Source organism: Harpegnathos saltator, unplaced genomic scaffold, assembly GCF_003227715.2.
Source record: "Harpegnathos saltator strain DR-91 unplaced genomic scaffold, Hsal_v8.6 scaffold402, whole genome shotgun sequence".
In the NCBI taxonomy this organism is placed as follows: Eukaryota; Metazoa; Arthropoda; class Insecta; order Hymenoptera; family Formicidae; genus Harpegnathos; species Harpegnathos saltator.
The window spans coordinates 150,432-222,035 of NW_020230209.1; the positions used below are offsets into that span (position 1 = coordinate 150,432).

Sequence of the window (71,604 nt, forward strand, 5' to 3'; positions counted from 1 at the left end):
TCATCAACCCACTTCAATTCGGCGTATGGTAACGGTTGACACATTGCCCAACCATACATATTATTTATATCAAAGTACATGAGGTATGAGGATGGCTTCGTTGTAAGATTGCATATATTGGTTATTGGCTTTTGCATATCTACCGGAACACTGTTTCAGCCCACCACGTATACCGCGTTCGATAAACATTACCATATCAATATCTGTGAGCAATTCAAAATTAATTTTTGTATGTTTTAACATCGCGTTCCACGTGAAACCTGGCAATGTGTAATAATGCGCGGGATCTAGATCGAACTTTTGATACAACTATCGCGGAAATTTTCGAAAATATCAGCCAATAACAAAACATCAGTCTTCAGGTACAAATCGCTATGTTCGGTTTGAATAGAAAACTGTTCCCATACATTCACGACGTGCGTGTAATCGCGCTCAGATATTATATCATCTGTCAACGGACTGTAGAATAAGACTCGGGCCATGGTAAACATTGATCCTGCAGCTTGTCATTGCGGTCTACATATTCGTACGAAAAGACACCTTTTCGCGTTAATAAATCAAAATCTTTGTCGGATAAGTTTTCAAATTCGGATTGAACAATTTTTAATTTGTCTCTAGTGAGAAACGATGCTAATTTATTGAGACTGGTACTGAGAAATGCTGCTACGAATCGATAAACCGCAATTTAATATAATTTCGCCAGTCTGATGTTTTACTTGTTGTATCTTTAATATGTTTGGTAAATGAAATATATTTTACTTTCGTTATTGGTAGTACATCGATAGAGCCCTCGAACGCGGTAGCTACTTCCTTAATAATAAAATGAGCGTCATAACCTGAAGTTATGAAAAACTATATAACGGAATATAATAGAAATCTGTATAATTTAAATTACAATTGGAATGTGCAGGACCCCTGTATTGTCCGGTTAAATGGCAATGATCACGTACGCGTATATCCTCCACCGCAAATGATCTTTCGCATATATGACAGTGCGTTGCGCTATAAAATGCTGCACACTGTTCTTGTGATAAAATTTTCATAGAGGTATTATTATACAAAATAACTTTTATACGATGCGCCAATTGTTTAAGTTCTTCGACGAACCACGAAATGCAATTCGCGACGACACTGGTACGCGGATAATGATTCATCGTAAGAACATCGTATGTAATAAGCTATACTACCAGGTCTGTAAATATGAAACCGGAATTTGCTCATAGATGGCCCTAGCTGTCAATGTAGTTACCGTCAAACCACGTCATTGGCGCCATTTCCATTGGTTGACATCTGACAAAGATTTTCAACTCACAATAATACAAATTTCATACAACATAATTTGTAATAGCGTTGAACATGTCGAATTTTGTGCTTGAAAGCTACGATTTGCAGACAGCATTGATTTTCTGTTACCATTTGAAAACTGCTGCAGAATCGCATCAAATGCTTGTCGACGCTTACGGTGAGTATGCTCTTGGTAAATTACAATACTTTGAGTGGTTTAAAAAATTCAAACGTGGCGATTTTGACGTGAGAAACGAAGAACGTGGAAGACCACCGAAAAAGTTTGAAGACAGCGAATTGCAAGCATTGTTGGATGAGGATGACGCTTAAACGCAACAACTTGCGGATCAATTAAATGTGACACGAGAAGCCGTCTCCATACGTTTGAAAGCCATGGGGAAAGATCCAGAAGATGGGATAATGGGTTCCACATGAACTGAATGAAAGACAGCAGGAAAACCGAAAAACCACTTGCGAAATGCTGCTCGCCAGGTACAAAAGAAAGTCATTTCTCCATCGAATTGTGACTGGCGATGAAAAGTGGATATATTTTGAGAATCCTAAGCGTAAAAGATCATGGGTAACTCCAGGCAAACCATCGACATCGACTGCAAGGCTAAATCACTATGGACGAAAGACAATGCTCTGTATTTGGCGGGATCAGAAGGGTGTGATCTATTATGAGCTGCTAAAACCTGGCGAAACTTAATACTGAACGCTACCGACAACAAATGACCGATTTGAATCAAGCTTTGCGTGGAAAACGACCAGAATATCAAAAAAGACAACACAAAGTGATTTTGCTTCATGATAATGCACCATCGCACACAGCAAGCTGGTCAAGGAAACGATTGAGGCGTTTAGTTGGGAAATACTTTCGCATGCGGTTTACTCACCAGACTTGGCTCCGTCCGATTACTACTTATTTGCATCGATGGGACACGCACTTGCTGAGCAGCGCTTCACTTCTTACGAAAATGTACGAAAATGGCTCGATGACTGGTTTGTCTCAAAAGAGCAACAGTTTTTTTGGCGTGGCATCCACAAATTGTCAGACAGTAAGAAAAATGTATAGCTAACGATGGGCAATACTTCGAATAAAATATTTTTTATCATTTTCATACAATAAACGTATATTTTCTATATAAAAATTCCGGTTTCATATTTACATACCTGGTATGTATTTTATGATGCTGATACACATACGATTTTTTTTCTTCGTTTGACGTCTTCTCTAGAATGCATTCCAGGTCAGCGTACACCACAAATGGAATTCGTTCCCTTCTGCTGTAGTTGGTAAAACTAAGCCACTTGTCCTCTGTTGGCAGGATGACTGCACAATCATTCAACTTGTTGCAATCTATGATATAATTCTTCAGTTTTTCGTTGGAATAGAAATAAAGCAATTGAAACGAAAAAGAAATGGATATTACGAGTTTTTCTTTTATATCTTATTTCTTATATTGTATTCATGGAGAATGTCACCTTACTGATCACATATACGATGGTAATTTCAAAAGTACCTGACCTGACGTATAGACAGTCGTTGTTGTTTGAAAAGAATGACTATGGTAGAAAGTACCAACCTTATAAAGCTTAAGTTTATAGTTTGACGACGCTACGTTGTTTAATATTTGTTTGGCAGCCATCAATAGTGAACGCTCTCAGTGAATTTGTAAACATGGAAAAATTGGTCATCGTTATGTGATACAATATTTTCATTTGAAAGGCCTCAGTCCAACCAATATCAAAGCGGAGCTAGATTCTACTCTGGGGGAGTCTGCTCCTTCGTTCACAACAGTAAAATATTGGGTGGCAGAGTTTAAACGAGGTCGTACGAGCTGCCAAGACGAACATCGCAGTGGTCGACCAAATGAGGTGACCACGCCAGAAATGGTGAAGAAAATCCACAAAATGGTATTGGATGACCGTCGACTGAAAGTGCGCGAGTGAGCAGACATGGTAGGCATTTCAAAAAGTGCTGTACATCACATAGTGACTGAAAATTTGGACATGAGAAAGCTGTGCGCAAGATGGATGCCGCGATTATTCACAATGGAACAAAAACAGCGTCGTGAGGATGTTTCAATCGAGTGTTTGGCGAAGTTTCGCAGCAATAAAGCCGAGTTTTTGCGTCAATTCATAACCATGGATGAAACATGGGTCCATCACTTCACACCTGAGACGAAGAAACAGTCAAAACAATGGACCAAGGTGGCTTGATGGCTATTTTGAAGAGTTCGACGATTCCCACTATAAATAGGGTATCGAAGCTATTGAACATTGCTGGGAAAAGTGTACTGAGTTAAAAGAAGACTATGTAGAGAAATAAAGATATTTTTTCCCAAATTTTGTGTTTTCTTTGTTAGGTCAGGTACTTCTGGGACTATCCTCGTATGTTTTTTGCATTTTTTCTTAATTAGTTGCATGTCCACAAGATATGACAAACTCTTGATCCACACGAAATGTCCCACTTTGTACTTTAGTGAATCTTGTACATATAACAAATCACATGCTTTTCCTTCTTACTAGCGAGACGTATCGGAACGATCGTTCATGCTTCTTTCTGCTTCTTTTTATCTTGAATGGTATATACGTTGATGGATATGCTGTTTAGCTGTTCAAATTTGGTAACTTGTTTAATCGTCATTGGAAATTCAATATCCTGAAGATTGAATATTTTGGTATAACGTGGGTACGAAGATTCCCGGTCTCCATGTCTTTCAGCTGGATATAATGCCGCGGCCACAGACCATGCAAAACATGCAATGTCATTAGTTCGCACGTTTATCACTTCTTTCTTTAATTTTATCTTGCGCGACAATTCAATATTACACCCTGCATGCAGTGGATTGTATTTGTTCATATTAGGTAAATATGCAGTATAACGCTCCCACCTTAGATTTTTTTGAAAATTTGAAAATTTGTATATTTTAATGCGTAGAATTGATTTCTAAAAACGAAAATTGTCGCTCATGCACAGTTTTTTTCTTTTTTTAATTAAAAGTTTTATGATGTCCGTAAGTAAGATAGTGATAAAATTGGCAAACTTTATCGGTAAAGCTAACTCGAATACGTCTAACTTCAGTTATATTATATCGTCAAACTTCAATTATATTGAGTTGTTAACACAGTTGTGTGTTATAACCTAAATAATCTGACAAAAAATGAAATTACACGAATTTTTATCAAAAGTAAATGATAAACCAAATTTAATAAAATTTTTAGTTGAATTTGACGTTATACGTGATAATATAAAATGTGAACTATGTGATAATATTGTACAATTGGATATTGAAAATTTAGAATTTAAGTGTACCAAATCATATTATGTAATCGATAACCATAAAAAGAGAAGAAGAATTCGGTGTACTTTTCGACAAAGCGCGAAAAAAATACATGGTTTGACAAAAACAACTTATCTATTGAAAAAATTTTTATATTTGTGGCCTATTTTATAATTTCAAAGCAATTCAAAATTAATTTTTGTATGTTTTAACATCGCGTTCCACGTGAAACCTGGCAATGTGTAATAATGCCCGGGATCTAGATCGAACTTTTGATACAACTATCGCGGAAATTTTCGAAAATATCAGCCAATAACAAAACATCAGTCTTCAGGTACAAATCGCTATGTTCGGTTTGAATAGAAAACTGTTCCCATACATTCACGACATGCGTGTAATCGCGCTCAGATATTATATCATCTGTCAACGGACTGTAGAATAAGACTCGGGCCATGGTAAACATTGATCCTGCAGCTTGTCATTGCGGTCTATATATTCGTACGAAAAGACACCTTTTCGCGTTAATAAATCAAAATCTTTGTCGGATAAGTTTTCAAATTCGGATTGAACAATTTTTAATTTGTCTCTAGTGAGAAACGATGCTAATTTATTGAGACTGGTACTGAGAAATGCTGCTACGAATCGATAAACCGCATATAATGTTGAGACCGCCGCGTCATGATTTTAACATGATTTAAAACATGAGTTGGAAATATCTGATCATACCATCGTTGATTGGCATAGCTTTTGCTGTGAGGTAACAACATAAAAATTATGCTAGTTCAATGTTTTTGGCATATGTAATTATACTAAACACAATGTATCATTAAGTATGCGTTTATTAGATAGAAAAATATTCAGAAAAAATTGGAGGTGAACGAAAAATTGTAGAAATTGATGAAGCAAAAATTGGCAAAAGAAAATATAACAGAGGAAGGCTCATCGACGAAAAATTTTCGGTGGTTACGAGCGGGATACTGGACGCATATTTATTGTTCTTGTACCTGCAAGAACAAAAGACACATTAGTTAATGTTGTAAAAGAATGGATATTACCAGGAACAACAATAATGTCTGATTGTTAGAAAGCATACAACTGTTTAAAAGACGAAGAATTTAAACATTTTAAAGTAAACCATTCGATCAATTTTGTTGATCCAGAAACCGGTACGAAATTTCACACAAATATTAATAAAATAATAGTAATATTAATGAATTAAATTATATTTTTAATCTTAGGTGCACATATTCAAAATATCGAACGACTTTGGCGTGAAGTTCGTGCAAATATACCACGATTTGGAACAAGAGAAACACATCTAATAGGTTATTTAGCCGAATTTATGTTTAAAAGAAAATTTAATATGAGTGAGCGAATTCCGCAATTTTTTAAAATAATTAGCGAATTATATCCTCCTACTGTTTCTTAATTGTTTTGAAAAGTATGATCAGATATTTCCAATTCATTTTTTAATAAATCATGACGTGGTGATCTCAATATTATAAAATAGGCCACAAACATACAAATTTTTTCTACAGATTAAGTTACTTTTGTCAAACTATGTATTTTTTCTTGCGCTTTATCAACAAATACATCGAATTCTTCATCTCTTTTTATGGCCATCGGTTATATGATATGATTTGGTACACTTAAATTCTAAATTTTCAATATTCAATTGTATAATTTTATCACATAATTCACATTTCAAATTATCATGTATAACGTCAAATTCATGTTTGTTTAACGATTATAAATAAATATTTATTGCAAATATTCTCTGTTTTATTTAAAAAATTGCTTATGCTTTTAAGTAAAGCAAAGAAAATTAACTTTATAGCATAATACACAAATAGTTTAACATTATAGCACAAATAGTTCATATTTTTATCTGCTTTAATCAAAAGCATAAACAATTTTATAAATCTTAAATTCTACTTGACAGTTTACGTTTTCAATTAAAATAGAAAAATAATAAAAAGATGAGTACAATATACTAAAAATGGATACAGAAAAAGTAATTATTTAGAATAGGGGAACCAGTTCCAATTACTTCAATTTTAACGTTATTGAGGACATCTTACTGATTAATCTATTGTAGGTTTTTATCATTGTTCATTAAAAAGTTATGGATAAATGACATTTTTTAATGCGAAGCAAGATTCCGGTTGGGTTTGCAACTTTCCACGTGTAACGAGGACGGGGTGGGTGCGGGAGGGGGGCCGAAGGCCCCCCCTCGCACGCCCCCGTGTGTGTGTGTGTGTGTACATATGTTGAAACATTTTCATTTATTAAACATATAAATTTGTAGCTCATGTATTAGTAGTTATTTTTTTTTAATAACCACTGATACATGAGCTACAAATTCATGTTTAATAAATAAAAATGTCTCAAACATGGCGTCGACCCCGGGGCTTATTTCTATTATTTGCACCGGATAAGGAGGGGCAACGGTGGAGGCCGGCATACATGGACAGCAGGTCTTAAAAGGATAGCAACCTTTGACTTTGAGAGACTGTCAGCTTGTACTACCAGGTACAAGTAACAATGCCTCTCTCTGTAGTCGCCGTGCGCTCGGGATAGCACTAGAGATGTCGCTTCCGAACGACATCTCTCAACGTTATCTGGGGAGGGGAGAGTGTCGTGAGCGTGGAGCGTCAGATAGCTCAGTGGTCTAGAGCAGTCGCTCGGCAAGCGAAAGACCCGGGTTCGATTCCCGGTCTAGCGACTACCGCGCTCTCGATATTTTTCTCTCCTCGGAACGAAAAATGAGATGCAGGTCCCGAACGCACGGCGTCCCGTCGCCACCTAGTACGCCCTCCTTCTTTCATAGTGTGTGTACATATGTACACACACACACACACATACACACGGGAGGGGGGTGCGAGGAGCCTTCGGCCCCCCTCTCGCACCCACCCCGTTCTCCTTACGCACGCGTGGAAAGTTGCAAACCCATCCGGAATCTTACTTATCTGTCGCCTTCGTGACAGATTTCCTAATCTAAATTGTCATCAACTTTAACAGTTTATATCTCGCTCCACAATGCAGAGCGACGATTTTTTCAAACAGAAAGTTGTTTCTCTTGCAAAAACATGGATTAAATATTTTTTCGTCGATATCAGAGGTGAGGGGGATATTCTGTATAATTACCGCATTTATATATGCGAAGTTTACTAAAATCATCCGATGATCAGTTAAATTTTTATCCCAGAACATTTTCTGATAAATTTAAGCCATAATTTTGCATCACCGACTACATTTTGAACTCCAAGCCAAGGATTATTTAGGAATATAACTGAAGTTAGACTATAACTGAAGTTAGTATTCGAGCTAGCTTTATCGATAAAGTTTACCAATTTTATCACTTTCTTACTTACAGACATCATAAAATTTTTAATTAAAAAAAAAACGCTACATGAGCAACAATTTTCGTTTTCAGAAATCAATTCTACGCACTAAAATACACAAATTTTCAAATTTTCAAAAAATCTAAGGTGAGGGCGTTATACTGCATATTTACCTTCATATTGACTGTGAGATCAAGTATGCGTAGCAGTGCCCACCCACTATCACATTCTTGAAATTGCCAAAGATGCCAAGGTAGGCTGGATGACACGTTGCTCGTACCATTTTTCCAAATCCAAAGCAGAAAAGAGTTCACTGTTTCTCGTGTTAATGCTTCTGAACGCGTGATTGTCACCTGCGATAAACTCACCATTGAACACAGTGTTCACCTTAAGATTGCTGTGTCTTTCCATAGCACTTCGCACATGCTCGAGCACCGTACTCTTCACATCTTGGAGAAATCGAAGAGGTTCGATATGATTCACGTTAATAACTACGCCGGTTGATATGCGGCTTTCGAACGACGTATCAATTTCTCTCCATATCAATTCCGCATCTCTTGATGCATGTCCAGCACCCACATGTATGACGCATTCTTGCACAGAAATTTTCAATCCCTCGAGTCGTACAATACGAACCACCACTGATTGTGCGGCGCCAATCAACAATCACGGTCGTTTTGCTCAACTTTGTTCTTCCAAACATCTAATACACTTGTCACTTTTGCACCCACGTCGTAAACCTCTTGCGAATTCAAACAAATAAATTGGGCCAACAGTTCTCGTTCGGTTTGAGCGAAGTCTTCCATGTCTTCATTAACTGCAGAGAATAGCTTTGCTCTCTGGAATGCTTTACTTTATATTCTTTCCGTTAGAAAATAGGTTTGGACATGCTTGAGTCAAATGGGGAGTCTAAAACAAAGATAACCACATCTCATTTACTTTCTCAGCTTGAAGAATGTATCTGCGCATGCGCTACAACTCTGAAGTGTAAAAGGAGGGGATGCCTTATAATAGCTATAATATTAGCTATAATAGCTATAATAATGGAGCATATTTGGTTTAAATAAATTCATTTTCACACTATAAGAAAACGAGTTGAATTTTATTAAAAAAACGTCACGAACTTTTTCCCAGACCCAATATAAATTAATTCTTTATGTCTCCCATTTTACTTCCCTTTCCCCTCCTCAGAACGATGAGGATAGTGCCCGGCACAAGTCGGCATGGTAAAACACTTTTTCGACGAACGTTCTGTATTCCCTCCCAACAGAAGTCTATGGTAGTCTAAGTGGTAGGACCGTCGCACAGTAAACGACGAGTCCGGCCTAGTTTCGACTTATTTTTGTCTTTTGACGTATGCGTGACGTCATCATACACACTATAAAAACCTTCACTAGATGTCTACTAGCAATAGGCGACGATGGTTCTGGAGGTTGGAGCGTTTGATAGTAACCGCGGGGCCCAGGTTCGAGTCTGGCCTAGTTTCGACTTATTTTTTTTCTTTTGATGTATGCGTGACGTCATCATACACACTGTAAGAACCTTCACTAGACGTCTACTCGCAATAGGCGACGGTGGTCTAGGAGATTCGAGCGTTCGATAGCAACCGTGGGGCCCATGTTCGATTCTAGCAACACCCGGCACATTTTTCTCTGGACATATGCGTGACGTCACTTTATCCATAGAATCAAAAAATTCTGGGGAGGAGAAAGGGTATCAATAAAGACGAGGAGTATCAATAAAGAGGGGGTATCAATAAGGGGGGTATCAATAAAGAGGGGGTATCAATAAAGAAGAGGGGTATCAATAAAGAGTGAGGGGAGTATTAATTAAAATATTTAATTAATAAAGTCAGGATTGAAAATATTTCATTAATAAAATCAGGATTTTGAAAATTTATTTTGAAAATTGGGTTAGAATCCCCCTTATTTCACTACTAAGCACCATAAATGATTTTTAAATTTATTTAAAGCAACACGAGATATTTCTGGATCTATTACTTTATAATCACTTAACTTTTTTAGAAATTGAAAATCATTTGCTATTTCAGCAGCAGAAGGTGCAGTAAACCAAGCTCTTGCATAAATTTTAACGATAAACATATAAATATCTATGATTCCGCTGTTCTCTTCCTTACTTAAGTGAAACTCGTTACGAAACAGAAATATTTTTAAACAATAAATGGCTTTCGCCATCCATTTTGCGTGATGTATTGCGCTTAGAACGCGAAAAAAAGTTCTACGAGGCGGAGCGTCTGCAAGAAATACCATCATCAACTCTAAAAATTCTCTATAATCTTCTCGAGACTGTTTATTTTATAAATTATTTCTTGTAAAAGCAAGAATTTCTTGTTTATCATCCTGCAACAAATATGTGATATTTTTAATAGTAGTTGTTCCCGTCGGGTTCCGCCGACGGCGATTGCGCGGTATCGCATAGCGCTGTGCGCGAAGGGCGCAAATACGCCATCTTTAATCGCTATAAGTGCAGGAGAACAAAGAAGCCGATCGCACGAGATTACGCTTAAACTGAGTTTATTCTTATTTACAACAAACAGCCGTACCCGGCGGCGAACAATTTTGCGAGCGGAAATCTTGCGGAACCTTTTTCAGCTTGTAAGACGCGGACGGAGATCTTGGGAAGCGTCTGACTGGACGCCCGATCGACGGAAATCTTCGCTGTAGACTGGCGGACGTAAGGTGTTGCGTGACAAGCGGTGCTCGCGGACGCGACGTTCGCCGACGACGCACAGAAAATGGATATAATTTCACCTGATATAATACAGACACAAAGTAATACAAGTTAACGCGTTGAGTGCTCGATGCACCGATGCTCGGGTACGCGATCGAGCGTCGGAGAGTGACGCGCAAACCAGGCGCGTAGAACAGAGAGCAACTTCACGAAATTGTAACCGAGTGCAACGATGCAGCCACGACGAAATAAAGCACTGATCGCGCGAACAGAAACCGAATGAAGCTCTCGCCCGCCCGTTGGGAACGGAAGGAAAAACTGCTCGGAAAAAAAGACAAATAAGCAGAGAGCGAAGAGAATGTTCAGTCTCACTTATATCTTTTTGCAGCTCTAGCTGGCAGAGCCAGCAGAGAATCAGAAAGAGAGATAAGTTGTCCCCGCTTCACTCTCATTCTCTCTCTCTCTCTCTCTCTCTCTCTCTCTCTCTCTCTCTCTCTCTCTCTCTCTCTCTCTCTCTCTCTCTCAATCACGATGACGTCATCATTAGCGGGAAGAAAACGTTTGCACGGTGGCCATAATGATTGGCTGTAATTCGTTCACGCCGTGATCGCATGTTTGGGGTCTGCCCGGTATACACGGCTAACGCGGGAATAAACATTGTTTTGAGGAGCGTTCCTCGCTTAGGATCTCGTGGTCCAACGTTCGGCGACGAGATCTCCGCTAGCGCTGAGCACACATCGATCACGCGTGAGCTTCGTAATATCGAAGCTAGAAGAATCTTTGGATTCTTCCAGAAAACTATCGTGTACGCTATGAACCCCGAACAGTAGTCACTGTTTCAAATTTATCTATATCAATTTGAGACCATACAGTTTGAAAACGCTTAAAAATTGGTACATTTGGTTGATGATGGCAATTTTATTTCAAATACGTTTCTAAGGATTATTTCAAATATATGGTTCCTGCAAGGTAAATAGAAAAGATCTTTTTCCAGCATTTGTTCTAATAAAATGCAGGCACCATTTTTGCATCCTAAGTTTGATGCTGTTGTATCGCAACATAAAGTCTTTACTGCATCAGTAAGGTTAATCAGTAAGGTTAAGTTAATCCCTAATCAACTAATGCATCATAAACCGCGATTGCTTGATTCTCTCCTGTTGCGGATGATAACGTCGGTATTTTAAGTATTTGCTCAGTATCACCGTTTGTAATTATTATAGGGAGTCTCTCTACCATACTTTTACTTTTAATATCAGGTAACACTTTACCATCCCAGTGGACAACAACAGCCTGCAATTCGACTTTTTTAAACCGATCTCTAAAGCCTTTTGCTCTTTTTTCGCGTAAAATTTTTCGAAACCGACGAATCGACGATCTATTAATAGTTAACGATTTTACATCGTGACCTAAAGCTTCAGCTGTTCTAAATAAAATATGAACAGCATCTCGATCACTAACTTGACATTTGTCTAAAATTGCAACAAGTTTCTCGGTTATTACATTATTATGCGCAAGTAATGTTCTTCTTTTTTCAGTACAGATGGTCCAGGCTCCTGAATTTTCGGGTCTTAAAAGATACGAATGTTCGTTCCTTCTCCTCCAGATTGACATTACCATCCTGAGAAACAGACTCGATTTTGCTGGACTGCTATTATCACTTATATTCTCCAATTCAACAGTTTCCTCTTAAAATAAATAGTACCATATTATAAGAAGCTGTCCAGTAAACATGTCTGTTTTAAAGATTTCTTAAAGATATCTTTTCTAAAAAATGACAATTTTTAGACATGCATGTTTATTGAATATCTATAAGAATCCACAAAAATCTATGAAAATCAGTTTATTTATTAATTAAAAACTAGATATTTCCTTTTTTAAGATTGCACGATGTTTTTCTGTCTATTCATTAAGAAAAGTGCAGCTGAAGCCCATCGAATGCTTATTGAAGTTTATGGTGACGTTCCAACTGATAAATCATGTAGGAAATGGTTTCGACGTTTCAAGGATGGAGATTTCAGCGTCGAAGACAAGCCCCGCTCTGGACAGACAAAAAATTCGAGGACAAAGAATTAGAGTCATTACTCGAAGAAGATCAGAGTCAAACGCAAGAGGAGCCTGCAGAATCGCTGGGAGTGACTCAACAAGCCGTTTCCGTACGATTGAGAGACATGGGAATTATTCAAAAACAAGGAAATTGGGTACTTCATGAATTGAAACCGAGAGACGTTGAAAGGCGTTCTTCATGACAACGTTCAACCTCATGTTGCAAAAATCGTAAAACAATATTTGGAAACGCTCAAATGGGATGTTTTATCGCACCCGCCGTATTCTCCGGACATTGCTCCTTCTGATTATTGGTTGTTCCGAAGATGCAGCACGATTTGGCAGGTCACCGGTTCACTTCTTCCGCAGATATCGAAAATTGGTTCCAAACTTGGATTACCTCAAAAGACAAGTCATTTTTTCGAGATGGAATTCGAAAATTGCCTGAGAAATGGGAGAAAGTAGTAGCCAGCGATGGAAAATACTTTAATTGATCTGTTCGTTCATTTTGTTTTGAAATAAATACATCTTTTAACACAAGAAAACGGACCGAACTAATTTGTACTCCCAATATATCACCGCCAAATTATTATAGCATGTTCCTTATATTATTCCTGAGATCCCCACAAAGCCAGATTTTGCAATCCGGCCGTCCGAAATTTATGAAAAATAAATGAAGCGTCCGCTGTACCAAGCATCGCAGCGAATCATTCCAAAAATTATTTTACAAGATGCAAAATTTCGCCTCGTTGAAGATACGTATAATTGCTAAACTATTACAGCATCTTCCTTGAACTATCCCTGAAGACCTTACACAGCCAGATTTTACAATCCGGCCGTCCAAAATTTATAATATGTAAATAAAGTATTAGCCGTACCAGGAATTGCAGCGAGTCAGGTGGAACACCATTTTACAAGAGGCAATATTTTGCCTTATTGACGTAATATATGACCATGAACTTGTTATAGTATTTTCCTACAACTATTTCCGAGATCTCTATAGAGTTAGATTTTACAGATAGGCTGTTAACGATTTATTATACATAAATAAAGCGTTAGCTGTACCAAATCACAGCGAGTCAGGCGGAATACAATTTTACAAGAACAAATATATTGCCTCGTTGACAATATATATAACCGCCAAATTATTATGGTATCTTCCTTGAACTATTCCCGAGAACTCTACAGAGCCAGATTTTACAATCCGGTTGTCAAAAATTTATCATACATTAATAAAGCGTTCGCTGTACCAAGCGTCGCTGCGAGTCACTCGAAATATCATTTCACGAGATGCAATATTTCGTCTCTTTGACGATACGTATTATTACCAAATTGTTGCAGCATCTTCTTCGTACTATTCCCGTGATCGGTACAAAGCCAGATTTTGCAAATCCGGTCGTCAAAAATTGATAATATATAAATAAAGCGCCCGTCGTACCAGGCGTTGGAGCGAATCAGTCGAAAAATCATTGTAGGAGATGTAAAATTTCACCTCGTTGACGATATGTTTCACCGCCAAATTGTTATAGCAATTCTTCTTTGAACTATCCCCGAGAAACCTACAGAACCAGATTTTGCAGTCAGGCCATGAAAAATGTATCATAAATAAATAAAGATGTATGAAGCGTCGGAGCGGATCACGTATAATAGCATTGTACAAAATGAGATATATTCCTTCACTGATGTAATATGTCATCAACATATTGTTATAGCATATCTCTAAAACTATTCCCAAAATCCTCACAAAGCCAGATTTTGCAATCAGACCGTCTAACTTTTATTATAAATAAATACAGATGCATCAAGCGTTAAGGCGGATTACGCGAATACAATTACACAAGAAGAGATATTCCGCCTTGTTGGCGTAATATACAGGGTCATCGAAAAGTATCGGACCTCCTAATATCTTCAGTTAGAATGCATTTTGGAGAAAATGTCTAATAGCAAAGTTGTATGGTTCCAAGCGGGGAGTAAGATGATGACCTTGACTTTGACCTTGATTATGCCCTTCAAGGTCATTTCAAGGTCAACCTTATTTTTTTAAATGGAACCCCCAACATTTTATTGCATATGCTTATAGCTTTTCTCGAGAGCTTTCCAAAACACTATAATGAAACATTTTTTCATTAAGTACTTCTTGAGTTATAAAGGTTTGAGGTTAACAATTTGTTAAGTGGTGTGTAATTCCGGCCAGTTAAGGCAAGAGTGGTGTGTGATTCCGACCTGTTAAGGCAAGAGTGGTGTGTGATTCCGACCAGTTAAGGCAAGAGTGATGTGTGATTCCGACCAGTTAAGGCAAGAGTGATGTATGATTCTGGCCAGTTAAGGCAAGAGTGGTGTGTGATTCTGGCCAGTTAAGGCAAGAGTGGTGTGTGATTCCGACCAGTTAAGGCGAATTTCATTCCAATTGGTCAGCTTGGGCAAAATATTCAATTGTACCAAACAATTCACAACAAATGTTCAAATTGTTGCCCTTCAACAGCCTGGCAATGTGCCAATCTGTTATAAACAGCTGAAACCGCATTCCGGAACGTTTCCGGCGGTATTAGTTCTATCTCTCGAGTTTTTTCCCTCTTAAATCATCTAAATCTTGAGGCTTGGTGGCATAAACTTTACTTTTCAAGTAACCCCACAAAAAAAGTCAAGTGGGGTCAAGTCCGGAGACCGAGATGGCCACTCAATATGACCCCTTCGCCCTATCCACCTGTCCTGAAAGACCTCATTCAAATATTGACGGACAATAACACCATAATGAGGTGGAGCTCCATCCTGTTGGAAATAAATTTCATCCTTATTTCCACCAGCTATGTCTGGAATAGCTGGAACAATTTGTTCGCGAAGCATGACTGTGTATACTTGTGCTGTCAAATTGTCTTCAATGAAAAAAGGGCCAACTGGTCTACCATTAAGAATACCGGCCCATAACTTTTGTGGTTAATTGTGTGGATATTGGGTATGATTGTCTCTTTTCCAGTGAGGATTAACGTCACTCCAGTATCTACAATTGTGTCTATTTACATTTCCAGTCAGTTCAAATGTTGCCTCATCAGAGAAAACAATATTATTAAGTAATAGAGGATCGTCGACAATCATCTTCATCATAAGATCACAAAATTCGATGCGTCTATCAAAATCGTCTTCGGACAACTCTTGGACCAAATGGAGTTTGTATGGATGCCATTTATTCAATTTCAGAATTTTACTGACAGATGCATGACCGATTTCGTGTCCTTGTGCAACGCCATTGATGGAAATGTGGGGACTTTCAACGAAATACTGTAAAACATCTAATGCCTTATCATTATTTGTTGCTGTCTTACGTCTACCAGATCTTAGGCGGCTTTTAACACTACGAATTAATCAGGTAAGTGATAGGAAATTGATCTAAATAATTAAGTAGAGAAAAATACTAATTATTAAGTGTTGGTCCAACTATCGATTTGTTTATTTCAACCAGCACTAGCAAAAAGCTCGTTGAGCAACTGAAAATCTAATAGATCAATTAATAATATTTACGAAAAAATTCTGGGCTATTGGAAACAAAATGAAGATGTTTGGGACAATCAATTGAAGCGCAATGGTTTCTTTTGTTACAGAAATAATTTTTGGGGCTGTTCGTTTACGTCCACGAGGTGACTGTTGCTCGCATCAAAGATTCAAATCAGTGATCCGCATTGTTTGCTCAAAAGCTTGTATTACTATTGGTGCCTGCGAGAGTGAGACAATAAAGATCGGCCCCGCTAACGCTTTCGGGCAGATTCCCGCTAACGCCTTCGGACATCACGCATTCGAGCAGCTTCTCGCGATCAGCTTCGGGCAGTTTTCCGCCATAGCCTACTAGCATAACTGCTTGAGACCGTACAACTTTGCTATTGGACATTTTTCCAAAATGCATTCTTACTGAAAATACTAGGGGTAGCCGATACTTTTCGATTAATGTATTTTCTTTAAACCAATTAATTGGTCTCGTTATTTCGTGCACAAAAGTATTAAGGTTATGATTACTGAAAACTAAATAATATTTTACAAGATATTTTACATTTTGTGTCAAAAAATTGTTAACTTCAAACCTTTATAACTCAAAAAGTACTTAATGAAAAAATGTTTTATTATAGTGTTTTGGAAAGCACTCGAGATAAGCTATAATAATATGCAATAAAATGTTGAAGGTTTTATTAAAAAAAATAAGGTTGACCTTGAAATGACCTTGAAGGACATGGTCAAAGTCAAAATCAAGGTCATCTTCTTACTCCCCGTTTCAAACTATACAACTTTGCTATTGGACATTTTCTTCAAAATGCATTCTAACTGAAGATATTAAGGGAGTCCGATACTTTTCGATGACCCTGTATATGTAACCGCCGAATTGATATGGAATATTCCTTGAACTATTATCGAGGTCCCTATGGAGCCAGATTTTGCATTCCGGCCGTCAAAAATTTATCACATATTAATAAAGCGTGTGTCATACGAAACATCGCAGCGAGTCCCGTGAAATACCATATTACAAGAAAAAATATTTTACCTCTTTGCTGTCATATAACAGCACCAAATTGTTATAACATATTCCTCGATCTATCCCCGAGGTCTTTACAAAGCCAGATTTCGCAAACAGGCCGTCTAACATTTATCGTATATAAAAGACTGTACCGGGCATTGCAGCATGTCACGTACAATATAATTTTGGAACATGGGAAATATTGCCTCGTTAACGTAATATATCACCATCAAATTGTTCAGTCGTATTCCTTATATTATATCTAACGTCGCTATAAAGCAGGATTTTGATTATTAACACGTATATATATATATACCAGGTGTGTCGGTAATTCCTTTCCGGTTTTTTCGCTAAAGAAAACACGTTATTTACAATAGATAGTTAAAATATATTTATTCAAAGTATTGGCCATTTGATTCTATACATTTTGCCCATCTCTCAGGCAATTTATGGATGCCATTCCAAAAGAACTGTTTCTCCTTTGAGCTAAACCATTCATCGAGCCATTTTTTAATTTCTTCGAAATCGGCGAAGTACTGCTCTGCAAACGCGTGCCCCATCGATGCGAAAAGGTGGTAGTCGGATGGAGCCAGGTCTGGAGAGTACGACGGGTGCGATAAAACTTCCCATCCAAGTGATTTCAACACTTCTTTGACTGGTTTTGCTGCATGAGACGGCGCGTTGTCATGCTGCAAAATCACCTTATCATGTCTTTGAGCATATTGTGGACGTTTTTCGATCAATGCACAGTTCAAATTGATCATTTGTTGTTGGTAGCGATCAGTATTAACTGTTTCTCCAGGTTTCAACAGTTCATAATATACGACACCAACCTGGTCCCACCAGACACAGAGCATGGTCTTGCGACCAAAGCGATTTGGCCTTGCAGTCGATGGGCCGCCTTCGCCAGGTGATAACCATGATTTTTTTCGCTTGGGATTTTCGAAATAAATCCATTTTTCATCACCCGTTACTATTCGATGCAGAAATGACTTCCTTTCATACCTTTGAAGCAGCATTTCACTGACGATTTTTCGATTTTCCAATTGCCTGTCATTCAATTCATGTGGCACCCATCTTCCCATCTTTTGGATCTTTCCCATCGCTTGTAATCGTTCACAAATTGCTACTCGGCTCACATTCAACTTTTCTGCCAATTGTTTTTGAGTTTGTGTTGGGTCTTCATCCAATAACTCCTGCAATTCCGCATCTTCAAACGTTTTCGGCCTACCAGGACGTTTTTTGTCTTGAACGTTGAAATCACCACATTTGAATTGTCGAAACCACGTTTCACATGTTCTTATGGTTGGAGCATGCTCACCGTAAGTCTCTACCAGCAAACGATGACTTTCAGCGGCTTTTTTCTTTTAATTAAACAAGAAAAGTAATGCGTGCCGCAAATGCACGTTTTCAGGCACAAAACTCGACATTTTCAAAAAATTATAAATTTATAACGCTGTTATTTTGGCGGAACGTAACTTGTATAGTTTTGAGGTTAATGTCAGTAGAATAAAATGACATATGTATCAAATCATAACATTGCATACTTATGGCTAGTGACATCTGTTACAAAAACCGGAAAGTAATTACCGACATACCTGGTATATATATATATATTGTTACGTCCTCGGGCAGCTTTTGCGAGATCTCACTATCACTCACTCACTTACTCACACCCGAAATGAATCAGTCGACTTAGAAAGTAAAGGAAATTTATTAATACAATGAAACAAGGCGGTCAAACAAAATAGAATTGCCCGAGAAACATTAATTCAAGAACAGTCTCGAATGCATTCGCTCGTTGCGGAAGCCAAACCAAATCTGACATGGTGTCAGGAAAACAACAGAAATACAGGTTGTTTATAAACAACTCTCCTAGCGATGATATTCAGGGGTTGAGAATCCAGGGATGTAACAATATATATGTTTATATAGAGTAGTTTAGAAGGACCCTTTTTAGATTGTAATGTATTTTAGCGGGACCATTGGCTCTTAGTGGGTCGGTCCTTATAATACTTTTTATATTCCGTAGTTTATCGAGACCGTCCCGGTAAAACCAATGTGAATAAAACGTATTTTATCAAGACCATATAAAATTTTATGTCCCGCTAATATACAAACCGTATGTACTATTCATTCTTTTGGTGCACCGTATTTTATTAGGACCATAATGCAAACAACAGCAAATCATTTTCATATAAAGAATATAGTTCGCACTGGACGAAACACAAAATGGTAGCATAGCAACTTAATGTGATTTAATTTAATTTATTATTTTTATTTATACACATAGCGGAGTGAATTGAAAAAAATATTAGTGAACACATAAAAATTAAAAGTAGTTTCTTTTTACATTTATGGTTTCGAATACTCAATCAGCGTACAGATCGAAATTTTTGCGACATCATTATCGCTTTACGTCGCTGCGTAGCTATTTTTTTATATATAGTATCTGAGCAAAGACATCCAACGCTTGTGTTATAGTCATAAAGCATGCGTCAAAGATTACAAAATAAACTTGCAGAAAAAATTAGTTTTCTTTATAAATGGAAGGTGATTATAAACTTATAAAACTTATGAAGAAGATAAAAATCATCTAGATAAATACAATAACTGGGTTAATATTGCAATCTAGTACGTAAAGCTTCGACAAAAATTGGCAAATATGTGAGAGAATAAATGCACGGTATAATAACTATGTTTATTTTTATAATAATTATATAGTCATGAAAAACTACATGTAATCCACAAATATAGATTAGTACCTAATATTTAATAACTTTTTGTTAAGTTATTGCTAATTATACAGACTTGTGCTTGTCTATAAATAACATCGTCGTGATGAAGCACTGATTTAATATTTTAATTTATCTCTCAATTGCTTCTTAATATATGCTGTTATCTATATCTTGTCCTTAACTTTGATCGCTATCGAAATCTTAACATCTATAAGAATTTATATTTCTGAACTGAGACCGCCCAACGACATGAGCTATTCTAGGCATGATATCATTATGTTTTAGTTCTAATATATTATTTTAATTGGCTTCTCAATAGCTTTTCAACATGTGTTGTCCCCTATACCTTGTCATAAATTTCATTATAGCAAAATTCTCAATTTTAAACATTATTTTCCCAAGTTCATGTTAACTGTATAGACTCACACTTTTCCATGTATAATATTGTCGTGATGGAGCTCTAATTTATTATTTCAGTTTACCCTTTAATCGTTTTCGAATGTATGATGTCTCTTGTACTTTGTCGTTAATTTCATCGCAATCAAAATGTATATGAATTTTTATCTCAAGGCTGAGATTATACAGCGACTCGTGCTTTCCTAAGCATAATGTCATTGCGAAATAGTTCCAATTTATTATTTTAGTTTGCCTCTCAATCGCTTTTCAATATGTCTCGTGTCTCATATGTAAGATGTAGAAGATTGAGACATTTCTACTGCAATGAAATTTATGACAAGGTGTAGGCGACAACACATGTTGAGAAGCAATTGAGAAGCCAAGTAAAATAATAAGTTAGAAATATAACATAATGATAGTATGTCTAGAAAAGCGCGAGTCTCCGGATAGTCTCAGTCCTGAGATGAAAATTCTTAGAGATTTTAAGATTTTGATTGTGATGAAATTTAATGACAATGTATAGATGACAGCATATATTAAGAAGCAATTGATAGATAGGCTAAGATGATAAATCAGTGATACAACACGACGATATTATGTATAGAAGAGCTCAAGTCGTTGTATCAGTTCAGTATCAGTATCAGTTCAGGAATAAAAATTCTTAAAGATTTTAAGATCTCCACCGCCATGAAAGTCAACGACAAGGTATAGATGGTAGCATATATTAAGAAACAATTGAGAGATAGAGTAAAATAATAAATCAGTGCTGTATCACGACGATATTATGTGTAGAAGAGCCCAAGTCGTTGGACAGTCTCAGTTCGGGAATAAAAATTCTTAAAAATTTTAAGATCTCCACTGCGATGAAAGTCAACGACAAGGTATAGATGACAGCATATATTAAGAAACAATTGAGAGATAGACTAAAATAATAAATCAATGCTCTTTCACGACGATATTATGTGTAGAAGAGCCCAAGTCGTTGGACAGTCTCAGTTCGGGAATAAAAATTCTTAAAGATTTTAAGGTTACAATTACCATGAAAGTCAAAGACAAGGTATAGATGACTGCATATATTAAGAAGCATTTGAGAGATAGACTAAAATAATAAATCAGAGCTACATCACGACGATATTATGTAGAAAAGAGCTCAAGTCGCTGTAGAGTATCAGTTCAGGAATAAAAATTCTTAAAGATTTTAAGATTTGGATTGCTGTGAAAGTCAACGACTAGCCGTAGATGACAACATATATTAAGAAGCAATTGAAAAATAAACTAAGATAATAAATCAGAGCTACATCACGACGATATTATATATAGAAAAGCTTAAGTCGGTATAATTAACAAAAACTTAAGGGAAAATTATTAAATATCAGACATTAATCTGTATTAGAGGTAACCAATGACCAGCGATAAAAGACCGTAAAAAGCGGCGATAAAACTCTTGTTTAATACAAATCACCATCCTTTTACATGAGAAATACATAATTATGCGAGATGGAACGGGCGGTGTGAAAGACACACGGACGGTCACGCATGCTGCTCCTTCTGGCGCCAAAATTTCTCAGTCACATTTACGCCTATTTTCTGTAAATGCCTAACATATCAACAATATTCGTAAAAGTGCGTCATCTGCTCTGCAGGAATGAAAATTATATAATGTGATTAATGAAGGGTATGCGGTAAGCGAAATGTCAAGGTGCGTACACACTGCGACATGTCGACCGAACTTGTTCACGGCATGTGCATTTTTTACTTATACCTCGGCAACGGGTAGAGATATCGACGTTATTAGCGAAGTATTACATTGCTCATATTCTGTTCTACTGGGATTAATAGTTTATAATGGTACGAATAATAAGAGTTCGTTAATTGAAGCGGGTAAGTGCGCGTGTAAGAGCTTGTCCCGTGCCGTGCTTACGCGGTCTCTCTCAATAATTATCGAATGCTCATTATTCGTATCATTAGAAACCACTAATCCTCATAGAACAGGACGCAGGGAAGATAATGCTGTTGGTGGGACATCGATATCTCGAGTGGTTGCCGAAATATAAGCGAAAAATGTAAATGCCGCTAACGAGTTCGGCTGACAAGACGCAAGATGAGAGCGCTTTCACATTGCGTTCATCACAGGGTCATTAATCGTATCGTTATGAATAATCAACTCGAGTAGAACAGAATACCGCGAAAGCATTTATTGTGGAACATCGACCATATCTTATATGCAGAGGTTGCAGAGATATAAGCGAATAATGTGCCACTATAATTTTTCAGGCCTAAAAGGATCGTATTGTGTGAGCGGCATCTTTGAAAGCGTCTGTACCTGCTGAGCAGACTGTATCTACGATGACAATCATTTGTTTCGGGGAACTGCCGGCGGCATCGTCTTTTGTCAATGTTTGGGATTCTTTAGCTGAAATAATTTTTTATCCTTAATAAAGAATTCACTGACGCGCAAATCTCAACAATTTTATGCGAAATGGTACGGGCGGTTTGAAAGTGACACGGACGCTCATGCATGCTGCTCCTTTTGGCGCCAAAATTTCACACTTACGCCTATTTTCTGTAAACGCCTAACATATCAACAATATTCGTAAAAATGCGTCATCTGCTCTGCAGGAATGAAAATTATATAATGAGATTAATGAAGGGTATGCGGTAAGCGAAATGTCAAGGTGCGTACACACTGCGACATGTCGACCGAACTTTTTCACGGCGTGTGCATTTTTCGCTTATATCTCGGCAACGAGTAGAGATATCGACGTCATTAGCGAAGTATTACATTGCTCATATTCTGTTCTACTGCTGTCGGAAATTTGGTGCAAATTTACGGTAAAAGCCGCGCAGAACTTATAGCGATTTGACGCCAAATTGACGAAAACCGAGCAAATCTTGGTGCGCTACAAGACTTGCACGGTTTTTGTTACAAGTTGCTCGGCAGCAAACCTTGACGCCAAAACACAAGCTAAATGAGGACACAGATAGCTACGGTTTTGATATCAAGTTTTGACCGAATTTGCTGTCAATTTGCGCTCAATACACAATCATTTTGCTTACTAGGAATGTACAATTCTTATCTATTGTGGGCTTAAGAAATTATGAATAGATTATAATCGAATATTATTTATGCAGGGTTGGGAAGTAACGCGTTACTTGTAACGCCGTATCGTTACTTTTTTGAGTAACGATTAGGGAACGCCGTTACTTTTTGGTGTCAGTAACGAAAAAGTAACGGTGATACATTTTTTTTGTAACGAGTAACAAAACGTCCGTTACTTTAATCGTTACTTTTTAATTTTTATAAAATTAAACTTAATTGTATTTAATTTCTATGCATTTTTTGTTTTATGCTGAATTTAATGAGAACCAATAAAGATGGACTCACATATTGTCATCCATTGGCCTTAGCTATACAGAAAGGTGTAAAAGAAAGGTAAGTTGGTGTAATTTGGTTAATACATATGTTCATCAAACAACATTCATCTGATCAAAAAGAAAAACCAATATGTTCATATTTAATTTTATTGATTCAACTTTAGGTTTTATACTACATTCGAAAAAGAAGAATTGATAATTGCCAGCTGTTTGCATCCCAAATTGAGTTGGTTAGCTGAAGATAAGTGAAAACTTGCGCAAACGTATTTAGAAGATTTATAAGGAATTCTTTCAATTAAAAATTTTTTGATGTCTGATAAGCACAATAATAACGATGACTTTTTTAATTTTAAATAGCAAACATCAAATGAGAAATCTGCCTATGATGAATGGCAAAGATTTTTAAAGTCAACAGGCACTAATGTCCAAATATTAAATACATATCCACTAATTAAGAAACTTTTCATTAAATACAATACTTAATAACATAAAATAATAAAAATATTTAAATATATATATATATATATATTTCTAATCGTCTTATGTCCGATTTATATCTTGTCTTAGCACCTTTCTTATAATCCTGGATTTACAACAAAAAAAAGTAACGGAAAGTAACGAAATAAAATATCGTTACTTTCAAGTAACGGTAACGCGTTATTTTTTAAGATCAGTAACGAGTAACGGTAACGAGTTACTTTTTACCGAAAGTAATGGTAACGGTAACGAGTTACTTTTAAAAAGTAACTTTCCAACCCTGTATATATGTAACGGGCGATCTTTTCTGGATTCGGCTCGTCGGTTTGCCGGGTTCGGAGAAAGTAACGAAGAGTAGGTGATTGATTTGTAACTCATTTTTAATTGGTGAAAATCAATGTGTCTCTTTAATTTGTCCAAGTATATGTACAAGCTATATTTACGGAGTGTTTATGTATGGTGCGAGTGGGTGAATTACTCGCGGTAATTTAACGCCGTCAATATTTACTTGTTTTTAATGTACGAAACAGGTGCGCGCATAGACATAATATATCTAGGCCGTGTTCCAAAATTCACTGCCAGCGCTGAAAAGTTATAGTTTGCGTGATACAAACTATAGGTTTGTTTTTTATTGCTGAACTGGCTGCACTATCTTACATTTATTCTCTTCTCCACTCCCTTTCACTAACTCCTAGATGTATATCTATTTCTTTTTATGTTCCCTGAGTGTACACTAATTCAGCGATAAAAAACAGATCTTATATATTTTCAGTACTGGCAGTGAATTTTGGAACACGCCCTATGTCTATGGATGCGCACGTGGCGCGAAGACTCGGCCGGGGTCGTGAGCGCGAGTTCGATTCGCACGGTGTAAGTCTTCTGTGGCGGTTTGATGTGGTTCTTGTAATTGCGCATATTTTTTGATTGTGGGGACAGCGTACTACTCCCACAAGCCCAGAGCCATATATTGAAGGAAGGGATGAAGGACTCGCACGGTGGATTAAGCGAGACAGTTAGTTATACGCAATACAATTCTCGGTGTGCGTGTATACTTGTGAACGACTGGAAAATTGGTTGTTAACGAAGATTAGGAGTCGCGTATGCGGACTTATAGGTCAGTGTGGAATGCTGCGAATCCACGGTATTTCGATTACGGTTGGAATGATGAATAAAATCCGCGCATTCACTGATTTATTAGGTTAGGTCCGGAAGTAGGGTCGCAAATTCGCGATCCTCAGGTCGGTGACGGAGATTCGCGCAACGGATCAGCGGAACTAGGAAGCGGCCACGTATCCGCTGCTCGTTTTCTGGATGGAATTTTACCGCGTATTTAAGGTGGAAAGGAAGTGCTGAGCATCTACAGACTAAGAGTGCTCTCTCTTGGCAGAGATCGCTCGGATGAATCTCTCTCTCATTCGGTCATCGCAGCTATATATACAAGAATCTCCTGGATCTCTTCCTCGGTTTGACAGATAACCGCGTATTGTTTATCTGGCTTTCTCGCAGTTCGATGGTTCTTTTAGCAAGGTGGTGAGCATCGGAGAATCGCCCCCTCGTGGGCGCCACCTTGACGTGGTGGGGGGGGGCTTGCGTGCCTTGATGAGGTACAGAGCTGTGCCGGCGTGGGTTTCGACCCCTAGCAGGTTCTACCATGCCGGAGAGATCTGTACTGAGAGGCCAGACTAAGAGCGTCCTTATTCACTCTCGGAGGGGCAGCTGCCTTCGAGTTTCATACAGGGACCGGAGGACCGTATGTACGTACTAGTACAAACCGAAGGACCTTACAGCGCGGGCAGAACGGGCTCGTGAGCCGAGTGAAGGCAACCGTTCTAGGGGAAGGAAAACCCTGATTGCAAACCCATACTTGTCAGGACGTATAACCTGACACGATTGCGAGGGGCCAGGATGCTTCGGCATCCTGGTACAGGGGGCTCAGGCATCCCCGGCAGACCCTAGCCTATCACACCGTAACCCTAGGTCATATCTCTGGGGCCGGGGGTCTTGCCTTAATTGGCCGGACCGTGAGGCGGCCAATTAAGGCAAGACGTGCTCTATAAAACACCACGTAATCCTACGGTTGAGGCATGCCACGCTTATGGGATGAATGGCAGGTGCGTGACCTGTCGCTAGTGGTTCCTCACCCTGGGCACCTGGCGAACCCAGGGGACATGCTAGCCTTACCCCGGGTAATACGGGGGCTCTACCCGGGGTCGACGCCCACTTCCCGCCGTACTCGTAGGACCAAGTATGGATTCTCGGATTTTAAAAAACCAAAACTCCGAGCTCTCGGACTCAGAGCCTTCGGGCTCAACGGTCCTAACGGACGGGCGTAGCAGCTCGTCCATGGACCGACCACCCTTGCAGGGTGATTTTTCAGAAGAGATGGGGGGTCTATCAGAGGTGGAGAGAATCCGCAAGGCGGATGCCTCCTCCCCTCCCTCGGGGGAGGATGAGCAAGCGGACTCCAGGGGGCTAGCCCCTGGAAGGTCGCTAATAATCGAGGATCGACCACCGTCCTCAACCCAGCGCCTCCCTGACCGCGGGGATGGCGCGGTGAGCCCGCCGGTTAGGTTGACGCGGGCGGCCACCCAACGAGAGAAGAACTTGCCCCTGGTGTCCGGGAGTATAATCCCGGTATTAGGGGCCAGTAGACCGGGCCCACTGAGCTCCAAGAAGGGGCAAAGGGAAATCCCCTCTCCCCCTCCCATTAACACCAAGAGGACACAGGGGGATCAAAGGGCGTCACAGGAGGAGACCGACAGGGTAGAAGCAGCGGCAGCGTCGGGGCGGACCACAGGAGGTCCTGTGATCCGCTCCGACATTTTATTGTCGCAGGGTTCCAGGATCCAGGTCCAGGGCCTCGGGAGGACCACGCTGGAGCCAATGCCGGGGGCAGGAAGCACCAGGGACCTCGGAGGAGGGAGGAAAAGGGCCAGGGCAGCCACCGCCACCAGTGGCAGCTCGTCGGGCGCGGACACTCCGGCTCTCGAACCGGCGAGGAAGGGGCCGGGTAGGCTCTCCACGACGGGGACGAGGGTAGGAGTAAAAGAGAAAAAAGAAATGGAGGTAGAGAGAAAGAAAGAGGAGGACAGCAGGAGGCTGCAGGAGGAGATAAAAATCCTCCTCGACACGACGGGGATGTTCCAATCTCTGGAAGATAGGCACCCGGTCGAGGAGGTGTTTCGCGATAACGCGACTATCAACCTCCTGAGAGAGGCCAGAGTGCCAGAACTGGCCTCGGAGGTGGGCCGTGCATTAGGCGCGGTTCGGCTAGTCTCGCGAAGGTCCCGCACTCTGAAGGGTACCTTCGTGGGGCTGCTGAACCATGTCGTGGCCACCTCCGAGGCCGTAATGGCCACCCTGCTGGCTAGAACAGCCGAAATGGACAGCAGGGGGGAGGCGGCTTCAGAAACAAAACAAGAAGCAGAGGAACTCCGCAAGGAGTTGAAGAAATTAAGGGATGAGAACAGGAGGCTGGCTGAGGAGTTGGAGGCCGCGAAGGCCTCTGCTCCATCCGCCCCTGCTCCCCATCCCTTTACACTTCCCAGGGGCAGGAAACTGTCGTACGCGGAGGCGGCCGGGGGATCGACGTCTACGACAACGTCGGCGGAGGAAGAAGAGGAGAAGGCCAGGAGGGAGGATAGGAGGAGGAAGAAGAAGAGGAAGAGGGAAATCAACCCTCCCTCCCCTCCTCCCCCTTCGAAAAGGAAAGAAGTTGATGTGGGGGTGCTCGTGGAAATCCCGTCCTTTGACGATAACCCTCCCGAGCACCCACCTCATCCGACGTGGAGAACCGAGAAGGCGGAGGAAGAGCTGGACGCCGCCATGGCCGTCTCGGCCCACAATGCCTGCGACTATGGGGAGGAGCTCCGCCGCATGAGGGCGGAGCTTGACTCCTTAATGGCGGCGGGCGGAAGGGGCCGGGCGGCTGTGGCGGTGGGGACACCGGCGACGACTACCACCACGGCCACGGCTCAGGCGGCAGGAGAGAGGAAGAAGGAAGAGGCCCCGCATGGAGCAACTCAGGCCCCGCGAACATCAGCGGAGCAGAAAGGAAACAAGGAAGGAACCAAAAGGGAAAAAAGGAAGAGGCAAAAGAGGAGGAGGAAAGAGAGGGCCAGGAAGTTGAAGGAGGAGGAAGAAAGAAGAGCCCGGGAGGGAGGAAAAGGAACGCCGGCAAAGGAGTTGTTGGAAGCGACCCGACGACCATGCGGACCCCAGCAGGAGTCAGCGGAGAGGGAAGAGCCGAAGTGGTCTCAAGTGGTGGGGAGGAAGGCGAGGCAGGGGGAAAAATGGGGCTTCTACCTCTGCCTCCTCCACTCCCCCACCAAAGAAGAAGGGATCCGGGAGGGGGATGCAGACGGCGGCATCGGGCAAACCGAAACCGCCTCGTTCAGCGGCCGTCACTGTGATATGCCCTGACGGGAAGTACGAAGACTTCATGTTAGAGGCCAGGCGCCGAGTCAATCCGGCGAATCTAGGGATAAAAGCGTCCCTGAGGGTCTGCCGGGCCCTGAACGGGGCTATGTTGATAGAGGTGGCCTCAACGTCGGGGCGTCCGCCGACCGGCTTGCGAAGGAGCTCCGCAAGCTGGCGGCGGAAAAAGGCCCCGGTTACCGCGTTCAGAGGCCGGCGAAATTTGCAGCACTGCGGATAGCCGGCCTGGACGCGACGACCGGGGCCGAGGAGGTGGCGGCCGCTGTGGCCCTCGCTGGGGGATGCTCGCCGGAGGAAATTTCCTTCGGCGAGATAAGCGTCTCCCAGCGAGGAATAGGCGCAATGGTGGTGCGGTGTCCGCTGGCGGCGGCCGCTAAGGTCGCCGCCGCGGAGCGGGTCCCGGTAGGATGGACTCGCGCCGGAGTGACGGTGCTGCCCGCTCGCGCAACGTTGTGCTTCCACTGCCTAGAGCGGGGCCACGTGCGCGAGCGGTGCACCAGCGCCGTCGACCATAGCGGTATGTGCTACCGCTGCGGTAACTCCGGCCACCGCGCCAAGGGATGCGTGGAAGCGGTGCGCTGCCCGGTGTGCGCCGAGGTAGGCAGGCCCTCCGGTCACAAGATCGGAGGACCTGCCTGCAAACCCCCTCCTGGAGGGAAGAGAAAAGGAAGAAAGAAGGAGGGGGAAGGATAGGAAGTGAGGTTGAAGAAGGACAGAGACGGGGCAGAGGCCTGAACTGCCACCGTCGAGGAACTTCGGGATTCAACGCCGCTCAGGGAGGAGGCTAGAACAGCCTCCTCCCCGCCGAGGAAAAAGGAGGCCGAGATAGTTCCGCTCACTCTAGAGGAAAAGGGGGCAGGGGAGGACTCCCACTCCCACTCCCTAAACCTCATCGACTTCGATTGGGAGCCGGAGGAAGGAACCCTACCCCGAAAGAAGAGGAGAGGGGAGGAGGAAGATGACAGGACCGAGGACGGCTTAGAGATGGACGCCCAGGCGACAAAGGTGAGGAGAGTGGACCCCTTGGGCCCACTCCCAACGGATGTAGGAAAAGGGGTGTCGGTGGGAGCGCTGCCCCTGACTCCCCTACAGGTTGGCTCCCCCTCGTACCCCCCAGAGGAGGAGACCACGCAAGTAGGGACCCCCCATATCTCCGCGGAGACACCCGCATTAGAGGCCACCACGGCCGAAACCCCCTCCGGAGAGACCGAGACGCCAGAGCCGTCGGAAGTCTCCCACGAAGAGGGGGTTGAAGTAGGCCGCCCGGAGGAGGCATGAAAGGCTTAGCCTTCACGCTACTCCGGGCCCTACAGGCCAACCTCGGCCGCGGCGCCCGGGCTCAGGATCTCTGCTTGCAGAGAATGGCTGAGCTGGGCGCCGGGCTGGGGGTGGTTGCCGAGCCGTACTGGGTGCCGGTACCAGGTCCGAACTGGTTCGGCAGCCCGGACGGCTCGGTGGCCATGGTGGCGAACCCTGCGGCGGGGACCCCTCCCTGTACTTTTAGGGAGAACGGATCCTTGTACGTGGCGGTCGATTGGGGGCCCATCATTGTGGTGGGGGTATATCTCCCCTACCGCAGGAATAAGGCCGGTCTCGGGGAGCTCGCCCCAGTGAAGAGGGTCCTCGACAGGATCGGGGAATTGGTACGTAGGTGCCCGGCATCCCCGACCTGTCGTGATTGCCGGGGACTTCAACGTCCACTCGGAAGGGCGGAGTTGCAGTCCCTGGCAAAGGGACCCTCGGGGCGAGTCCGTGATCGGCTGGGCAGCGGGGCTGGGCCTCTTGTTAATGAACAGGGGCTCAACCAGCACCTGTGTGTGGCCGGGGGGGAGTTCGATCATAGATTTGACCTGGGCCATCCCCTCGGCCGCCGGGATGTCCCACGAATGGAGGGTGGAGGCGGAGGGCGAATCGCTGTCTGATCATAGACATATAGCGTGGGCTCTCCGCCTCCCCAAACCCGCACAGGTGCTGGCCCGCTGTCCAGGGGAGGGGAACTTTCCCCTCCCCAAAAGATGGACTCTTAATCGACTAGATTCGGAAAGGTTTCGGGCAGCCGTCCTTGCGGCCACCTGGCACCTAGACGTGGGGCCAGGTGAGTGGGACCCCAGCCCCGCGGATGGGACTGGGGAAATAGTGGGCATTGTGGCGTCGGCATGCGACGTCGCGATGCCCCAATCCCACCCCCGCCGGCGCCAGGCCATGTACTGGTGGACGGAGGAGCTGGTAGCCCTCCGAGACTCCTCCGTCCACGCCAGACGTGCGTACTATCGGGCCCGGCGACGAGGCGGGGACGCCGGAGGGACAAAAGAGGGCTACCTGAGAGTCAGGAAAGCCCTCAAGGTCGCCTTCGTCGAGGCCAAGCGAGCGGCCTGGGAGCAGATGGTGAGCTCCCTGGACGATTCGTGAGGACGCCCATACAAAAGGGTCATGGGGAAGATCCGCCCATGGGCGCCCCCACCAACGGAGACGTTAGACTGCCAGGCCCTCGAGGGGTTCCTGGATGCCCACTTTCCGAAGGCAGAAGGGGGCCCCCCCATGATCCCGACCCCCCCGTTGGGGGAGGGTGGTTGGGACGAGGGTCTGGCGGTGAGTCCAGAGGAGCTCACTGCGGCCAGGAAAAGGCTCGGGGCCAAGGGGAAAGCCCCTCGCCCCGACGGAATTCCTGGCCGGGTCTGGGCCCTCGCCCTCGGCGAGGGAAACCTGTCCGAAGCCACACGCAGGGTTTTCAGCGGATGTCTGAAGGAGGGGGTATTCCCCCCAGAGTGGAGGAGAGCCAGACTGGTCCTCCTCCCCAAAGAGGGCAAAGCACCCGGGAGTGCGTCGGCTTACAGGCCGATATGCCTGCTGGACGAGGCGGGTAAGATGCTGGAGCGCATCGTTGCCGACCGCCTCGTCCAGCACCTGTCCTCGAAGGAGCCGGACCTCCACGACCGCCAGTACGGGTTCAGGCCCGGAAGGTCAACACTGGATGCTATCCAGTGCTTCCGGGACCTGACCCGGGCGGTCGTAGAGGAGGAGGGCGGAGTGTTGTTGGCAGTGTCGTTAGATATAACGAACGCCTTCAACACCGTGCCCTGGCCGGAGATTGGACGGGCTCTCGAACACCACGGGGTGCCCGTCTATCTCCGGCGAATCCTATCGGCCTACTTCGGGGGCAGAGACCTCGCTTTCCCGGTGGTGGGCGGGGTCCAAGGCCGGCGCGCTATGGAGCACGGTGTTCCGCAGGGGTAGGTTCTCGGCCCCCTGCTATGGAACATCGCGTTCGACCGGGTGCTGCGCACTCCGCTTCCCCTCGGTTGCCACGTCGTCTGATACGCAGACGACACGTTAGTGGTAGCCGGTGGGGAGAGCTGGGGGGAAGCCCGCCTCCGCGCGGAGACGGCATTGGTGTCAGTGGTGAGTACCATTAGAGACCTGGGTCTCAAGGTGGCGCCCAATAAGACCCAGGCCGTGTATTTTCACGGCAGGGGTCGAAGGGCGCCGCTGGGGACCCAGGTGCTCGTAGATGGAGTTCTCGTCCGCGTCGGGCCGACGATGCGATATCTCGGCCTGACGCTGGACAGCTGGTGGAGCTTCGGACCCCACTTTGGGGAACTGGCCCCCAGGGTGCACAAGGCAGGACTGGCGGTGGCCAGCCTGACGCGCACCCAAGATGGGGCCCAGGATGGAGGGCTCGCCGCCTGTACGTCACGGCGGTGCTCTCGATTGCTCTGTACGGGGCGCACATTTGGGCGCCACAGCTGGGGGCCTGCCGCAGAGGCAAGTGCGCACTGCGGGAGGCCCTGCAGCCCGTGTTAATCAGGGTGATTCGGGGGTACCGGACCATGTCATACATGGCGGCGACCACCCTGGCCGGCGTTCCCCCTGTGGAACTCCTCGCAGAGGAGCGTCACCTCCTATATTGGAAAGTGAAGGAGCTCCGCAGGGAGGGAACAGTGTCGGTCAGGGCCCTGAGGGGTCTGAGGCTCCAGGCCGAGGCCCGGACCCGGGAGAGACGGGCGGAACTATTGTCCGACCCCCCGGGGTCCCGGGCCAGCGACGGCCGCGGCTGTCCGCCCCTGCCTGTCCGAGTTGACAGGCAGGAGGAGACGTGGACTATCCTTCCGTCTGGCGCAGGTGCTGACCGGGCACGGGTGCTTCGGTCGGTACCTGCGCCGGATAAGGAAGGAGCTCATCACTCGATGCCACCACTGCACATGGTCAAAGCCATGTGCGGGAACGAGGAAGCGTGGACAGCGGCGATCTCCTTCTGTGAGACAGTAATGTCCCAGAAGGAGACCGCCGAGTGGGGGCGAAGACCGTACCGGGGCTGCGGGGAGCAGCTCCCGGGCGGACAACGCCCCCAGGGGAACGAGGGACGCGACAGCGGGCCCGGGGCAGCGCCGGCCGAGGGGGGCTTACAGGCCCGCGAGGGTCGGGAGTCCCCTCGGCCGCCCCGGGCCCGCCACCGGTCGCAAGGGGGGAGTAGGGGGCGGCGAGACGCCTTCCCTGCCTTCCCCCCCGAGCGTCCGGACAAGTAGGGACAGGGGGGAGCGGTGCCCCGGTTGGGGCCGGGCCCGCTCCCCTATAAATCCTCCCCTCCCTGACTAGCAGGGAGGGGGGTAAGGAGGGGGGGATGTCCTCTCCCTCCTTGACAGGGGACACCAGAAGGCCAACTGGCGGAGGGTAACCCTCGTCGGGGACCGCGCCCTGAATTCCCTTCGTGGAACAGGGCGCGGTACACAGGTGGTGAGGGGTTCCCGGAAGGGAGCCCTAGGGCCGGGGGGTTGGGGAGGGAATACGGGAGTAGTTCCCCCGACTCCCCTCCTCACGGTCCGACAGGTAGACATCACGCAGAGGTTTTAGTCGGTAAGAGTACGACATAACTCCCTCCCCTCCCCAAGGGGAGGGGGTATCCATGATGGATTTCCCCTGCGTGACCAAAAAAAAAAGCGTCGGAGAATCGCTAACGGATGTAATCGAGCGATAGCCGTAATGTCTTTCGGTGCCTTGTTACATACATTTAGGTTCGGGTAATAAATAATATAGCAAATATGTATGGTTTGTATATATTATATATTTTTTTCACAATTATTTAGTGCTAGAATTATATAATCAAAAAACAATCAAATACAATTGCACGTTGAAATACAATCAAATAATAAGAAATAAGAATAATTGTTTATTTAATAATTTTTATGAACATTGAAGCTTCTAACCTCTTGCTGCAGCTATATTGAAGAGTGATAGCATCATTCGGAAGCAATCAACGCGGAGTTCTCGATTTAGGGGCTAGAAGCCTTAATGATTATTGCATCATTTTTTAAAGTTGTAGTTGTAACTTGCGCTTTTTCTTTTCAATTTCTTACAAAACTTATTTTATGAAGTTATATTTTTTTTATTCCACGTTTTTGGTTATGTATCCTTGTTTTAACACTTGCTGCACTTCGTTGCTGCACTTTGAGCTAATAAATCAGGATGTCTTTGTAAAAAATTTCCAATTTCATTGAAAGGTAATTTTTTGTTATGTCTTTTCAAATAATGCCTAAAAGCATCGAGAACGAGACGTTTTTCTTCTTCCGTCCATCGATTTCGATTTATCACTAAAGGCGTAAAGATATTATTACTATTTATAAATTTTATTACAGTAAAGTCATAATTTAACCCTTTGCAGCCGGCAGATTTCGAAGAGATTGATAAACATTGGTATCTGTAAGTTGATCTAAACATTTGAATCTAGCATCGGGAGGATAGTTTTCTTTCATTATTGCTAGCCCCGGTCGCCGTGCTGCGCGCTAAGCGATCATGAATGCCACCGACTTCTACGACGGCTTGCAAATGCCGCCACTGTGGCGGCATCGACTGCAAAGGCTTAATATGTTGTACGGATCGTAATAGCAAAAAATATTATAACTTAACAATATTTACGTTTTGTCCTTTGTAAAAATTAATATAAATTATGATATTACACTTACAGGGTTTATTTTTCTTCTTATTTCTTTTTTGTTTTTTACGAGACAATTGTTCATTAAAATATTCCAAATCTGTATCATTTTCTATGTCATTCTCTGTATTATTGCTCAAGTCAATATCATCGTTAAATGTTTCAAATGTACTAGAACCTATAACGTATATTATGTCATATTTTATAGAAACGTATATTATGTCATATTTTATAGAAACGTATATTATGTCATATTTTATAACTATTAGTACAACTTTAATACATGATGCAAGTATAAGTTAAAAATTTATTCAGTGCCTGACAATGAATGGCGCAACGCTTGTGTACGAATAGAGCAAGTAAAAAGAAAGTATATTATAAATTTCGTAATAATTATTAAAAAATAAGTTAAATAATGAACGCATGAATATACGCTGTAGACGATAATGCTAGTAATTTTGTAAATAAGATCTCGTTTAAGATAACTCGAATTTATTGATAATAAACTATACGTGATGCTGGACTACATTTTTTTAATATTATTTTTAATATCACACAATGCCGTTGCCAGAACTTACAATGCCCATCATTTTTCTTATTTTTATTTCGTTTTTTGCCAATTATTTATTAAAATTTTCCAAATTTTTGTCATTTTCTATATTATTGTTGCAGTCACTATTATCGTAAGATGTTTCCCATGTACTAGAACCTGTAATAGAAACGTATATAAATATATATACATATAGGTGCCTATAGGGTGGCTGACAACAAAGTTACAAATCTTATAAAAAACATAAAAAAATATCGAGATATGTACAAAGGACGGGAAGAAATTGAAATCGACTACGTAAAGTTTTGAGAAAAATTGCTAAATAGATGAGCGAATAAACGCGCAATAGGCGAGTATCGCGGGCCTGTTACTCCGCACGACTTGGGCTGGAGTAGCAGGCCCGCGATGCTCGCCCATTGCATGTTTATTCACTCATCTATTTAGCAATTTTTCTCAAAATCTTACACAGTCGATTCCAATTTTTTTCCATCCTCTGTACTTATTTCAATGATTTTTATGTCTTTTATAATTTGTAAATTTAGTCAGCCATCCTGTATAAAATGTCTGAATAAAATGAATGTCCTGTATAAAATGTCTGAATAAAATGAATGTCCTGTATAAAATGTCTGAATAAAATGAATGTCCTGTATAAAATGTCTGAAAAATCTTGAAGTAACTATAGATGCAGGTACATTAGATAAGTTATGATAGCGATGCTTGCTGTTGTATATTTGTAGATTAGATTAAAGTGAATAAAAAGACCAATTATTTTGTAAATAACCACATAGATTTTGTTATTAATTAAAGAACAGTGTATTATTGCGTGCAATCATTTGCGATCAACTTTAATTAATAACTAAAAAGCCTATGCAAAATGATAAAGAATTTTTTATTTAGTTTGACTTACACATATACGAAAGGAGTAAATATTAGGCAAATACCCTATATATCTTTGGTTCATGTGTTCATCATTTATAATTTCTAAATTAATTTAATAACTAGACTAGAAATTATAAATAATGTTATTGCTGTCATATTTAAATTATAATCCAGAAGCTCAGTCATGGATCTTTTCTCCTTGTGTGAATTTGTAAAAGTAAAAAGCTAATCAAGAAAATAATTCAGGAAAAGATCCATGATGGCCTCTTCGTTTTTTGTCTTAATATGCAAATGAGAAAGCAAGTAACTGGTTTAACATATAATTAAATTGTGCTAAAATCATTATAGTCTATAAAAATTTCATTATAGTCACTCAACATAAATAAAATGTGACAAATGTTATATTACGTGCTACTCTTACAATAATACCAGTTACTTTTTGCTTACTAAGATAATTAAATACCTTTTTAAAATTGTTTGTTACAAATATAATAAATACATACCTTGAACTAGTTGTCTAGATGTAGTTATATTAAACTCATCGCTGTATGTCTTTTGGTTTGTGTTTTCATTATCAAAGATCGTAGAATCCGAATAGTCACTATCATTGTCTTCGCTGTTCCCTTGTGCTGCTTCCAAATATTGTGATACTTCCAATATTTCTTTCTCAATAACAAGTTGTCTGTAGTGACTTAAATGTATTTTGTCACTGTAACCCATAAAGTTCGCAAATGCTGAGATCTCATTTTCTGATAAGTTATAATTGATACATATTGTCGCTATATGTTTATGTAACTCAGTTGCACGTAAGGTCTCTGGTTTTTCTGCACCACATTCTAACGCATATTGTCGCAATAAATCACAAGCCAAAAGATATTTGTATTTATTTTTTGCAATAGATGGAAGACCAAATAAATATGGGTTTTTTGAAGAAACTCTCGCAGCTTTTCTATACCTTAGGATCATATCAATGCAATTTCTTAATTCTTCAGTTAATAGGACTGGTACTGATCTACCAAGTTTACCTCTTAAGGTAAATAGTATATATTTCTGAGCTATCTGCTGAGCATGTATTGAAAGTGCTTTATACATGTCATTCGTCTGATAATTGATTCCTTCATAACTTTTATAATCTTCAATTAAAGTTCTCTATATGTTCAATTAAAGTTCTCTGTATTTCTCCAGCTCTACGGCGATTGAAAACTTGTACACTAGTTAATGTTACCTTTATAAGCGTAAGCCATGTGTTATAAGAAAACTCTTTTTTTAAAGAATTATACGCTATTTGACGTTTCTCTTGTAAAAAGTTGTAAAGCTTAATAATATCAGATTTTGAAGGCAAAACAATTTTTTTGTGTCTTTTATTTCGGCTCATTGTCTCAGATATTGTTTTAGAAATATGCGTATTAAAATCTTAAGTAAATACTTTTAGAAAATCTTCTGTTAGTAATTTCTTATTGTTATCTTCCCTCCTGATATATCGGTTGATTAATAATTTTCCTATTTCTTTTAACAACATTCCGAGTGCAGATGCTAACGACGAGATTTTATAAAATTTTCCGCATAAAGACAATCTTGATAATATGTTTATAGCGTCGATACAAGCACTACTATATTTTGGAAAATAAATGGAAGCAAAATCTTCAACTTCAGGATGTTTATCTTTTAATAAGTTGAATAGACGACCGATTTTTCTTATTTTTTGTCTTATCATATTATCATTATGATCTGAAGTTTTATATTTTTCACACTGTTGATTTCCATAGGCAATAATTAGTTCGTCATAACGTACAAGTCGTATAATGTTATCTTCTCTTAAAATAGGAAAAACACGTAATCTTAAAGCACTGCTTGCTTCATGATTCGATCCAGTACCTTCCTGCCTAAAATCGATATCGTTCTAGTATATTTAGTTTTGGATATAATACATCTGTTATAGTTATGTCTGCTTGTACACTTTAATATAAATACTTTGCATTTTGGACATACAACATAATCAGATGGTAATATTTTATATATTTTTTTAGAACGCCTTTCTACGAGCAATTCGCCGTTATTTCGTGCACAATCAACATTAAAATAAAAATTTCCACGTCTTCGGATTGTTTGGATAATTTTCCTTCGCTCCACACTTCCTTTCGGTCAAGTTTTAAATTTTTGTACCTCTAATTCATTACCGTGTATTCGTTCCAAATGACGAACTATTTTACATTGGAATGTATTGCAGTACATAAAAATGTTTTCTTTTTCCCGCATCCAGAGGCAAAACAAACATTTCGGTGTCATCTCGGGCACCTTTTCCTGATACATTTATAAACATGGATACATCCAATCCGCCAGATGTATTTGTGGAATTATTAGTTTTTTCAACAATAGAATTTGATTCTTTATTTATTGTAGGTTCAGCTAAACTTCTATCAGATGAAGTGTTCGATAGTATATAAGAAGTATCCTTTTCTAAATTGTCTTGCACACTGTTATTACTAGTGATGCATTCTGAAAAAATCAATAACATTTATATATATTTATAAGAAGTAATTTTAGTTTTAAAATAATAATATACCTCCAGTGGACATATGACTATCATCAGAATGTTCAGTAATTGTATTAACTGTAGCTATTCTTTCAGTAGAAGTGCGTTCATATATATTATCATCTTCATATATCTCAAACACATTGTCATTCCAGTAATAATTGTAAATTCCTAAATTTATATACAATGTGCAATAAAATATAACACAAAATAACATATAAATTAATTTTTCATAAAATTTAAAATGTATTTATTACTAAAATTATGTATAATTTCTGATAAAAATAATATGTTATTACAGTAAAATAAAAATATTTGTAACCATAATCATATAAATTGGTTATTTCAACACGCATATAATTTATATTATTTCTCTCTACGATTATATTTACAAATAATAAACATTTTTCTCAGTTTATAATAAATTATTATAAAAATTAATAAATATTTAATAGATAAGTTAAAATATAGATTCTGTATAATTAATGAGATTAGTAATTAAATAAAGAAGTTAAAAAGGTCTCGATATTACCCAAATATCTATATAAAAGTTCCCGTATAAATAAATAAGTATAAACTTAAATCGGGACAAGATATATTTTAAAATAAATGTAACAATATAAATCTATCTATATGTTTGCTCATATCGATGTGAAAGTTTATACTTATTCATATAAATTAGTAAAATTTCTGGAACCTTCATTTGATTTTTCTCTATCACTTTCCATTTGTCTACATATTTTTGTATATATTTCACTCTCCAATTGTTCACAATTCTCTGTATCTAATTCACATGTCTCAGTATGATTATTCTTATCTTTCATCATGTTAGTGGGTTCGTTTTCATCATTTTTATCAGTAACATCAGGAATGATAGTATATTCTGTTGCCTTTATCATATCGTTTTCTGAACAAAATATATTAATTCAATTTATGATTTATAATTATTAATTAAATAAATAAGTTAAACAGGCCTGAAAGGTACTCAAATATCTAAATAAAAGTACCCATATCAGTAAATAAGTATAAATTTAAAGCGCAACAAGATATATTTTAAAATAAATATAAATAGCAATATAAATATATCTATATGTTTGCTCATATCGATGTGAAAATTTACACTTATTTATATTAATTAGTAAAATTTGTGAAACCTTCATTTGATTTTTCTCTATCACATTCCATTTGTATATATGCCTCTGTATTTATTTCACTCTCCATTTGTTCACATATATCTGTATCTAATTCACATGTCTTAATATGGTCATTGTTATCTTTCATCACATTGGTGGGTTCATTTCCATCGTTTTTTTCAGAAAGATCAAGAATGACAGTATCTTCTGTTGCTTTTATCACATTGTTTTCTGAAAAAAATATATTTATTCAATTTATAATTTATAAAATACACAAATATATTTCACATTAAGACAAAAAATATCTTATCTTGTTCTGGGCTTTAGATACATCCTGAAGTACTAATGTCAATGTACGTTGCAACACAATTTTTGCAACATCTCCAACCTAGGATTTTTTAATATCATTTAGTACATTAATATTTTCTATAATATAAAGAAATATAGTATCGAAGACTTCAATAATTTTATTTAAGATTACATTTTTGTAAGTACATTATTATATTTACCATGATGTGCTAAGATATGACAAGTATATCTTTTACCATCTTTATATTTTGCGATATATTCATTCTTGGATTTCACTACATTTTTTCTTTGACACACATAATATATACCGTCAGTAAATAATATGAGTACATACATTGCGAATATTTAACACAAATTGCTCACTCGTGGTTTATTGACAAAGCCTCAGATCGACGTTAACAATCACGCATATTAAAAAATAAGGCGAGAAGTAACTACGATGCGTGTTTGAACACTAGAACGTTATGAATGCACAGCGCTTAGACTATAGCAGTAGGCAATAGAAAGTATGTAGGCGATAGAGAAAAACAGTTGATTATCATTTCTCAGATGTTCAACTGTTTTTCTCTATCGCCTACATACTCTCTGTCGCCTACTGCTATAGTCTAGGCACTGTGTATTCATAACGTTCTAGTGTTCAAATATGCATCGTAGTTACTTTCCGCCTTATTTTTTAATATGCGTGATTGTTAACGTCGATCTGAGGCTTTGTCAATAAACCACGAGTGAGCAATTTGTGTTAAATATTCGCAATGTATGTACTCATATTATTTGCTGACGGTATATATTACGTGTGTCAAAGAAAAAATATAGTGAAATCCAGGAATAAATATATCGCAAAATATTAATATGATAAAAGATATACTTGTCGTATCTTAGCACATCATGGTAAGTATAACAATGTACTTACAAAAATGTAATATTAAATAAAATTATTGAAGTCTCCGATACTACATTTCTTTATATTATAAAAAATATTAATGTACTAAATGATAATAAAAAATCCTTGCTTAGGAATATATCAAAAATTGTGTTGCAACGTACATTGACATTAGTACCTCGGAATGTATCTAAAGCCCAGAATACGAGTAAGATATTTAATTTATATCTCGTATTGTTATTTTTTATCTTAATGTGAAATATATGTGTATTTTATAAATCATAAATTGAATAAATATATTTTTTTCAGGAAACGATGTGATAAAGGAAGCAGAAGATACTATCATTCTTGATGTTACTGATAAAAATGGTGGTAACGAACCCACAACATGATGAACGATAAGAATAACCATACTGAAACATGTGAATTAGATACAGGGATTTGTGAACAATTGGAGAGTGTCATATATACAGAAATATATAGACAAATGTAAAGTGATAGAGAAAAATCAAATGAAGGTTTCACAAATTTTATTAATTTATATAAGTATAAATTTTCACATCGATATGAGCAAACATAGATATATTTATACTGCTACATTTATTTTAAAATATATCTTGTTGTGCTTTAAATTTATACTTATTTACTGATATGGGTACTTTTATCTAGATATTTGGGTACTTTTCAGACCTTTTTAACTTATTTATTTAATTAATAATTATAAATCATAAATTGAATTAAATTATTTTTTTCAGAAAATGATGTGATAAAGGCAACAGAAGATATCATTCTTGATGTTACCGATAAAAATGATAAAAACGAACCCACTAACATGATGAAAGATAAAAGTAACCATACTGAGACGTGTGAATTAGATACAGAGATTTGTGAACAATTAGAGAGTGAAATATATACAAAAATATGTAGACAAATGGAAAGTGATAGAGCAAAATCAAATGAAAGTTTTACAAATTTTACTAATATGTAATTTTACTAATAAATATGAATAAGTATAAATTTTCACATTGATATAAGTAAACATATAGATAGATTTATATTGTTACATTTATTTTAAAATATATCTTGTCCCGATTTAAGTTTATACTTATTTATTTATACAGGAACTTTTATATAGATATTTTGGTAATACTGAGACGTTTCTAACTTCTTTATTTAATTACTAATCTCATTATTTATACAGAATCTATTTTAACTTATCTATTAAATATTTATTAATTTTTATAATAATTTATAAAAATTAATAAATTATTATAAAAATTAATATTCTTCTTATCCGCGACTATATATATGTAAGATTAAATAATTAGATCTTATATATACATATATACATACATAAAGATTTATATGCATAAATCATATTTTATATATTCACATATAAGAAGTTTAACACTATTTAAAGTAATGATGTAACACATTTACTTATTGATTTTTTCGGAATGCTTTACTAGTAATAATAGTATGCAAGACAATTTAGGAAAATATACTTCTTATATACTATCGAATACTTCATCTGATAAAAGTTTAACTCAATCTACAATAAATAATCAAATTCTATTGTTAAAAACTAATAATTACACAAATACATCTAACAGATTGGATGTATCCACGTTTATAAATGTGTCAGAAAAAGCCCGAGATGACACCGAAATGTTTGTTCTGCCTCTGGATGTGGGGAAAAAAAAACATTTTTGTATGTAATGCAATACATTCCAATGTAAAATAGCTCGTCATTTGGGACCAGTACATGATAATTAGAGGTACAAATATTTAAAACTTTAGTGAAAGGAAGTGTGGAGCGAAGGAAAATTATCCAAACAATCCGAAAACGTGGCGATTTTTATTTTAATGTTGATTGTGCACGAAATAACGGCGAATTGCTCGTAGAAAGGCGTTCTAAAAAAATATATAAAAGATTACCATCTGATTATGTTGTATGTCCAAGATGCAAAGCATTTATATTAAAGTGTACAAGCAGACATCACTATAAGAGATGTATTGTATTCAAAACTAAAGATACTAGAATGATATCGATTTTAGGCATGGCTGCAACGAGAGGCTAGAAGCTTTAATGTTCATAAAAATTATTAAATAAAAAACTACCCTTATTTCTTATTATTTGATTGTATTTCAACGTGCAATTCCATTTGATTGTTTTTTGATTATGTAATTCTAGCACTAAATTGTGAAAAAAATATATAATATACACAAACCATACATATTACCTATATTATTTATTATCCGAACTTAAATATATGTAACGATGGACCGAAAGGCATCGTTACGGGTATCGTTCGATTACATTCGTGAGCGATTTTCCGATACCCTCCACCTTGCTAAAAGAACCATGGAACTGCGACAAGCGCCGCGATATGTAAACACGACATCCGTGTCGAGAAAGCCAGATAAATAATACGCGGTTATCTGTCAAACCGAGGAAGAGAACCAGGAGATTCTTGTATATATAGTTGCGATGACCGAATGAGAGAGATTCATCCGAGCGATCTCTGCCAAGAGAGAGCACTCTTAGTCTGTAGATGCTCAGCACTTCCTTTCCACCTTAAATACGCGGTAAAATTCCATCCAGAAAACGAGCAGCGGATACATGGCCGCTTCCTAGTTCCGCTGATCCGTTGCGCGAATCTCCGTCACCGACCTGAGGATCGCGAATTTGCGACCCTACTTCCGGACCTAACCTAATAAATCAGTGAATGCGCGGATTTTATTCATCATTCCAACCGTAATCGAAATACCGTGGATTCGCAGCATTCCACACTGACCTATAAGTCCGCATACGCGACTCCTAATCTTCGTTAACAACCAATTTTCCAGTCGTTCACAAGTATACACGCACACCGAGAATTGTATTGCGTATAACTAACTGTCTCGCTTAATCCACCGTGCGAGTCCTTCATCCCTTCCTTCAATATATGGCTCTGGGCTTGTGGGAGTAGTACGCTGTCCCCACAATCAAAAAATATGCGCAATTACAAGAACCACATCAAACCGCCACAGAAGACTTACACCGTGCGAATCGAACTCGCGCTCACGACCCCGGCCGAGTCTTCGCGCCACGTGCGCATCCATAGACATAGGGCGTGTTCCAAAATTCACTGCCAGTACTGAAAATATATAAGATCTGTTTTTTATCGCTGAATTAGTGTACACTCAGGGAACATAAAAAGAAATAGATATACATCTAGGAGTTAGTGAAAGGGAGTGGAGAAGAGAATAAATGTAAGATAGTGCAGCCAGTTCAGCAATAAAAAACAAACCTATAGTTTGTATCACGCAAACTATAACTTTTCAGCGCTGGCAGTGAATTTTGGAACACGGCCTAGATATATTATGTCTATGCGCGCACCTGTTTCGTACATTAAAAACAAGTAAATATTGACGGCGTTAAATTACCGCGAGTAATTCACCCACTCGCACCATACATAAACACTCCGTAAATATAGCTTGTACATATACTTGGACAAATTAAAGAGACACATTGATTTTCACCAATTAAAAATGAGTTACAAATCAATCACCTACTCTTCGTTACTTTCTCCGAACCCGGCAAACCGACGAGCCGAATCCAGAAAAGATCGCCCGTTACATATATACAGGGTTGGAAAGTTACTTTTTAAAAGTAACTCGTTACCGTTACCATTACTTTCGGTAAAAAGTAACTCGTTACCGTTACTCGTTACTGATCTTAAAAAATAACGCGTTACCGTTACTTGAAAGTAACGATATTTTATTTCGTTACTTTCCGTTACTTTTTTTTGTTGTAAATCCAGGATTATAAGAAAGGTGCTAAGACAAGATATAAATCGGACATAAGACGATTAGAAATATATATATATATATATATTTAAATATTTTTATTATTTTATGTTATTAAGTATTGTATTTAATGAAAAGTTTCTTAATTAGTGGATATGTATTTAATATTTGGACATTAGTGCCTGTTGACTTTAAAAATCTTTGCCATTCATCATAGGCAGATTTCTCATTTGATGTTTGCTATTTAAAATTAAAAAAGTCATCGTTATTATTGTGCTTATCAGACATCAAAAAATTTTTAATTGAAAGAATTCCTTATAAATCTTCTAAATACGTTTGCGCAAGTTTTCACTTATCTTCAGCTAACCAACTCAATTTGGGATGCAAACAGCTGGCAATTATCAATTCTTCTTTTTCGAATGTAGTATAAAACCTAAAGTTGAATCAATAAAATTAAATATGAACATATTGGTTTTTCTTTTTGATCAGATGAATGTTGTTTGATGAACATATGTATTAACCAAATTACACCAACTTACCTTTCTTTTACACCTTTCTGTATAGCTAAGGCCAATGGATGACAATATGTGAGTCCATCTTTATTGGTTCTCATTAAATTCAGCATAAAACAAAAAATGCATAGAAATTAAATACAATTAAGTTTAATTTTATAAAAATTAAAAAGTAACGATTAAAGTAACGGACGTTTTGTTACTCGTTACAAAAAAAATGTATCACCGTTACTTTTTCGTTACTGACACCAAAAAGTAACGGCGTTCCCTAATCGTTACTCAAAAAAGTAACGATACGGCGTTACAAGTAACGCGTTACTTCCCAACCCTGCATAAATAATATTCGATTATAATCTATTCATAATTTCTTAAGCCCACAATAGATAAGAATTGTACATTCCTAGTAAGCAAAATGATTGTGTATTGAGCGCAAATTGACAGCAAATTCGGTCAAAACTTGATATCAAAACCGTAGCTATCTGTGTCCTCATTTAGCTTGTGTTTTGGCGTCAAGGTTTGCTGCCGAGCAACTTGTAACAAAAACCGTGCAAGTCTTGTAGCGCACCAAGATTTGCTCGGTTTTCGTCAATTTGGCGTCAAATCGCTATAAGTTCTGCGCGGCTTTTACCGTAAATTTGCACCAAATTTCCGACAGCAGTAGAACAGAATATGAGCAATGTAATACTTCGCTAATGACGTCGATATCTCTACTCGTTGCCGAGATATAAGCGAAAAATGCACACGCCGTGAAAAAGTTCGGTCGACATGTCGCAGTGTGTACGCACCTTGACATTTCGCTTACCGCATACCCTTCATTAATCTCATTATATAATTTTCATTCCTGCAGAGCAGATGACGCATTTTTACGAATATTGTTGATATGTTAGGCGTTTACAGAAAATAGGCGTAAGTGTGAAATTTTGGCGCCAAAAGGAGCAGCATGCATGAGCGTCCGTGTCACTTTCAAACCGCCCGTACCATTTCGCATAAAATTGTTGAGATTTGCGCGTCAGTGAATTCTTTATTAAGGATAAAAAATTATTTCAGCTAAAGAATCCCAAACATTGACAAAAGACGATGCCGCCGGCAGTTCCCCGAAACAAATGATTGTCATCGTAGATACAGTCTGCTCAGCAGGTACAGACGCTTTCAAAGATGCCGCTCACACAATACGATCCTTTTAGGCCTGAAAAATTATAGTGGCACATTATTCGCTTATATCTCTGCAACCTCTGCATATAAGATATGGTCGATGTTCCACAATAAATGCTTTCGCGGTATTCTGTTCTACTCGAGTTGATTATTCATAACGATACGATTAATGACCCTGTGATGAACGCAATGTGAAAGCGCTCTCATCTTGCGTCTTGTCAGCCGAACTCGTTAGCGGCATTTACATTTTTCGCTTATATTTCGGCAACCACTCGAGATATCGATGTCCCACCAACAGCATTATCTTCCCTGCGTCCTGTTCTATGAGGATTAGTGGTTTCTAATGATACGAATAATGAGCATTCGATAATTATTGAGAGAGACCGCGTAAGCACGGCACGGGACAAGCTCTTACACGCGCACTTACCCGCTTCAATTAACGAACTCTTATTATTCGTACCATTATAAACTATTAATCCCAGTAGAACAGAATATGAGCAATGTAATACTTCGCTAATAACGTCGATATCTCTACCCGTTGCCGAGGTATAAGTAAAAAATGCACATGCCGTGAACAAGTTCGGTCGACATGTCGCAGTGTGTACGCACCTTGACATTTCGCTTACCGCATACCCTTCATTAATCACATTATATAATTTTCATTCCTGCAGAGCAGATGACGCACTTTTACGAATATTGTTGATATGTTAGGCATTTACAGAAAATAGGCGTAAATGTGACTGAGAAATTTTGGCGCCAGAAGGAGCAGCATGCGTGACCGTCCGTGTGTCTTTCACACCGCCCGTTCCATCTCGCATAATTATGTATTTCTCATGTAAAAGGATGGTGATTTGTATTAAACAAGAGTTTTATCGCCGCTTTTTACGGTCTTTTATCGCTGGTCATTGGTTACCTCTAATACAGATTAATGTCTGATATTTAATAATTTTCCCTTAAGTTTTTGTTAATTATACCGACTTAAGCTTTTCTATATATAATATCGTCGTGATGTAGCTCTGATTTATTATCTTAGTTTATTTTTCAATTGCTTCTTAATATATGTTGTCATCTACGGCTAGTCGTTGACTTTCACAGCAATCCAAATCTTAAAATCTTTAAGAATTTTCATTCCTGAACTGATACTCTACAGCGACTTGAGCTCTTTTCTACATAATATCGTCGTGATGTAGCTCTGATTTATTATTTTAGTCTATCTCTCAAATGCTTCTTAATATATGCAGTCATCTATACCTTGTCTTTGACTTTCATGGTAATTGTAACCTTAAAATCTTTAAGAATTTTTATTCCCGAACTGAGACTGTCCAACGACTTGGGCTCTTCTACACATAATATCGTCGTGAAAGAGCATTGATTTATTATTTTAGTCTATCTCTCAATTGTTTCTTAATATATGCTGTCATCTATACCTTGTCGTTGACTTTCATCGCAGTGGAGATCTTAAAATTTTTAAGAATTTTTATTCCCGAACTGAGACTGTCCAACGACTTGGGCTCTTCTACACATAATATCGTCGTGATACAGCACTGATTTATTATTTTACTCTATCTCTCAATTGTTTCTTAATATATGCTACCATCTATACCTTGTCGTTGACTTTCATGGCGGTGGAGATCTTAAAATCTTTAAGAATTTTTATTCCTGAACTGATACTGATACTGAACTGATACAACGACTTGAGCTCTTCTATACATAATATCGTCGTGTTGTATCACTGATTTATCATCTTAGCCTATCTATCAATTGCTTCTTAATATATGCTGTCATCTATACATTGTCATTAAATTTCATCACAATCAAAATCTTAAAATCTCTAAGAATTTTCATCTCAGGACTGAGACTATCCGGAGACTCGCGCTTTTCTAGACATACTATCATTATGTTATATTTCTAACTTATTATTTTACTTGGCTTCTCAATTGCTTCTCAACATGTGTTGTCGCCTACACCTTGTCATAAATTTCATTGCAGTAGAAATGTCTCAATCTTCTACATCTTACATATGAGACACGAGACATATTGAAAAGCGATTGAGAGGCAAACTAAAATAATAAATTGGAACTATTTCGCAATGACATTATGCTTAGGAAAGCACGAGTCGCTGTATAATCTCAGCCTTGAGATAAAAATTCATATACATTTTGATTGCGATGAAATTAACGACAAAGTACAAGAGACATCATACATTCGAAAACGATTAAAGGGTAAACTGAAATAATAAATTAGAGCTCCATCACGACAATATTATACATGGAAAAGTGTGAGTCTATACAGTTAACATGAACTTGGGAAAATAATGTTTAAAATTGAGAATTTTGCTATAATGAAATTTATGACAAGGTATAGGGGACAACACATGTTGAAAAGCTATTGAGAAGCCAATTAAAATAATATATTAGAACTAAAACATAATGATATCATGCCTAGAATAGCTCATGTCGTTGGGCGGTCTCAGTTCAGAAATATAAATTCTTAAAGATTTTAAGATTTCGATAGCGATCAAAGTTAACGACAAGATATAGATAACAGCATATATTAAGAAGCAATTAGAAGATAGATCAAAATAATAAATCAGAGTTACATCACGACGATATTATGTATAGAAAAGCGCAAGTCGGTATAATGAGCAGAAACTTAGGGAAAAATTAATAAATATTAGGTACGAATTTGTATTTCTTGACTACATGTACTCCTTCATGTGTGACATGATTATTATAAAAATCAATAACTCTGTTATGTCGTCCAATTTTAATATTTGTTTTCCATCCTTTTATACGGTTGCAGTTTAACTTGTTGCATGTGTAAGATACAGACGAGGGAGGACAGCACCAGTCTCTTCCGGGGGAGCCACGGGAGAAAGGCCGCTCCTGTGTTCGATTCGACGGATGGAATAAAACGAGACGAATGGCGGCAGGGACAGGGGCAAGGACGAGACGGAGGCAAGGCTTTTTGCCATTTAACGTTGAGACGGAGAATAAAAATAGAGTCGAGTCGAAAGACAAGTCGTAGATCGTTAAGCTTTGTAAAGCGATATATTTAGTATAAATTGCGGTGTCGGTATTATTGTATTTGAGTTCTTTTAAAATATACATATACTTATATTCTTGTTCACTATAAGAGGAGTTTCACGTTGATCGCTCGGAACCTTTACATCCTGAACATCCCCTTTTTCTAACTAAGGAGGAGGATCTAGAAGGAGAGAAAGAGAAAGAGAAAGGAACAAAGATATAGACGATATCTCTTTTAAATCTTACACATGCATGGGTTATTATGATAAAGAAGTTAACCTCAAACTTTGATATTTTATAAAATATATACATGTATATAGCTAAATGATGTTAATTTTGTATTCCTCATAAAAAGGGATGTAGATTTATATTAAGCAAAAGTTTTGTCGTCGTTTTTATGATCCTTTAGCGCTATTCATTGGTTAACTCAAATGCAGATTCGTACCTAATATTTAATAATTTTCTCAAAGTTTTTGCTAAATATACCGACTTGCGCTTTTCTGTACATAATATCGTCGTGTTGTTACTCTGATTTATCATTTTATCCTATCTTTCAATTGCTTCTTAATATATGCTGTCATCTATACATTGTCATTAATTTTCATCGCAATCGAAATCTTAAAATCTTTAAGAATTTTCATCTCAGGACTGAGACTATCCGGAGACTCGCGCTTTTCTAGACATACTATCATTATATTATATTTCTAACTTATTATTTTACTTGGCTTCTCAATTGCTTCTCATGTGTTGTCGCCTACACCTTGTCATAAATTTCATTGCAGTAGAAATGTCTCAATCTTCTACATCTTACATATGAGACACGAGACATATTGAAAAGCGATTGAGAGGCAAACTAAAATAATAAATTGGAACTACTTCGCAATGACATTATGCTTAGGAAAGCACGAGTCGCTGTGTAATCTCAGCCTTGAGATAAAAATTCATATACATTTTGATTGCAATGAAATTAACGACAAAGTACAAGAGACATTATACGTTGGAAAACGACTAAAGGGTAAACTAAAATAATAAATTAGAGCTCCATCACGACAATATTATACATGGAAAAGCGTGAGTCTATACAGTTAACATGAACTTGGGAAAAAAATGTTTAAAATTGAGAATTTTTTGCTGCAATGGAATTTATGACAAGGTATAGGAGACAACACATGTTGAAAAGCTATTGAGAAACTAACTAAAATAATATATTAGAACTAAAACACAATGATATCATGCCTAGAAAAGCTCATGTCGTTGGGCGGTCTCAGTTCAGAAATATAAATTCTTATAGATGTTAAGATTTCGATAGCGATCAAAGTTAAGGACAAGATATAGATAACAGCATATATTAAGAAGCAATTGAGAGATAAATTAAAATATTAAATCAGTGCTTCATCACGACGATGTTATTTATAGACAAGCACAAGTCTGTATAATTAGCAATAACTTAACAAAAAGTTATTAAATATTAGGTACTAATCTATATTTGTGGATTACATGTAGTTTTTCATGACTATATAATTATTATAAAAATAAACATAGTTATTATACCGTGCATTTATTCTCTCACATATTTGCCAATTTTTGTCGAAGCTTTACGTACTAGATTGCAATATTAACCCAGTTATTGTATTTATCTAGATGATTTTTATCTTCTTCATAAGTTTTATAAGTTTATAATCACCTTCCATTTATAAAGAAAACTAATTTTTTCTGCAAGTTTATTTTGTAATCTTTGACGCATGCTTTATGACTATAACACAAGCGTTGGATGTCTTTGCTCAGATACTATATATAAAAAAATAGCTACGCAGCGACGTAAAGCGATAATGATGTCGCAAAAATTTCGATCTGTACGCTGATTGAGTATTCGAAACCATAAATGTAAAAAGAAACTACTTTTAATTTTTATGTGTTCACTAATATTTTTTTCAATTCACTCCGCTATGTGTATAAATAAAAATAATAAATTAAATTAAATCACATTAAGTTGCTATGCTACCATTTTGTGTTTCGTCCAGTGCGAACTATATTCTTTATATGAAAATGATTTGCTGTTGTTTGCATTATGGTCCTAATAAAATACGGTGCACCAAAAGAATGAATAGTACATACGGTTTGTATATTAGCGGGACATAAAATTTTATATGGTCTTGATAAAATACGTTTTATTCACATTGGTTTTACCGGGACGGTCTCGATAAACTACGGAATATAAAAAGTATTATAAGGACCGACCCACTAAGAGCCAATGGTCCCGCTAAAATACATTACAATCTAAAAAGGGTCCTTCTAAACTACTCTATATAAACATATATATATATATATATATATGTGTGTATAAAACACATAAACATATATATTTTAAAGCGATTATTAAGGGAAGAAAAAATTATAATTATAATAAAACACGAGTGTACGCTCCAGCTGACATCTTACGTTGCGACGGGCCTCAGCGATCCGCGATCGTCGCCTCGGCCGCTGAGCGCGGAACGGTGGAAGGGGAACGGTGGGTGTCACCGCTTGAAATCCGGCCGAAAAGGGCACTTAGTCTCCAGCTCTGTCCTAGACCATTGCTGCCTGTTGCTAATAGATGTCTAGTGAAGGTTCTTACAGTATGTGTGATAACGTCACCCATACGTCAAAAGAAAAAATATGGCGGCGGTGTAGGCCAGACTCGAACCTGGGCTCCGCGGTTGCTATCGAACGCTCGAACCTCCTAGACCACTGTCGCCTATTGCTAGTAGAGGTCTAATGAAGGTTCTTACAGTATGTGTGATGACGTCACAATACGTCAAAAGAAAGAACATGGCGGCGGTATAGGCCAGACTCGAACCTGGGTCTCGCGGTTGCTATCGAACGTTCGAACCTCCTAGACCACCGTCGCCTATTGCTAGTAGATGTCTGGTGAAAATTCTTACAGTATGTGTTATGACGTCACGCATACGTCAAAAGAAAAAACATGGCGGCGGTATAGGCCAGACTCAAACCCCGGACCCTTCGTTTAATGTGCCATATCGAACGTCTTTCAAACGTCTCTCGAACGTCTATCGAATGTCTATCAATCGTCTCTCGGACGTCTATCGAACGTCTCTCGAACGTCTATCGAACGTCTCACGAACGTCTCTCGAACGTCTATCGAACGTCTATAGAACGTCTCTCGAACGTTTATCGGACGTATCTCGAACGTCTCTCGAACGTCTATCGGACGTCTATCGAATGTTTGTGCTTACAGTTTCTCCAAACGGTAGAGGATCAATTTAAATGATGATGACATTCCACTAACAACAGTCAGTATTCGTTCGACAGTTTGCAAACATGTTGCTAACGCTTACGTTGACCGGCAACAGTAGCACCCTTACGGTGAGCTACTTTCCCGCTATAGATTTGAGCGATGGTGATTACGAGCTCGGTTTAACGGATTTCGAAGCATACAATACGATACCAAACGTAAATTCGTTGAATAATAAATTTTACTATGGTGCTAACGATGAAAAAATTACGATTCCTGAAGGATCGTACGAATTGCGCGCCATATACGAATATCTAAAACGTGCAATTTCACATTCTCAAAAAACAGTGCGTTCCAAAAATAACCCATATATATTGATGACGATAATGAATATCCTATAATAATTCGTGCCAATAATAATACGATGAGGAGTGAAATAAAATGTGCTTCTAGAATACATTTTAGCAAACCAAACAACATTGGCTCGCTTTTAGGATCTCATTGAGTCGTGTATTAGAACCTTACCGATGGTGCGAATCGGACGCACCGATTAAGATTATTACGTGAATATCATTCGTTTAGAATGCAGCGTTGTCAGTGGTGCGTACAGCAACAGTATGCGTGTACATACGATACATGAATTCTCACCTAAAGTGCCACCAAGATATAAGATATCGAAAATGCCGGCGCATGTTATTTACCTTCCAATCATCGCACGGAGCATTACAGATTTAACGGTGCGTGTCGTCAATCAAGAAGGACAATCACTCGATTTTCGCGGAGAAGAGATTACCATTAGATTGCACGTACGACGGCAACGATAATAAACATAATCTATGAAATGCTTGTGGTGAATCAAGTCGAACAGGAGAAACAAGCTGGAAATATATATTTTACGAGACACGCGATTAAGAGTACAAAATCCCTCGTTCGAAAGAAACTCAGCACGTTGAACATTGAACATTTGAAATCTCTGGGATTCATCGTACGAAGCGATTGAGAAAGATGATTGACATTTTGAACATTGGAAGTGAACCGGTCTTTGACGATCGCACCGTCAAGATTGAGACACATACGTACAATCCATATGCTAACACAACGTTTGGATATGGCGACGAGATACGAATACCCATACAGCAACAGGATTTATACATATTGCCATGCGAGAGTTATCTCTATGTCGAGGGGAAGATGACGAAACAAGTTGCAGTCGATGGTGCGACTGTAACGTTGGGATATAATTGCATTGCATTCATGTTTGATGAGATCCGTTATGAACTGGATGGTGTGAAGATTGATTGTAACAGAAACGTGAGAATAACTTCAACGCTCAAAAACTATATATCGATATCTTCAGACGAAAATGCTGTCATGAAAAATGCCACGTGGGATACGACTGACACTATTTCGCCGGACGGGTACTTCAACTTTTGCGTACCACTCAACGTGTTGCTAGGATTCTGTGAAGACTACAAGCGTATAGTGATTGACGCGCGTCACGAATTGATGCTATTACGATCACGCAGCGACAACAACAGTCTACTAAGATCTCCAGCACTGAATCCTAAGATTGAGATATTCAAGATACAATGGCGAATGCCTCACGTGAATGATATCAATAAACTTTCCATGCTGAAAACTTTGGAGAACGAACGATACTTGAATATGAGTTTCTGCTCGTGGGATCTGTATGAATTTCCTCTACTGCAAAGCACGACCAAACACCAGTGGACCGTCAAAACTGCTACTAATTTAGAAAAACCTCGATACCTTATCTTTGCGTTGCAGACTGGCCGGAAGAATGTCATGTCAGAAAATATAACTTGTTTCGATGACTGCAAATTGATCAACGCGAAGCTCTATCTGAATTCAGAGTGTTATCCGTACAATGACATGAATTTGGACTTTGTAAAAAATAAATACGCCGTACTTTACGATATGTATAGACGTTTTCGTAAATCGTATTATGGATGGAACAGTGCTGAGGTATGGTTAACAACTACCGACTTTCTGTGGCTAGGTCCTTTCGTGGTTTCGATTGTTCGTCAATATGAGTCCGTCAAGAGCACCACAGTAGATGTGCGGATAGAATTTGAGTGTAAGGAGAATATATCGGCGAATACTACCGCGTACTGTCATCTCATCTTGCATCGTATAGTTGAATACAGCCCGCTAACCGACATAGTGCGCAAACTCAACTAACATCAGAAAGTATGTATGAGAGAAGAATAATACACGAAACAAAGTGCTATAAACGGCATTTCTCTCCCGGACGTGTCAAAAATTGTACGACGCTTAATAAAAACATTATTTCAAATGTACAGATGTTTCTTCCAACACGCTTATCCCCTTTCACCTCTAGGATTTTATATGATAATTGTGTTTGATGAAAAATACAGTTCTTTATTTGCGGTCTGATGCTTATTAGACGTTCGAGAGACGTTCGAGAGACGTTCGAGAGACGTCCGATAGACGTCCGATAGACGTTCGAGAGACATTCGAGAGACGTCCGATAGACGTTCGAAAGACGTCCGATAAACGTTCGATAGTAATCACGGAATCCAGGTTCGATAATAATCACGGGGCTCAGGTTCGACCCTACCTACACCGCCGCGATGTTTTTTCTTTTGACGTATGCGTGACGTCATCACATACACTGTAAGAACTTTCACTACACATCTACTAGCAACAGGCAGCAATAGTCTTCCTAGACTATTCCTAGACCAGGAGGTTCGAGCGTCCGATAACAACCGCGGGGCCCAGATTCGAGTCTAGCAACACCCGGCACGCTTTTTCTCTCATGACGTCACGGCCGTCATCTTGCTCATAGAATCAAAAATTCTGGGGAGGAGGAGGGTATCAATAAAGAGGGGGAATCAATAAAGGGAAGGAATCAATAAAGGGGCGGTATCAATAAAGGGGGGATGTTAATTAAAAAATATTAATTAATAAATAATGTCTTTTGCATAATTAATTAGCAATTTGAGTTAGAATCCCTCTTGTTTATCTATCGAGAAATGTTGTAACAATTTGGTGGTAATATATGAGTGCAACGAGGCAAAATATATTTTCTTGTAACATGGTATTTCGTGGGACTCGTTGCGATGTTTCGTACGACGCTCGCTTTATTAAAATATTAAAAATTTTTGACGGCTGGATTGCAAAATCTGGCTCTGTAGGGACTTCGATAGTTCGATAGTCGAATAGTTCAAGGAATATTCCATATAAATTTGACGGTTACATATATCGCCAACGAGGCGGATCTCTTCTTGTAAAATTGTACGTGATCCGCTCCGACGCTTCATACATCTTTATTTATTTATGATACATTTTTCATGGCCTGACTGCAAAATCTGGCTCTGTAGGTTTCTCGGGGTTAGTTCAAAGAAGATGCTATAACAATTTGACGGTTAAATATATCGTCAACGAGGTGAAATTTTGCATCTCCTACAATCATTTCTCGACTGATTCGCTCCAACGCCTACGGATGGCTTTATTTATATATGATAAATTTTTGACGGCCGGATTGCAAAATTTGGCTCTGTAGGGACCTCGATAATACAGGGTTTTTCAATTGGTGCGGGTCGATGTTGGCAGCCTGTGGCGGCCATGTTTTGGCGGCGTCTGTCTAACCTGTTGTTTATTATTCAGTCACTGATGCCAAATCACCATGACAAGTTACACGATTGAGCAGCACGTCCAAATGATAAAACTTTATTATCAAAATGAGTGTTCGTTAGTGCAAACGTTGCGCGCGTTGTGCCCATTTTACGGCAGACGCGGTGGCCCTTCAAAGTCGACTTTCCAACGTTTGGTGACCAAATTCGAGACGACCGGTTCGGTAAACGATCAGCCAACACCCGTACGTCAAAAGAACGCCAGATCAACCGAGAACATCGCCGCTGTAAGTGAAAGTGTGCAGGAGAACCTGAGGTAGTCAATTCCTCGCCGTGCACAAGAACTCGGCCTTTCGCAGACTTCAACTTGACGAATTTTGCGTCGGGACTTGGGCCTGCACCCGTACAAGATCCAACTGGCCCAAGAGCTCAAAGTTAATGACCATAGACAACGCCGCTTGTTCGCTGACTGGGCTTCGGAGCATTTGGAAGAGGACCCCAATTTTGGCCGAAAAATCATCTTTAGCGACGAGGCGTATTTTTGGATGAATGACTATGTTAACAAGCATAATTGCCGTATATGGCACGACGCCAACCCACACGAGGTTCAACAGGTAGCAATGCATCCACAAAAAGTTACTGTTTGATGCGGATTTTGGGCCGGCGGCGTCATTGGTCCGTACTTTTCCGAAAACGTTGGTGAGGCCATCACCGTCAATGGCGAACGCTACAGAACGATGATAACCAATTTCTTTTGGCCCAAATTGAACGATATAGACGTGGACGACATGTGGTTCCAGCAGTACGGCGCTACGTGCCACACAGCGAACGCCACGGTGGACATTCTGCATGAACGATTTGAGGATATGGTTATCTCTTGCAGAGGTGACGTGAATTGGCCACCAAGATCGTGCGATTTGACTCCGCTAGACTTTTTCTTGTGGGGTTTTCTGAAGTCGCAGGTCTATGCCAATAAGCCGCAATCGACCGATGTCCTTAAAGTCGACATAACCCAGGCCATCGCTCAAATTCAGCCGGATCTATGCGGCAGAATCATTGAAAATTGGACCACTCGGATCCGTGCCACCGTGAGAAGCTGCGGCGGACATTTGAACGATGTTATATTCCACACATAATGGCATACATGGGCCTTTCAAATAAAAAAAGAATTTCGTTAATACCTCAGACACAGCTTGTTTTATTCCATTGCAACATCGACCCGCCCTTATTGAAAAATCCTTTAGTTCAAGAAATATTTCATATCAATTTGGTGGTTACATATATCGTCAACGTGGCAAAATATCTTATGTTTTAAAGTGGAAGCTGGAAGGTATTCATACACATACACACGGCAATACTTATGCACTGCTCATATTACGCTAATACTAATGCATTGCTCGCGCGAACGCAGGAAGGTTAGGTCATATAGACTGCACTATAGTGCAACTGGGCTACACTTTACGTGTTATCTACACTTACAAATTTTGCCATGCGTACATCATATTTGCTTATCAGACATACATGGACATTTTCCTTATATTAATATCTAGAATCGTACAGAGCCCGATTTTGCATTTAGGTTCTTGAAAATTTGTAATAAATGAAAATATATGTTCGTACTGCATCGCGGGATGAACGTTCATTCACATTATTTAATCGATTATTATTTCGACTTTTTTCCAAAAAAGCACTCTGTACGACCCTGCGGACGTTTCTCCTGATTGCAAATATCGTACATATAAGGTGATTCTCTTCGTATTTTGTTCATAATTTGCAATATAATTTTGCCTAGTTCGCGGGTCTCCGCGAGAAGTTTCTAGTATGGCTCCTGTAGACCTTTAAGCGGACACAAGAGTGTTCGATCTTGTCTGCCGCTCGTTTGGCTTATTTCGGTAATCATCGTTCACTCGGTGACATTCAGCTATTTTCGTAGGCGTTCGGCCTCTACTACCTTTGTCTCTCGCTCTAGTTCTAGATCCGAATACAGCGTTGTAGTTTTGATGTACAAAAAAGGGCGAGTCTCAGAGAATAAATATTGTTACATATACGTAAAAAGGTGTGTTAAGTCTCCGCTGAACAGAGAACGCAGTACCAGCGTCCCAATCAAATATCAAACAGATTTCCAGCAAAAATAATTAATTTAAATTCTTAATAGGCAAAATTAAAAATAAAATTTTTTGAACTATTAGTTATATTAGGTTGGGGAAAAAGAAATCCATTATTTTTCCGCTAAATGGCTTTAGTGGTATATATCACGTGATGTATTAATCGCATAAGTTAATATTTATACTCGTTGGAAAAGTGACATTCCGTACTAAAAAAAATTCTTTAACAGTTTTGTGATTTGTCGATTAAGTTGTGAGTTATAGCACGTAAAAGATATATATCAACAAAGAGAAAATTCGATATATTTTACAATTTTGCTTCGATAAAAGCGAAAATGCAAGCCAGGCGGCTGAAATTGTGAATGGTGTTTATGGTCCCGATACTGTCACAGCCAATCACGCGCAATTTTGGTTTCGTCGATTCCGTTCCGGTAATTTTGATGTTAAAGATGCATCTCGCATAGGTAGGCCCGTCGTCGAGAATGTCAATAAAATTATGGAAATGATCGAAGTAGACCGGCATGTTAGCAGTCGTATCGCCCAGGAGCTGAAGATCGACCACAAAACAATTTTAAACCATTTGCATAAAGCTGGATTCAAAAAAAAAGCTCGATGTTTGGGTACCACACGAATTGACGCAAAAAAAAACATGATGGACCGAATTTCAATCTGCGAAGCCTTGACTAAACGAAACGAAATCGAGCCATTTCTGAGACGGATGATGGCTGGGGATGAGAAATGGATTACATACGACAATACTGTGCGAAAACGATCGTGGTCAAAGCGCAGCGAAACGGCTCAAACGGTGGCCAAACCAGGATTAACGGCCAGGAAGGTTTTGCTGAGTGTTTGGTGGGACTATAAAGGAATCATCCACCATGAGCTGCTTTCATATGGCCAAACACTAAATTCGGACCTCTATTGTCAACAATTGGACCGTTTGAAGCTAGCGATCGACCAGAAGCGGCCAGAATTGGTCAATAGGAGAGGAATTGTTTTTCATCAGGACAATGCCAGGTCTATAGTGACTCGTCAGAAACTCCGGGAGCTTGGTTGGGAAGTTCTGATGCATCCACCTTATAGTCCGAACCTGGCACCAAGTGATTACCATCTGTTTTTGTCATTGCAAAACTTCCTTGATGGTAAGAAATTGACCTCAAGAGACTGTGAAAATCGCTTAGTCGAGTTTTTTGCAAATAAGGACCAGGGCTTCTATGAAAGAAGGATCATGAAATTACCTTTAAAATGACGACAAATTATAGAATAAAACGGTGCTTATTTGACCAAAATCGAACAATCCTAACTATGTTAAATGAAGCCTTGAAATAAACAAAAAGTAATGGATTTCTTTTTCCCCAACCTAATATAATTTTAAATTTAGGTCAATCGGAAAGTTCCGTCCGTTTTCTTGCAAAACGTATAGCTTTATTTAAGAAACAAAATGAAAAAGTATGTCAATCAGAGTATTGTCCATCGTTAACGATTACTTTTTCCCATCTTTCGGTCAGCAAGCGAATTCCGCGGCGAAAGAATAACTCATCTTTGGAGGCTATCTAGTCAGAGACCCATTTTTCGACGTTTTCATAAGAATTGAAGCATTCCTCAGCAAGTGCGTGTGCCATCGACCGAAACAAGTGATAGTCGGACGGGGCACAGTCTGGTGAATAAGCCGCATGGGGTAACACTTCCTAGCGAAGTGCTTCTAACGTTTCCTTGACAGATTTTGTAACGTGAGGCCGAATGTTGTCATGAAGCAAAATCACTTTATGCTGTCTCGTTTCATATTCTCGTCGTTTTTCCTGCAATGCTCGGCTCAAATGGATCATTTGTTCTCTGTAGAGATCCCCTGTGACTGTTTGACTTTTCAACAGCTCATGGTACAGCACACCCTTCTGATTCCACCAAATATAGAGCATTGCCTTCTTTCCGTGGATATTCCGCTTTGGCGTCGATGTTGAGGGTTGGCCGGGATCGCAAATAGTTTTTCGACGTTTGTGGTTGTCAAAATAAATTCATTTTTCATCCCTAATGATGATATGATGTGAAAACCCCTTTCTTTGTTGCCTAGCGAGCAGAATTTCGTAGGTGGTTTTTCGCCTTTCAATGTCTCTTGGCTTCAGTTCATATGGGACCCATTTTCCTTCCTTGTAAACCTTTCCTAAGGCTTTCAAACCTTATCGGAAATGACAGATTGAGCACAATTTAATGCTTCTGCAAGTTGCTTTTGCGTTTGATATAGTTGTTCGTCCACCAATGTCTGCAATTCTTCGTCTTCGCATACTCTTGGCTGTCCAGAAGGCTCTTTGTCCTCTATATCAAAATCACCTATTTTAAAGCGTCGAAACCATTCTCTGCATGTTTTATCGGAAAGAGCATTATCACAATAAACTTGTACAAGCATTCGATAAGCTTCAGCTGCAGTTTTCTTCCAATTGAAGCAAAAGATTAACACTTCGCGCAAATGACGCTTATTTGGCTCAAATTTCGACATTTTCTATGCAGTGAAAAACAACGTTATTGATGCAAACGTATACTTTTATGTACTGAATGTTATTGACAGATGTCAGAACAAACTATTAAGCTTCGTTACAGGTTAACGACAGTTCTAACTATAGCTATTTATCGCTAAATGGACGGAACTTTCCGATTTACCTAATATATTATTATAACATTAAATTAATATTATATTTTGTTGAAAAAAACTTACGTGCTGTTTGAAGTGTTTCGACATTTTGTTGTTTTTGTAACTTTTTTTCTCATTCTAATGTTCTTTGTTCCTTCCGTTGCAATTTAAAGTCGATGCCACATATTGACCCAGGTTGTTCTTTTTTTCTTTGGTTAATAAGGAATTGTTTATCTTCTTCAATGATTAGTAATTCAAGAGCATTAGTGTACGCTATATCGAATAAATCGTCGAAGGTAGAAACGAACAAATCTTGTTTTTGCTTTAAACTTTCGATTGTCTTTCGAGAATTCTTCTGCAAATCTTTTCATTTTTTATATAAAGTTTCCAACTTGTTGATACACGCTGGGTCTCGAGTTGGGATTCGCGCTTTTTCCCAGAAAATTATAGTTTCTTTAATAGTTAATACCGTACTCCCTCGTAAGTTCAAGTTTACTTCACATATATTATAAAATAGTACTTGTAACACTTGACGAACCAATGGCAATTTAGTGCCAATAATTTGTGGAGCATAATTTCCGATTAGGAAGATAGATGTATCTCTTCGCAAAGTATGTCCAGATGACATTATATTTTTGTCCATACCTTTTTCGCGATGATACGACTATCAAATTCAATTTATGCATAACTTAACGCTTGAAAACCTAAGCAACAACTAAAGGAAACAACGCGGCCGTTTAGGCATGAAGTCATGCAGAAAGTAACTGAAAAAGCCGCGTTGCACGCTGCACGTGTACGTGATTTTCAGTTGTTTGTTTGAGAAGCCACGTTTCTTGCACCAGGTAGCGATCATGTAATTTTTCTCTAGAATAGACACGTGAAAAGTGAAAAATTTCATTGACGAATTCAATATTCGTCAATGACAATTTACATTGTTCACGCGTTGACGCTGGGGAAAAGATACATGATCGATATCCTGGCAGCTTTGCATCGAATACGAAAAATTAATGGCAGGAGGGGTGAGGGGAAGAGGGAGTTTTTAAGAAAGATAAGGCAAAGAAAGAAGCAAAGAAGAAGCCGACGACGCATCGAATAGTATTTCGATAATCAGCTTATATAAGGAGAATATATTTTACAAAACAGATATGACAAAACAAATTAATTATATTATAGTATTAATTATATCGTAAAACTATATAATATATAATTTTCTTAAAGGAATACTATAAACATGTAATATTTATGTAAGCAATAAATGATTATAAAATAGTAAAAACGACTTTATGTCATTGAACATAATTTTATATTTTCAGAGGTTCGTCGGCACGTGTTCCTTTTATCCAATTGCAATAAAAGTTTACAGATATCATTTTTTTAGTATTTGGAACAATTCTGAGGGGATCGACGAACAAAAACTTGAAAAATATTCTTTCAGATATAGGTATTCCTATATAATAGGTATTCCTATAATCCTAGGTATAATTCATGTAGACATCATTTAATACGTTTAAGTGTATCAAATGATACGATTCAACGACAAGAAACGTGTAAAGAAAACTTCAATCAATCACATACTTATACGTGTCAAAATAACACATTCGGATTTGCATTGTATGGCGATACAGCTTGCAAATGAAATATGAACAATACAGAAATGCCGACAGGAAATATTAACACTCAGTCTAATTTATCAAGGTTTATGGTTAACTTAAATGAAATTGTAGTATATTCGATCAAAATTTCTTGATCGTTCTCTCTCTCTCTCTCTCTCTCTCTCTCTCTCTCTCTCTCTCTCATTTCGGAAGAAAATTAGTTCATTCAACCTAACATTTTTGTCCGTGTAAATTTATATAAAAAAAAGGCGCCAAGTACAAGCGCAACACGTATTGTGTTATTTTTAGAAATATCAAACTCAAATTATTTTTTTTAAGATATATATGTGTACATAAATTTTTACAAGTAAAACTTATAACTATAATAAAACTCTACAACACTATTATATTGTACAAAAGAAGTGATGTATTAGAACAGTAGCGCAAACTGAGAAACCTAATATATATACAGGGTGGACCATTTTAACCTTTAATGGAGAATAACTCGACCGGTGAGCGAAATAATGAAAAAAGTTTCATACAAAAGTTGTTGGACAAGGAGGGGGACGTATGACCATATCCTTGAATTTGACCTTGACTTTGACCTTAGGGGTTATTTGAAGGTCAAATAACATTTTTTAAATGGAATTGCCTATTTTCGACCCCGGATTTGGAAAGAGCGGGAAATTTTAGAATAGGATATGGTATGATCGATAAGATCAAATGTCATGTTTTGAGGTCATTTCAAAGTCAAAAGGAACTTGTACGTGTATTCATGCGAAAATCGTATCTGTATACGGGGATTTCTAAATTATCTTCTACACTTAGCATTACCCAGAGACAACGACGTGGACGTGGTAGAATTCTGCCTCTTTCGGGGTGCTTGTTTAGAGTGAGTCCCCTTGCCTCTCACTATGCATACTTTGCTATTGTTAATCTAGCTATTCAAAAGGTTTTCGAAAGTTGCACCGTTAGCATTTATGCAATAATTGAGATTTCCTTCTTTGGAAATGGGCCACTGTGCTGAGCAAGACATTTCGTGGAATCGCTTCACAAGCTCGTCTTATGCGATTTTCCATATCTTCTCTTGTTGTTGGTTCTTCTTTGAAAACAACTTCTTTCAAATAGCCCCAGAGATAAAAATCGAGTGACGTCAAATCAGGAGAACGAGGAGGCCATGCAATCGGACCCTCTCGACCAATCCATCGGTTCGGGTACCTTTCATCTAAAAACCTCCTGACTATACGTGCAAAGTGCGGTGGTGCACCATCCTATTGGAAGAACATCCTTCGCCTGGTTTCCAAGTCTACGTTCTCCAACAAATGAGGCAATTGGTTTGTGAGCAAATCGAGGTACGTATTTGCATTCACAGTACGTTCGAAAAAGAATGGACCGACCAAGTATCCATTAACAATCCCGCACCAGACATTGAGGCTCCAGCGGTGTTGATTGTCAATCGCTCTATGCCAGTGCGGATTGGTATCGGACCAATAATGGCAATTATGCCGGTTCAATTCCCCTGTGTTCTTTAACGTCGCTTCATCGGAAAACATCACAAATCTAAAAAAATTAGGGTCCCGATCGATCTGCTGTAAGGCCCACCGGCAGAACTCGAGGCGTCGATCAAAATCGGCAGGTAATAATGTTTGGGTCAAAGTGATATGATAAGCATGGTACTTCCGAGCCTTCAAAATCCGCAAGATTGTGGACTTCGGTATTCCTGTGGATACCTCCAGTCTACGGCTCGAAATATGAGGATCGAGATAGACCGATGCCAAAATAGTCAGCACTCGAACGTCATTCTCGTCATATTCGTGATGACGACGTTGACGTGTCATTTGCCCAGTACGTGCCCTCGTGGTCAAATTTCTGATCGTCACGTTACACGGATGTCGTCTCCTCGGAAAGCGCTTGATCTTATCAATCATACCATATCCTATTCTAAAATTTCCCGCTCTTTCCAAATCCGGGGTCGAAAATAGGCAATTCCATTTAAATAATGTTATTTGACCTTCAAATAACCCCTAAGGTCAAAGTCAAGGTCAAATTCAAGGATATGGTCATACGTCCCCCTCCTTGTCCAACAACTTTTGTATGAAACTTTTTTCATTATTTCGCTCACCGGTCGAGTTAATCTCCATTAAAGGTTAAAATGGTCCACCCTGTATATGATTATTGTATACTTAATATTTTTAGAAATCTCAAATTCAAATTATTTCCTTTTTATAAGATATATATTATGTACATAAATTCTTACAAGTAAAACTTATCAAATTATTTTTCTTTTAAGATATATATGTACATAAGCTTTTACAAATAAACATTATATCGTGTTATACAAATTTAACACGTTTATTAATAGTGTCCAATATGTAAAAAAATATGTTTTTAAAGGTTATTATTATTCAAGACAACCTTAGCTACAAAAAATGTCCATAATTTAAATTTTTACAAGTAAAATTTATCATTATTTATTAGAACACTGAGTTATATGGTTATTTTATTTGTTGTTATAACAAATTAATTATTATAACAATGAAATAAAAAATATTTAATACAAAAAATCTTGGCGCGGCTGCACCAAAAACTATATCGAAGATATATGTTTATAAAAGTCAAATTTTTATTATTGACACTTCATCAATTCGTCAATTATATATTATTGACACTTCATCAATTATAATAAGAATAACATCATTGAATAAAAAAATATCAAAATATATAGAATATACAGGGTGGAGGGTTATAAGTTTACAAGCCGAAATGTGAAGGTAGATTGGGTTAAGATAAACATAAAAGTCCCATACCGTTTCGCGTGATTCGCAATAATTATCGAATTATTAATGACAGAAATCTGAGGAGTGGAAGCGCGCCGGCATAGATGATTGGAGAAGCATTGCAGCTGCTTAAGCCGCAGCGCGGCCTAGTTGATCCAGCAACTGTTGCCGGTGCGCGGCGAGGGGAAAGATGTGCTACTATTCGTTGTTTTATCTCGCCGGACCTACGTCTCGCCGCACGCCGGCAACAGTTGCTAGGTCGAGTGGGCCGCGCTGTGGCCTTTTTTTTTTGATTAGCCAGGTGTAACCCCTTATAGGTACCCGCAGGTCCAGGGGGGGGCCTGCGGGTTATGCCGGACTCGCACCGGCTAAAACAGGTACCCTCTTGGGAGCAGCAGTGGCGGCTGTACGTACTATTCTCCATATTCCTTGCACTAACCGCCGCCCCACCTAGCCCCGAAGGGCCCCTACCCTCATACGAGGGGGAGAGGAGAAAACCCCCGTCCCAGCCGATTAGCTAAGGCGGGGGGGACCTAAGTAACCAGATCGCGCAGCACGCCCCGATCCCGCTGCAGTAGAGGTGGAAAGCCCCCCTCACAGGAGGGGGGCTAAACTCTACCCCTCCATCGCTCAGGACCACTGGCGACACCTCGCGCCTAAACGCTGCCGACACCACCTCGGCAATTCACCTCCCCCCAGTGACGTACGTGGGTACCACGTCCATCCCCCACGAGTCCCTCGTTGGAGGGATGGCCGCGGCGGCGCACTCTGCGCCTGCCACCCCCCTTCGATACCAGTCCGCAGGCCGGACTGGCTATGCGGTGATCGGATTCTTTACCCTCTGCACAACACACCGCGCAGTCCAGTCCCCGCCTCGGCCACACCGGAAACAGAGACCGTTGCGATCTAACGCAGCAGTACACTCTGATCGGGTGTGGCCGGGGCTCCAACATTTGTAACACTGGAGCGGCCGAGCCGCCAGCAGAGTTATAATGGCGGCCGACCAGCTTCAAGCTCTCCTTCCTGGCAGCCGTTACCGCGGCTGCCAACGGAAGCCGGGCCTATACCACTCCCCGGCCCCTCGCTACCCAATGTAAAAGGGGCCGCGCTGTGGCTTGAGTACCTGCAACGCTTCTCCAATCATCTATGTCGGCGCGCTCCCACTCCTCAGATTTCTGTCATTAATAACTCGATAATTATTGCGAATCTCGCGAAATGGTATGGGACTTTTTTTTTTTTGGTAATGCAGGGGAAATCCATCATGGATACCCCCTCCCCTTGGGGGGAGGAAGGGGGTTATGTCGGACTCCTACCGACTAAAACCCCTGCGGGATGTCTACCTGTCGGACCGTTGGGTGGGGAGTTAGGGGAACTGCTCCTGCATTCCCTCCCCAACCGCCCGGCCCCAGGGCTCTCCGGGAGCCCCACGCCATCAACGTACCGCGCCCTGTCCCGCAGAGGGTCCCCGGACCGGTGGGTTGCCCCACCGGTTGGCCTTCTGGTAACACCTATTAGGAGGAAGGGGACATCCCCCCCTCCTCCTTTAACCCTCCCCCCTTGCTACTCAAGGGGGAAGGGTTTTGGGGGAGTGGGCCCGGCCCCAACCGGGACACCACTCCCCCTTTTTCTACCTGTCCGACCGCGCAGGGGGATCTAGGGAACCTAGTCCCCCCGCCCGGACGGTGGCGGGCCCGAGGCGGCCGAGAAGTCCCCGTTCCGTCCCTGTGGACAGGCGAGTCCTCCTCGGCCGACGCCACCTCGGGCCCGTTGCCGACTCCTCCTTCTGGGTACCGCCGACCGGTACGTCGCCTATTGCGACGCACCCCCGGTCGGCGTCCCCACTCCGCGGCCTCCTTCTGCGAGATGGTCTCCCTGCAGAAGGAGGCCGCTGCGTCCCACGCCTCCTCGCTCCCGCACATGGCCGTGACCATGCGCGGGAGCGAGAGCTCCCCCCTTCGGCACCCCACCGCCCCCTCGAGGACCCGGCGCTCCCCGTCCCATGCGGAGCATGCGGACAGGGTGTGATGCGCCGTGTCCTCGAGAATGGGGCAGTGGTGGCATCGAGTGGTGGGCTCCTTTCTGATCCGGTGCAGATACCGACCGAAGCAGCCATGGCCGGTCAGCATCTGCACCAGGTGAAAAGTCATTCCACGTCCCTTCCTGCCCGTCACTTCAGACAGGCAGGGGCGGAAAGCCGCGGCCGTTGTGGGACCGGGCACCTTCGGGTCGGACAGCTCATCCTGCCACTTCCGAAGGAAGTCCGGTCCCTGGCCTGGAGTTTCAGACCCTTCAAGTCCCTGGCCGTTAGCGTCCCCTCCCCGCGGAGCTCCTTCACCCACCAATAGAGGACTGACCTCTCATCGGTAAGGAGCTCCACGGGAGGGACATCGGCCAGGGTGGTCGCCGCCATGTATGACACGGTCCGATACCCTCGAATCGCCCTTATTAACACCGGCCTCAAGGCCTGCCGAAGGGAGCGCTTTCTCCTCCGGCAGACCAAGAGGCTGGGCGCCCATATGGGCGCCCCGTATAGGGCGATCGAGAGCACGACCGTGACATACAGGCGGCATGCCATCCATCCTGGGCCCCCCTGGGCGCGCATGAGGCTGGCCACCGCCAAGCCCGCTTTGCGCACCCTGGGGGCCAGGACGGTATGGGACTTTTATGTTTATCTTAACCCAATCTACCTTCACATTTCGGCTTGTAAACTTATAACCCGCCACCCTATATATTCTATATATTTTGATATTTTTTTATTCAATGATGTTATTCTTATTATAATTGATGAAGTGTCAATAACATATAATTTGACTTTTATGTACATACATCTTCGATATAGTTCTTGGTGCAACCGCGCCAAGATTTTCTGTATTAAATATTTTTTATTGCATTGTTATAATAATTAATTTGTTATAACAACAAATAAAATAATCATATAACTCAGTGTTCTAATAAATGAAAAATTTTACTTGTAAAAATTTATGTTATGGACATTTTTGTAGCTAAGGTTGTCTTGAATAATAATAATCTTCAAAAACATATTTTTTTAAATATTGGACACTATTAATAAACGTTTTAAATGTTTATAATACGATATAATGTTTATTTGTAAAAGCTTATGTAGATATATATCTTAAAAGAAAAATAATTTGATAAGTTTTATTTGTAAGAATTTATGTACATAATATATATCTTATAAAAAGTAAATAATTTGAATTTGAGATTTCTAAAAATATTAAGTATACAATAATCATATATATATACGTTAGGTTTCTCAGTTTACGCTACTGTTCTAATATATCACTTCTTTTGTACATATAATAGTGTTGTAGAGCTTTATTATAGTTATAAGTTTTACTTGTAAAAATTTATGTACATATATATACCTTAAAAAAAATAATTTGAGTTTGATATTTCTAAAAATATGTGTTGCGCTTGTACTTGGCGCCTTTTTTTACCTTGTTGTTTAAAAAGATAAGTTTTATATAAGTTTCACTTGTAAAAACTTATGTTATGTATTATCTTTAGAAATTTCCTCTCTCACTCTCCCCCCTCACCCTCTCATTTCTCTCCACCTCTCTCTCACCCTCCGTCTCCCACCGTCTCCCTCCCCCTCGCCCTCCCTCTCTCCCTCTCTCTCTCCCTCCCTCCCTCTCTCCCCCCCTCTCTCCCTCTCTCTCATTCTCCCTCTCCCCCCTCCCCCTCTCACTCTCCCCCTCTCTCTCACTCTCCCTCTCCCCCCTCTCCCTCCCTCCCTCCCTCCCTCTCCCTCTCCCTCCCTCTCTCCCCCCTCTCCCTCCCTCCCTCTCTCTCCCTCCCCCTCTCTCTCCCCCTCCCCCTCTCTCTCTCCCTCCCTCTCCCTCCCTCCCCCTCTCTCTCCCTCCCTCCCTCTCCCTCCCTCCCTCTCTCTCTCTCCCTCTCTCTCTCTCTCCCTCTCTCTCTCTCCCTCTCTCTCTCTCCCTCTCTCTCTCTCTCCCTCTCTCTCTCTCTCCCTCTCTCTCTCTCTCTCCCTCTCTCTCTCTCTCTCCTCTCTCTCTCTCTCTCTCCTCTCTCTCTCTCTCTCTCTCTCCTCTCTCTCTCTCTCCCTCTCTCTCTCTCTCCTCTCTCTCTCTCCCTCTCTCTCTCTCTCCCTCTCTCTCTCTCTCCCTCTCTCTCTCTCCCTCTCCTCTCTCTCTCCCCTCTCTCTCTCCCTCTCTCTCCCTCTCTCTCCCTCTCTCTCCCCTCTCTCTCCCTCTCTCTCCCTCTCTCTCCCTCTCTCTCCCTCTCTCTCCCTCTCTCTCCCTCTCTCTCCCTCTCTCTCCCTCTCTCTCCCTCTCTCTCCCTCTCTCTCCCTCTCTCTCCCTCTCTCTCCCTCTCTCCTCTCTCTCTCTCTCTCTCTTCTCTCTCTCTCTCTCTCTCTCTCTCTCTCTCTCTCTCTCTCTCTCTCTCTCTCTCTCTCTCTCTCTCTCTCTCTCTCTCTCTCTCTCTCTCTCTCTCTCTCTCTCTCTCTCTCTCTCTCTCTCTCTCTCTCTCTCTCTCTCTCTCTCTCTCTCTCTCTCTCCTCTCTCTCTCTCTCTCTCTCTCTCTCTCTCTCTCTCTCTCTCTCTCTCTCTCTCTCTCTCTCTCTCTCTCTCTCTCTCTCTTCTCTCTTCCTCTCTCCCCCCCTCTCGTATATTTTTTCCTATACTGTATTCTAGCATATTTCTCGCTTACTCGCTCGCATTCATTGCTGTCTGTTTCTTCAACGCTCCCGTAGCGCCCCTGGTGTCGGAAAAGCGAAATACACGCACTCCTGTGCGTCCGAAGTTTCTTACTTTCTTATTTTCTTACTGAATCAAAATTTTCCGTGATTCGGACTTTATCTTAAAATATCTCCACTTAGAGACAATGTACACAAAAATCACAAGAACATTTTGCTTCCTATTTTTTAAGGCCGAATCCATTGGGATTAAAAAAACCTCGATCGGTTTAGCTATTTCGTTCGTTTGAACTTGCAGTTTCGCGTAATATAGGCACGGTGTGCCTCGCGCTGTTCGGGCGCAACTTCGTTACGCTTGAACTTGGCGCGAGGCACTACCGTGCCTCTTGATAAAACGATAGGACACGATGAATCTCTACGCGAATTCTATCATACTCTAATAATTAAATATTTTCCTAATGATAGTACGATATAGTATAATGGAAAAAGTTCATCGTACTTCATCTTTACGCGTTATTATTTCTTTCGGATCCGATGCATGCGGATAGATTGCGATAGAAAATAATGAGAATCTCTGTAGATCCATCTATCGTTCTCTCTTTTTCGATGTTTTCCTTGATCACAGAACTTTGGAACTTTGAACTTTACAGTTCAATATGAACTATCTGTGGTATCTCATAAAATGATCTCGTAATTGTAGTCGCGAATATTTAGCGGCTATGTCGGCGTGAGTTTAAATGCGGTGTGGCGGGACGTAGGAGCGACAAGGTAAGGACACAAGCATCGACGTCTTCTCCTCGTCGCGCAACAGTTCCTAAATTGGCGAGGCAGCACTTTAGCCCGAGCGACTTGATGCTCCTCCCATATCGTTCTTAGGTCGTCTCGGTGCGCGATTCCTCAGACTTATGTGATTAATAACTCGATAATTATTGCAAATCTCGCAAAACGTTATGGAGCTTTTATGTTTATCTTAACCCGCACTATGTCTCCAAGAACTCTGCAACATTAGTTATGAGACACTCTGTATATTACAACTATAAACCGTCATTAAGAATAAATATTTCTTTAAAAAGCGACAATTGACGAAATAAAGTCATATATACAACTATTAATATATAATAAATATATAATTCTGTCTCAACATTATATGAAAAAAAACGTATACATATATTTTTATTATATAATTAAAAATTTATGAGGTATACAACAAAATTTGTTTTAATATTGGGGATTTGAATAAGTTCTCGCTGTTTCTCGATAGATGGTGTTATCTTAGCCTTTTTGCATCGGATAATACTACAGCCAACTTCATTGTGAAGCCCCACCATTAGGCTCGAAGTAACAGTATATGTTATTCCGCCGAAGCGCAAACAACATATTTTTTCATAGCGTTAAACATGTCGAATTTCGTGCCAAAAAAGGAGTATTTGCGGGGAATTTTATTGCATTACTTTTTCAAAAAAAATCTGCAGCTGAAGCACATAGAATTCTTGTGTAGACTTACGGCGACCATACTCTGTCGGAAACAACATGCAGAGATTGGTTTAGACGCTTTAAAAATAATGATTTTGATGTTGAATATAAAGAACGCTCTAGCGCACCGAAAAAGTTTGAAGACGAAGAATTGGAAGCATTACTCGATGAAGACTCATATCAGACGTAAAATGAACTTGCAGAATCATTAGGAGTTGATCAGTTGAACAGTTGCCAAACGTTTA

General features: G+C 40.1%; 2 protein-coding genes and 4 long non-coding RNA genes across 10 annotated transcripts; 2 read left to right on the plus strand and 4 right to left on the minus strand.

Moving 5' to 3' along the window:
- Positions 1 to 33,617: 33,617 nt before the first annotated feature.
- On the minus strand, positions 33,618 to 37,081 carry LOC109503590 (uncharacterized). 2 transcript variants are annotated; one of them, XR_003113265.1, is made up of 4 exons: positions 36,429 to 37,081; positions 35,075 to 35,205; positions 34,528 to 34,674; positions 33,618 to 34,155 (listed from the first exon to the last, which is right to left on the minus strand). XR_003113265.1 is itself a non-coding variant. In XM_025301096.1 (2 exons), exons 1-2 carry the CDS (start codon positions 37,015 to 37,017, stop codon positions 35,117 to 35,119), a joined length of 678 nt encoding a protein of 225 aa, XP_025156881.1. In that variant the 5' UTR covers positions 37,018 to 37,081; the 3' UTR covers positions 34,790 to 35,116. The 2 variants fall into 2 exon arrangements, 1 of the variants encoding a protein (XP_025156881.1); XM_025301096.1 differs by lacking the exons at positions 33,618 to 34,155; positions 34,528 to 34,674 and having other exon boundaries at positions 34,790 to 35,205.
- LOC105191950 (uncharacterized) lies at positions 36,463 to 40,428 on the minus strand. 4 transcript variants are annotated; one of them, XM_019845470.2, is made up of 7 exons: positions 40,264 to 40,428; positions 40,101 to 40,186; positions 39,613 to 39,979; positions 39,156 to 39,365; positions 38,489 to 38,629; positions 38,089 to 38,421; positions 36,463 to 36,634 (listed from the first exon to the last, which is right to left on the minus strand). In XM_019845470.2, the coding sequence occupies exons 3-6, from the start codon at positions 39,737 to 39,739 to the stop codon at positions 38,132 to 38,134; spliced, it is 768 nt and encodes a 255-aa protein (XP_019701029.1). In that variant the 5' UTR covers positions 39,740 to 39,979; positions 40,101 to 40,186; positions 40,264 to 40,428; the 3' UTR covers positions 36,463 to 36,634; positions 38,089 to 38,131. The 4 variants fall into 4 exon arrangements, with proteins under 4 accessions (XP_019701029.1, XP_025156878.1, XP_025156879.1 ...); XM_025301093.1 differs by having other exon boundaries at positions 36,469 to 36,634; positions 38,103 to 38,421; XM_025301094.1 differs by lacking the exon at positions 36,463 to 36,634 and adding an exon at positions 37,775 to 37,808 and having other exon boundaries at positions 38,103 to 38,421.
- Positions 40,429 to 40,508: 80 nt separating this feature from the next.
- On the plus strand, positions 40,509 to 41,752 carry LOC105191951 (uncharacterized). The gene is made up of 4 exons (XR_850492.3): positions 40,509 to 40,788; positions 40,915 to 40,988; positions 41,090 to 41,298; positions 41,536 to 41,752. It is a non-coding gene; the product is annotated as an uncharacterized LOC105191951 (long non-coding RNA).
- Positions 41,753 to 42,216: 464 nt separating this feature from the next.
- Positions 42,217 to 43,898, minus strand: LOC109504680 (uncharacterized). Its single transcript, XR_002163151.2, has 3 exons — positions 43,579 to 43,898; positions 43,024 to 43,494; positions 42,217 to 42,694 (listed from the first exon to the last, which is right to left on the minus strand). It is a non-coding gene; the product is annotated as an uncharacterized LOC109504680 (long non-coding RNA).
- A 3,741-nt stretch (positions 43,899 to 47,639) lies between these two features.
- On the plus strand, positions 47,640 to 49,371 carry LOC112589097 (uncharacterized). Its single transcript, XR_003113267.1, has 2 exons — positions 47,640 to 48,913; positions 49,039 to 49,371. It is a non-coding gene; the product is annotated as an uncharacterized LOC112589097 (long non-coding RNA).
- LOC112589096 (uncharacterized) lies at positions 49,268 to 51,886 on the minus strand. The gene is made up of 2 exons (XR_003113266.1): positions 51,702 to 51,886; positions 49,268 to 49,443 (listed from the first exon to the last, which is right to left on the minus strand). It is a non-coding gene; the product is annotated as an uncharacterized LOC112589096 (long non-coding RNA).
- Between the last annotated feature and the right edge of the window lie 19,718 nt (positions 51,887 to 71,604).

Excerpts from the sequence above, each read along its gene's own strand:
- LOC109503590 (XM_025301096.1), bottom strand. The coding sequence starts at position 37,017 with ATGTATAAAGCACTTTCAATACATGCTCAGCAGATAGCTCAGAAATAT. Across the intron at positions 35,206-36,428 it reads ATCTAGACAACTAGTTCAAG|GTTCTAGTACATGGGAAACA; the intron begins GTATGTATTTAT and ends TTTCTATTACAG.
- LOC105191950 (XM_019845470.2), bottom strand. The coding sequence starts at position 39,739 with ATGAAAGATAACAATGACCATATTAAGACATGTGAATTAGATACAGAT. Across the intron at positions 39,366-39,612 it reads TAGAGAAAAATCAAATGAAG|AAAACGATATGATAAAGGCA; the intron begins GTTTCACAAATT and ends TATTTTGTTCAG. Across the intron at positions 38,630-39,155 it reads TAGAGAAAAATCAAATGAAG|GAATTTACAATTATTACTGG; the intron begins GTTCCAGAAATT and ends ATATAAATTTAG.